Here is a 72,089-nt window from a genome sequence, read left to right as displayed (position 1 = left end):
TTACCCATGCATGCAAGTTGTTAGATATGGTGGACTGCCATTTGTCACAGTTGGATAATGTGTGACATGCTAGTGAGTGAAATATGTTCTTCATGTGTGATCAGTAATGGCTACTACAGTGGTGTGTTTAGGGATGTTACTCCTACAAACTCTTGAATCCTTCAACAGTAATTGCCCACATCAGAGCAAACAATTTTGCTCACAGCATTGTCAAACAGGTTACGCTATGTAAATACATGTGTACTGTATTTAAATGTTCAGAGGTGTTTTCTTCACATACACCATGCCATATGTTGCAACTTTTCATCTGTCCATGTGCAAAGTTACAGTCCCCACCAAGCCTGGGTCACCTAAGGGATACATGTAGGATGATTTGTGTGTCAATTTTGTCTGCATGGCAGGGCTGCTGTCAGGCAGGTACGCAGGCTACCCATCAGTGCACCAGTGGTATTTGAAACACCCCCCACTGTGGCCCCATGCTCAAGGTGGCCCCCTCAGCACAGTTCACTGTGAACAAGCGGCAGGCCCCAGACTGTATATAGAGTGGATGGAGTCCCCTCAAGGGATTTTGCTGAGGGGTGGGCATCCTCAGGTTTTGTTAAGCCACTGCAGCGCACAGTCAAACACTGAAATCCAACTGCACATGTACTGCGGACTTACAGGTTGTTGATGTCAGCCTTTTCCTATTCTGTCCTAGGGAATTAAAGGTTGTAGATGTCAGCCTTGCCCTATTGTGTAGTAGGGACTTACAGGCTGTTGATGTCAGCTTTGCCCTATGATTTATTAGGAACTTGCAGGTTGGTTGTGTTAGACTTATCTCATCATATAATAGGGATTGACATGACTCTGTTATATTATTTGGTATTTATTCCTCTTATGCATTGTTAAGACATTGTTAGATGGTGAAAAGGGTCATGTCTGCAGACCCAGGGTACAGATATTGTATGTTTCCACTTGCATCACTCACACTTGTTTGTTCTGGCCGAGCACACAGGTGGAGTTGCTGGCAATGTGACGGGACTATTTACTGTTCTACACAATGTCTGTGATTAAGTGTATGGACTTAAATAGCTACAATGTTGAACTGTATACCTAAGTACCATATACTAGGGAATTATATGGGTGTACCAGTCTGCCAATTAGAATTGGTAAATTTAGTCACTAGCCTGCAGTGACAAATTTAGAAAGCAGAGAGAGCATAAACACTGAGGTTATAGTTAGCAGAGCCTCAGTGACACAGTTAGGCACCACACAGGGAACACATACAGGGCACATACTATAAGCACTGGGGTCCTGCCTAGCAGGATCCTAGTGACACAAGGGCTAAAACAACATACATACAGTGAAAAATGGGGGTAACATGAAAGGCAAGATGGTACTTTCCTACATATCGGTATTGACCTATATGTAGTGCACGTGTGTAATGGCATCCCCGCACTCACAAAGTCCAGGGAAATGGCCTTGAACTATGTGGGGGCACCTTTACTAGTGCAAGGATGCCCTCACACTTAGTAACTTTGCACCTAACCGTCGGCAAGTGAAGGTTAGACATACAGGTGACTTATAAGATACTTAAGTGCAGTGAAAATGGCTGTGAAATAACGTGTGCGTTATTTCACGCAGACTGCAATGGCAGGCCTGTGCAAGGGATTGTCTGAGTTCCCTATGGGTGGCAAAAGAAATGCTGCAGCCCATATGTATCTCCTGGAACCCCAAAGCCCTGGGTACCTAGGTACCATATACTATGGACTTATAAGGGGATCCAGTGTGCCAATTGAAATTGGTAAATTAAGTCACTAACCTATAGCGACAAATTTAAAAGCAAAGAGAGAGCATAAGCACTGAGTTTCTGGTTAGCATAGCCTCAGTGACACAGTCTAGCACTATACAGAGACCCACATTAGGCCATAAACTATGAGAACTGGGGTCCTGACCAGCAGGATCCCACTGAGACAGCCACAAACATACTGACATAAAGGTGAAAATGCTGGTAACATGCCAAGGAAGATGGTACTTTCCTACAGCTATTTTTGTGTCAGTGGTGATGGAAAGGGGTATGGTGGGCCATGTGTGTGACAGGCTGGACTGTTTGTCTAATGGTGTTCTCCTGTCTGTATTGCCTCTACAGGTCAGCGCCCATCAAAAGAAGGGTATATGTCATGCCATTGCCAGGGAGGTGCGGTCCCTGGGGATTTATGGCAGGCAGAGCACCCACTGTCACAAACGGTGGGAGGACCTGAAACGCTGGGCATGGAAGACCGCAGAGGCCCAGCTGGGGATGGCTTCCCAACGAGGAAGGGTTTCCCATCGAACCCTGACCCCCCTGATGGCCAGCCTACTGGTGGTGGCCTATCCAGAGCTGGATGGGTGCTTGAGGGCAACACAGCAGCCACAAGGGGGTGAGTACAGTGGCTATCATTACAGTTTACTCCTGGTGTTGTGGTATCCGGGTGGTGTTTGTGTGTCAGTGGGTGCCCCTAGGCCAGGCCAGACATAGCAGCGTAGGTCCTCTGGTGGCTAGGGTTCTGAAGGGAAAATATTGGCTACCTAGCTTGTTAGGATCCACTACTGGCCAGGGCTGCGTGGGTCCCAGGTGTGCTGCAGTTGGCGGTGTGTGCCCCTACTCATGCCTTGGTGGCTAGCAATCTCACTGGTAGTGCAATTCATAGTGCGTAGGCCTGTTCCCTGTGGGTGAGGGTGCTGTGTATGCCAACAGTGGTGTTGGTGCAGTCATTGACCAACTGTATCCTTTGTCTCTCTCCCTCCTTTCTTGTTCTGTCATCCTGTCCTTATGTGCACTAACAACATCTGGCGGAGAGCAGAGGCATCCGCGATGGAGGGAGCTGCATCCCACAGGACCCAGGAGGCAGAGGGCCTGATTACAACTTTGGAGGAGGTGTTAATCCGTCCCAAATGTGACGGATATACCACCAGCCGTATTACGAGTTCCACAGGATATAATGGACTCGTAATACGGCTGGTGGTATATCCGTCACTTTTGGGACGGATTAACACCTTCCTCCAAAGTTGTAATCAGGCCCAGAGTCTACTGACTCAGAGGCCACCAGTGGGACAGAAGGCGAGGGGAGCACCACGGCAGAGACTGGACAGACTCAGATACCTCCTCCAGTGTGAGCTCCCTGGAGGGGGCGGACACCTCTGTGACCACCCCAGCTACAGGTACAGCCGCCACCCCTGTACTAGCACTGCCCTCCCAGCAGCCCCTCAGCGAGTTGCCCGTGCCCACTCGCCCAGGAGGGTAGGCATCTCCTTCTCCCCAGACACCAAAGGCCCTGCCCCAGTGAGCCTTGATGCCATGACTAAAGAGGCTATTGACCTGCTGAGATCCATCTATGTAGGTCAGTCAACCATTGAGAAGGCCATCCAGGGGCTGGCAGCCTAAATGCAATAATCTAATGCATTCCTGGAGGGCATTCACATTGGATTGGCAGCCCATCAGAGATCGATTCAGGCTCTGGCCTCCTCTCTGATGGCGGCCATTGTCCCTGTTTCAACTGCCCCCCCTCCAACTTCCATTTCCCAGGCCCCTTCTATTCAAACCCCCACCCATCCCAAGCACACAGCCTGACGAGCATGCACGTAAGACAACACCCAAGAGTGTCACAGGCAAACACAAGCACCACACTTCATCCACAGGCACTCACACAAACACCATCCAATTGCACACACAACAGCATCCACTATTTCCACTGTCTCCCCCTCTTCCTCCTCCTCCACCTCCCACCCAGTTAGGTCCACACCCACACCTGCATGCTCTACATCATCATCCACTACCTGCATCATCACCACACCTAGCAGAACACACACCTCACTGGCAGACACCTCCACAACAGCCATGCACAAGTCCTGTTTGTCCTCTTCCACCGTGTTTGCCCCAACCCCCAAGGTACAGAAATGCAAGCACTCAGTCACCCAACAGCCATCCACCATACAACAGCATACAGCCCATGCACCTGCACCCAAATCCAGCAGACAAACACCTCCAACAACTACTCCTTCATCCTCCACTCCCATTATTTCTCCTTCTTCCTGCCCCAATGTCCCGAAAAAGCTTTTCCTTTTCACCATTGACCTCTTCCGTGCCCCGTCCCTCCCCCGTCCTGCACGTATGGCCAGGGTATCAAGAACCCAGCAAAGCACCTCAGCCACACAGTCCACGGGCCCACTTCCATCCACACCTACTCGTGGTGGCAAGGATTCCAGGCCACAAATACTGAAGGGGAAGGAGCCTGCACCAGCCAGCAGAAAGGGGAAGGAGCCTGCACCAGCCATCAGAAAGGGAAAGGAGCCTGCACCAGCCAGCAGAAAGGGGAAGGAGCCTGTACCAGCAAGCAAGAAAGAGAAGGAGCCTGCACCAGCAAGCAAGAAGGGGAAGGAGCCTGCACCAGCAGCTGTCACAGAGCCCCCCCCATTAACCGTGGTGTAGAATTTCATCTGGAAAACTTGCAGTTCTGGTTCCATGGCGGCGTTGTTCTTTCCTGTGTCGCCAATGATGAGTCCTTTCACTTCTGTAAAGTGTTTCAGCCAGGCTTTTGATGGCGTTGGTACCGCCCCGGAAAAGGTGGTGGATTGTCTTGTCATAATATGGTGGGCAGAACCTTGACTTCCTCCTAACTGTAGGTGGCTACCGCTGTGGTGACTATTGTTTCCGTCCTGGCGGTAAGTGTGGTACATTGGCTGTCCTTCGGAGATCTTTCTTCCACCATCATAATTTGGCGATCGTTACCGGCAGCCTGATGGTATTACGGCCACTTTATCACCGACCGTCAGGGTTGTAATGAGGTCCTATGTATTAGCAGACTCCATAAAGCTGGATAACCGGCATACCATCCTGTAGCTGGCATATGTCAAAAGTGTTTTTGTTATAACCTCGATCTAAATGCACTTTTTGATTTTCCTGATAAGATCCACCCCAAGATTATAGAATATGTAAAAAGGCGTTATTTGTCTTCCACTGAAGAAGGGCACATCACAATGGCCTTAAACATGGTTTCAGTGCTGAATTTCATGCAGCTCAATAATATTTCAGGGGAAAACATGTACCTGACATGGTTATCTAATCCCCAGCACAGGTTTTATATGACAAGGCTGAGGCTTAACTTAATTCATTATTTGGTAGCCTTCACAGTGGCTGGCTCAAGAGAAACTATTTGCATCCGATGTCCTTGTGATAGTGTTTCAATTCAATCTACGATGCACATTATGCTTTTCTGTAAATTGTATTCCTTGTTTCGAGGTTATTTTCTCTGGCCCATTTCAAAACGCATTTTTACGTCGCACATACAGTATATGGACTGAGGTATTTGCAATCTGCTGAGGCACTCGAAGTTTGTCATGGCATTGTAAATTTTATTAGGACTAGCCTTAAAATTGTGGACGTCATATGGCTCCAGGGCCTGAATGTTTAGCCTGTTTTTAATTTTGCATGTTTAAGGTAAATGTTCTAAGTAATGATATATTGCCCCTCATTCTGACCCTGGAGGTCCTAGACCGCCAGGGCCACGGGCAACGGAAGCACCGCCAACAGGATGGCGGTGCTTCATTGCCCATTCTGACCGCGGCGGTAAAGCCGCGGTCAGAAAAGGGGTTCCGGCGGTTTCCCGACGGATTTCCCCTGTCTGGGCTGAATCTCCATGGCGGCGCTGCAAGCAGCGCCGCCATGGAGATTCCGACCCCCTTCCCGCCACCCTGTTTCTGGCGTTTTTTACCGCCAGGAACAGGATGGCGGGAACGGGTGTTGTGGGGCCCCTGGGTGACCCTGCACTGCCCATGCCACTGGCATGGGCAGTGCAGGGGCCCCCTCATAGGGCCCCAGCATGATTTTCACTGTCAGACAGTGAAAATCACGACGGGTGCAACTGCACCCGTCGCACCCCTGCAACACCGCCAGCTCCATTCGGAGCCGGCTTCTGTGTTGCAGGGCCTTTCCCGCTGGACCGGCGGGCGCTCCCTTGGCGGGCGCCCGCCGGCCCAGCGGGAAAGTCTGAATGGCCACGCGGTCTTATGACTGCGGTGCGGTCATTCGGCAGGGTAAGTTTGGCGGGCGGCAACCGCCGCCCGCCAAACTCAGAATGACCCCCATTGTGTCTTAATGCTTTCTTTTTATATGCTGATGGTGAATGTTCTGTGTTTTGCCAGTTTTGTCTGTAAATAATGCAATAGACAAGGTTTATCTTGCTGAAATGCACTCAGACCCGAAAAACATGTCTATATTCTAAAAAAAAGGCTAAATGCCCATGTGACGGCACAGGCAGCATGCCCTTTCCATCTAAAATCAAATAATATTGAGTATGTGGTATGTCACTACACCCCCAATACCAACGGCCTCATTTTAATAACTGTAAAGCACTATACCATTCTATCTGATTACTTTAAGAATTGTTTTTTATCGTGTGCAAATAGTAATTTCTTTCAGGCTCCATAATCTGTTAACTGAAATCCCATTCAACAGACTGTTATGAAGCACTCTTAACATGCGTTGCTTAATATAGCAAAGTCATATAGTTTCTTTCACTAAAACATAAATAAATCCGTCTTTTGAATGAGAATAATATTAAGCGAGCAAAAGTCACCAAGGCGACAGGCACTTTTTTGTTGTCAAGGTTATAAAACCTGCTTTAAAGAACATGTCCAAATTGTGTTCTTTTTTCAAGTATTTTTTATTCCTTCAGAACATTGAAGCTAAGTACGCCTTACTGAAAGGGAGACGTAAAATAGATAAGGTCAGATTCGAGAAATATTTCTCAAAAGAAATATGTGAATTTTAACATGCCTACACTTTTGTGGCATTTAAAGGAAAATGATTAGCCCAAGTAGATCATTTATAGGAAACACAAGAAAATGATACATCGATAAAATTAACACTATTAACAACGAATATATGAGCGGCTAAAGCCAAACACTGGACTTGAATATGGCCTTAAATATTTCATTTACATGTAAAAACAAAGGGGCATATTTATAATGCCCTAGCGCCACCTTGCTCCACCATGTCATTGTTTTTTACATTAATCTGGCCCAACGAGGCCGAACTCCCATCGCCTTATTTACAGGGTGATGCAATGTATTCATTGCGCCACTCTGTAACTCTTTGCAGTACATTATGCCCGCCCCAGGCATAATGTATGCAAAGGGGGCTTTTCCCCGTTAGGGGAGCTGAAAAAAATTGCGTAAGGAAATCTATGAGGTTTCCTTACGCCATTTTTTACTGCACTTTTAATGCATGCTCAAGAGCAGGCGTTAAAAGGGGCCTTCCATTCTTTAGAATGGGGCCGTATGTACTCACCAGGAGTAGCACCAATATTTTGGCGCTACTCCTGCAGAGTACATCAATAGTGTCATGATAAATGACGCTATTGCCCTTTACCCTGCGTCATGGTGCACCGTATTTTAAATACGGCGCACACATGATGGCAGAAGGTGGTGCTAAGGGGTGTAGGGAAAGTGGCACTGCACTCAGTGCAGTGCCACTTTCCATAAATCTGCCCCAAAATGCCTGGTATCCCTTCTTCTCCCTCATTGGTATCATCATAATATTTTAAGGCCCATATTTATACCTTTATTGAGCCGCATTTGCGTCATTTCTTTTTACGTATATACGACACAAACTTAACTCCATATTCATATTTTTACTTTAGACAAAGTCAAAATATTGGAGTTTGCATCATTTTTTAAATGCGTGAACCTACCTTGCTTCAATGAGATGCAAGGTAGGCGTTCCCATCTAAAAAATGGTGCTATCCCCATAGCCTCATATTTATTTCCCCGTGTTAAAATGATGCACGGGAGGGAGGAGGGGCTAAATAGCTTGCTTTGCACCATTATTTAGCTCCTTGGTCAGACCAGTCGTTAAGGGACCTGTGGACCCATTTCCATGGTTGAACACCATGGAATAGGTCCACAGGTGGCCTGCTCAAGCCCCAGGAACACACCAGAGGGGCACCGGAGGATGGGGGACCCCATCCCCGGTAAGTAGGATAAGTATAGGTAAGTATTTTCTAAGACAGGAGTCATGTGATATGGACAGTTTTGTGTCAGAAAAGGGTGCTCGGCTGGTTAGAGGCATTTATTTTTTTGCCTCTAACCAGCCTAACATCATTTTTTGGTGCAAAACCCCCTTCTCCCATACCGTCACACCCACCCGGAAAACATCATTTTTTTTTTACACTAGCCCACCCTTTGTACCAACTTGCGCCATTCAATAAATATGGTGCCCGGCTGGCACTCAGGAATGGCGCAAACTGGTGCTAAACATTTTGATGCAAAACTGAGTTAGTGCAGTTTTGCATCAAAAAGTATAAATATGCCCCTTCATTTCTTCTTGGTATACAAAAGCAATTTAAAAAATAAAAACATTAGAAAATCTAAAGTTATAGATATTACTTAGATTTAAAATTTATGCCCCACTTTTACATTACTACAAGTCGTAGTTATAACTTACATTCATAATTTGTGCACCCCCTTCAAAGTAATTTAAGTAGTGCACCTCCGTACCCAGTTTTGTCACCTCCCCATCACAGTACATTAACTATAACTCCCTCTCCATACACTAGTTATACCCTTGCTTTTTACATTACCTATATCATTTGAAGTCATAGTAATGATATCAACAGTTACGACATCTGAAATCACATGATTAGTCAGAACACCGTGCGTGGTAGAGGAGTGAGTTATAGTTAATGTAGTGTGGCAAGTGAGGTGACAAGACTGTGTACGAGAGTGCACGACATAGTAATTTGAAGGTGGTGCTTAAGTTCTAAATGTAAGTAATAACTATGACATAGTAATTTGAAAGTGGTGCATACATTATAAATGTAAGATATATTTATAAATTTAAAATTTCTAATGATTTTGTAGTTTAAGTAGGCTTTGTGTACTAAGAAGAAATTAAGTTTTCCTAACTAAAGCTCATCCTTAACCTTCGTTTTTTTCATAGAATTTCAATGGTTTTTAAATTTGTACTAAAATTTGTTTTCTAAATGTATAGTTTACTGTTGTCGAGTGGAGTGTCTAAGTGGAGTGTGGTACAGCACATTGGGGGATAGTGTTATAAAATGTACTGTTGTACAATATAGTTTCATAGGGTAGAGTACAGTGGAGTGGATTAAGGTGGAATAGACTAGAGAGTGAAGTTCCATAGACTGAAGTGTTGTACAGTGTAGCACCATATAGTGGAATAGGTTACACTGGAATGATGTAGACCACAGTGGTTTACAGTAATGTGTGGTAGAGTGAAGTGGCGTACAGTGGAATAACGTAGATTGGAGTAGGGTACGGTGGAGTGGCATTGAGCACAGTGGTATAAAGTGGAGTAGTGTGGAGTAGAATAGCATTGAGTGGAGTGAGGTGCCTGCTGCTTTCCTTTCCCTCATTCTCACTGCTTTTTCTTTTCTTTCTCCTCAATGTGTGGATGCCTGATATCTTCCTTTCCCTCATTCTAAATGCTTTCTCTTTTCTGTCAGCCCCGTTTTGTGCATGCCTGCTCTTTCCCTCATTCTCACTGCTTTCTCTGTGCTTTCAGCCTCGTTTTGTGGGTGCCTTTTGCTTAGCTTTCCCTTGTCTTCACTGCTTTCTCTTTGCTCTCAGCCTCAATTTGAGAGTGTCTGGTTCTTTTATGTCCCTCATTTTCACTGCTTTTTCCTTGCTGTCAGACATTTTCTGCATGGCCGCTGCTTGCCTTTCCCTCCTCACTGCTCCCATATGCTTTCCCTTCATTTTTTTGTTGAGTGCCTGCTCCTTGATTTTCCCATGTTTTCTCTGCTTTCTCCTGTAGGAAGGTGGCTTTCTTCTAGCATGGTTACACCCATGTTTGACCTGTTTGTCAGTGTGTTTTTACTGTCTCATTAGGATCCTGCTAGTCAGGACCCCAGTGGTCATAGGTTGTGGCCTATGTGTCAGTGTGTTTTACTGTGTTATCAGTATGACTGCGTCACTGGAGTCCAGCTAACCAGAACTTCAGTGCTTGTAATCTCTCTGTTTACCAAATGTGTCACTATAGTCTAGTGACTCCATATTCCAATTCAGATTGACATACTGGAACCCTCTTATAAGTCCCTAGTATATGGTACCGAGGTACCCAGGGCATATGGGTTCCAGAAGATCCTTGTGGGCTGCAGCATCTATTGTGCCACCCATAAGTAGCTCATACAAACACTCCTTCCGGACTGCCACAGCAGCCTGAGGGAAATAGTGCACACACTATTTCACAGCTATTTTCACTAAACCGGGTAACTTATGAGTCAGCTATATGTCTAACCTTCAGTTACTGAAGGCTAGGTGCAAAGTTACCATGTTTGAGGGCACCCTTGCACTAGCAAAGGTGACCCCTTGTTGTCCAGTATCAATTTCCCGGACTTTGTGAGTGTGGGGACACCATTATAAACGCGCATGTGAAGCTCAAAACATATATGTAGCTTCACAATGGTAATTCCATGGCCATGTGAGGTGTTTAAGATTGTGAAATTGAACCCCCAATCCAAATCTGGTATTGGGGGGTCAATTACATGCACCCTGGGGGCTCTTCCATGGACCCCCAGTGCTGCCAAACCAGCTCCCTGAGGTTTCTACTGCAGCCCTAGCTGCTGCCACCTCACAGACAGGTTTCTGCCCTCCTGGGGATTAAGCAGCTCAATCCCAGGAAGGCAGGACAATGCATTTCCTTTAGAAGAGGGGTATTACACCCTCTCCCATTGGAAATAGGTGTTACAGGCATGGGATGGGTATCCTCCTAGAGCCTCTGGAAATGCAGAGAAGGGCACAAACGGTGCCCTCCTTGCATAATCCAGTCTACACCAGTTTAGGGACCCCTAGGTTTCCCCGTTTGCAAACCCCCACTTTTAGTGGGAGCAAAGGCAGGAAACCAGACAAAGGGTAGGAGTAGGAGGAGTGACCTCACTGAGCATGCACCACCCCTAAGGGCTTTCATGCGAAGTGGACCTTCTGATTCAGCTTTCTCCATCTTGGAATGGAGAGAAACAGTCAATGATTTTTAGGAAAGTGACCCATCCCACAGGAAGTGTCACTGTAGTGGGTGTAGCCACCCAAGGGTAAGTGTCCCATTGGACACTACCAGGTTCCCCCTAAAAAGCCCACTAAATTCAGTATTTAGTGGGCTCCCCTAGACCAAGATTTTTTAATCGAAAAGGACTCCAAGAAAATTCAAAAAGGACTCCAAGAAGACAAGAAAACCAGCACCAGAGAAAACACCAGGACGAGAACTGAGGACCTGCTGCACCAGAAGAGGTGCCAAGACCCCTGCTTACTGCACCAGAGTCCCGACAATCGTGACAGTGGAGGAGCTGAAAACTGGACCGACCCCAAGAAACCCAGGGGACCTCCAGGCTTCAAGGATCACCCCAGATCTCCCTCCTGATTGGAGGCACCACGCAAGAAAAGCTAGTAAATTGCAAAAGACCAAGAAACCAGTGAAGGACACTTCACTGAATCGGCAATATCTCTGCAACCAGAAGTGACAGCTGGACCCAACAACACACAGATGACCGTCTGGAAGTACCCTCCCACTGTACCAAGATTGGTGGCACTGCGACCCGCAGTGGCTAAGATAGAGCAATACACTCGGTCCTGGTCAACTGAAATCGGACCAGGAGAAAACCAGCTCTCCCAAAGCTGACAAAGGATCAAGAGGAAGCACCAGTCGACGTACTTCAGGAATACCCCGGACCTCTGACCAGAATGCCCCCATTGTCCTGCAAGCGACCCCCAAATAGACTTACGTCCAGCTCCAGTGGACTTTGTTGCGCACAGCCCCCAAGACTTCCAAAACGCCCTGCACCTGGCTACCCTGGGCCTTGCATCATGGGTTCTGCTATGTGCCCCAGGCCCCCAACCCCTTGTGACTTCGACAGCCAAAGGTGACCCCCACTCACCAATTTGAATTTGCATACCAGCTCCTTTTCCAAGTGGCCCATCCAGGTGGCCATGTGCCTGTGCCAAGAACTTTTCCAACGCTGCTCCTGCTGGAACCGGGAGCTGCCCGAAGCTCTACAGCTGGCACAAGGTGCCGACCGACCACTGTAACCACACTGCAAAAGAAGAGACTGGTATCTCAACCGTACAATACTTAATGCATTTTTTAAAGTGACTGCCTATTGATTCCAATGGTGCGTAATTACGCACAGAAAGACTAACTTTGCTAACACTTTAAAAAGTCATAACAAGAAAAGTACTGGACCTATTCTAAAGATTTTGGTCTTAAAAATGACATGAAAGTCTGAAGTATTTGTATAAATTCTGGTCTTGAGTTATTCATTGAGTGTGTGTGGTGCATGATTGGATTTGTGAGTACAGCAAATACTTAGCACATCTCCTGGATTAGCCCAACTGCTCGCCCAACAACCTTAAAAATTAGAGCATTAGGTGGTCTGATTTTGTACCTCTGAAAACTAAAATGTGGTTATTCAGACCCTCTGCATAGTGTACTTGGTTTTGTATGCTACATAGAGGTCCAGCCTCCAACACATAGCACCAGGGCTTTTTATTGTGTGTAGAGTGTGAAGAATAAGACGCTTTATCTCCACCACTAGGGAAAATGGCTGTGAAATAGTACTTTCACTACTTCAATCAGGCTGCAATGGCAGTCCTGAAGAAGTGTTTGTATGAGCTCCTTATGGGTGGTGTAGGAAAGTAACATCTTTCTTGGCATGTTACCCCCATTTTTGCCTGTAAGTCAGTATGTTGTTGCCTGTCTCACTGGGACCCTGCTGGTCAGGACCCCAGTGCTCATAGTTTATGGCCTAATGTGTGTGTCTGTATAGTGCTTGACTGTGTCACTGAGGCTCTGCTAACCAAAACCTCAGTGCTTATGCTCTCTCTGCTTTTAAATTTGTCACTGTAGGTTAGTGACTTCATTTACCAGTATCAATTGGCACACTGGACCCCCACTTATAAGTCCATAGTATATGGTACCTAGGTACCCAGGGAATTGGGTTTCCAGGAGATCCATATGGGCTGCAGCAGTTCTTTTGCCACCCATTTGCACAGGCCTGCCACTGCAGCCTGCGTGAAATAACGCACAAGTTATTTCACAGGCATTTTCACTGCATTTAAGTAACTTATAAGTCACCTATATGTCTAACCTTCACTTGCTGATGGTTAGGTGCAAAGTTACTAAGTGTGAGGGCACCCTTGCATTAGCAAAGATGTCCCCACATAGTTCAGGGCCATTTCCCAGGACTTTGTGAGTGCGGGGACACCATTACATGCGTGCACTACATATAGGTCAATACCTATATGTAGCTTCATAATGGTAACTCAGAATATGGCCATGTAACATGTCTAAGATCATGGAATTGTCCCCCATTCCAAATCTGGTATTGGGGAGCCAATTCCATGCATTCTGGGGGCTCCACTGTGGACCCCCAGTACTGCCAAACCAGCTCTCTGAGGCTTGCACCGCAGCTACAGCTGCTGCCACCTCACAGACAGGGTTCTGCCCTCCTGGGGTCTGGGCAGCCTAGTCCCAGCAAGGCAGAACAAAGCATTTCCTCTGAGAGTAGGGTGTTACACCCTCTCCCTTTGGAAATAGGTGTTAGAGCCTCTGGAAATGCTTTGAAGGGCACAGATGGTGCCCTCCTCGCATTAGCCAGTATACACCGGTTCAGGGACCCCTTGTCCCCTGCTCTGGTGCGAAACTGGACAAAGGAAAGGGGAGTCACCCCTCCCCTGTCCATCACCACCCTATGGGTGGTGCCCAGAGCTCCTCTAGTGTGTCCCTGACTTCAGCCATCTTCCTTTGCAAGTTGTGAGGGCACTCTTGAGGGATTCTGAGCAGGCAGTGCCAACAGGTGACATCAGAGACCCCTCCTGATAGGTCCTTACCTAATAAGGTAGCCAATCACCTGTTCAGGGCTATTTAGGGTCTCTCCTGTTGTTTCTTTTCAGATTCTGCTTGCAAGTTTCCTTCAGGAATCCTCTGCAACTACTACTTCATCCTCTGACCTCGGATCAACCATAGCCTGCTCCAGGAACCACTGTAACAGCAACAAAGTATCCACAAGGGATACTTTTCCTCATTAACTTCAGCTCCAGCCAGCAACTACAATGGTTTCCATCGTGTGCACGCTCTGAGGACTCTCTGTCTTCATCCTGCACCAGAAGGACCGAAGAAATGACCTGTGGGCTGACGGAGTCACTCCCCTGCTCATGCAGGCACCTTACAAGACAATGACTGGTACCCTTGGACTCCTCTCACAACAACAAGCGTGTTCCTAAGGACACAGAGGGTGGACCCCATCATAGACCATCCTGAGGTCCTGCTGACGCAATTTGGAGGAGGTAAGACCTTGCCTTCCCTGAGAGCGACGGTACCCCAGTGTACTGCTTCTTCTCCACCTTCTGAGGCTTCTTTGCACTTTTTGCAAAATTCCTTCATGTACAGCCTGGCCCAGGTCCCCAGCACTCCATCCTGCAATGCTCAACTCGCTTAGTTGTTCTCCGGCGGCATGGGACCTTCCTTTGTTGTGCTGCACCAACTGCATTTTGCACCTCCTTTTCCCCGTGTCCTGGGCCTCCCGTGGGTGCTGTCTGGCATCCTGTGGGCTCTCCAAAGTGCTGAGAGTCCCCTCTTCCTCCTCACACAAAGTTGAGGCCCCTGGGTCCCTCCTGGGTCCATCCAGCGCCATTTTGACACAAAACGCACTTTTGTCATAACCGAGGCTTGTTGATGACTTCCAATATTAAATCACATGTGCATCCATCTTCACGTCATGGGACATCATTTGCATCACGCAGGAACCTGCTGGCATCTTCCTAGGGTGCATTTTGCAGTCTTTGACTAACCGGGGACTTTTCTTTTGCAGCCTCTTTCAGGTTGGCAGGGCTCCTGCCCTTCCTGGACCTTCTTTCGACTTCTGGACTTGGTCCCCTTCTTTTGCAGGTCTTCAGGTCCAGGAATCCAGCAGTTGTTGTTTGCAGACTTGTCTGGTTCTTGCAATAACTCTAATCACGACTTGTAGTGTGTCGTAAGGAAACTTGCAGTACTTTACTCCTGTTTTTCTGGGATCTGGGGTAGGGTAATTTACTTACCTTTACTGTATTCTTACTCTCCCAGCGATTCTGCACACACTACACTTGTCTAGGGGGAATTCGTGATTCGCATTCCACTTTCTTAGTATATGGATGTGTTGCCCCTAGACCTATTTTCTCCCATTGCATTCTATAGCATGTCCTATTGTTTGCACTATCCTATGTCTAATTACTTACCTTATTTTGGTGTCTAGTGTATATATTGTGTATAATATTTACCTCCAGAAGGAGTATTGTCTCTAAGATATTTTTCGTACTATGCCACCCAAATAAATGCCTTTATTTTTGGTAATACTGAGTATTGTTTTTACTTGTGTATAAGGACTGTGTAACTATAAGTGGTATTGCATAGCTTTGCATGTCTCCTAGTTCAGCCTAAGCTGCTCTGCTATGGTTACCTAACTCAGCCTAAGCTGCTAGAACACTACTACTTCACCAAAAAGGGATAACTGGACCGGGTATAAAGTGTAAGTACCCAAGGTACCCACTACAAACCAGGCCAGCGTCCTACAGGTGGCAAAAGAAATGCCCATAATGACCTCCTGGGACCCAATGCCCTGGGTACCTAGGTACTATATACTAGAAACTTATAAGAGGGGTCCAGTATGCCAGTTTGGAGTGGAATACTGGGTTACCAATATGTAAGTACAAATTTGGAATCAGAGAGAGCATAAGCACTGGAGTTCTGGTTAGCAGTACTCCAATGAGAAGGTCAAGCACACTAACAAAACAGTAAAACATACTGACCTGTAGGCCACAAACTATGAGCACTAGGGTCCTGGCTAGCAGGATCCCAGTGAGAAAGTAAAAACACACTGACAAACACTGACAAACAGGCCAAAAATCGGGGTAACCATGCTAGAAAGAGGCTACTTTCTCACAGAGCCCAAGAAGCACTATGAAAAGGAGTCCCACGCTGCAGGAGAGCCACTCTGGGAGCTTTGCATGGGGAAGGACTGCTGGGGGCTGGAACTACATGATGCTTAAAGACTCCTTGGAAGAAGTGCCAACAAGCCTTGGCAGCTGCAACAGATGCTGTGCAAGGTGCTACTTTCCTGTGGGAAGGCAAGAGCTTACCTCCACACAAGTGGGACAGCTGGTAGAGAGTACCAAAGGAACTACTTCTGACGACCACCTGTGATACAGGATAGACGCAGCTCAGCAGGACAGGGGATCCATGCACCGGTCGGCACTGCTGTTGGTGCATGCAGATGCAGGGGAGTGACTCCTTCACTCCAAGGAAGATTCCTTCTTCTTTCCTGTGCAGACTGAAGATGGGCTGTCCTCAGAGGATGCACGACCAGGGAAATGTTCCAGAAGCTGGAAGGAGCCATGGAAGCAAAGTTACAGGCAAAATCTTCGTCTTTGTTGCAGATTGTTGGGTCCTTGAGAGTCCAGATGCAGTTTCTTCGGTCAGAAGTTGAAGTGGAGGTTGAAGAGGAAACCTGCTGGAATCCTGCAAGCTGAATCTGAGGAACCACACAAAAGAGAGACCCTAAATAGCCCTGAAAGTCGTATTGTCCCCTAGCTGGGTGACCACCTATCAGGAGAGGGCTCTGATGTCACCTGCCTGGCCACTCAGAGGCTTCCAGAGTTCCATGCCAAACTTGGATTCAAGATGGCGAAACCCAAGGTCCCTTGGAGGAGCTCTGGGCACCACCACTGGGGTGGTGATGGACAGGGGAGTGGTCACTCCCCTTTATATTGTCCAGTTTCACACCAGAACTGGAGGTCCCTTAACTGGTGTAGACTGGTTTATGCACAGAGGGCACCAAATGTGCCCTTCAAAGCCTACCAGTGACTTGGGGAGCTACCCCTCTCAAGCCTCTAACACCTATTTCCAAAGCAAGAGGGAGTAACACCACTCTCCCAAAGGGAATCTGTTGTTCTTGGGCTTGAACTGGAGGGCATAAACCTGTCTGTGAGGTGGCAGCAGCTGGGGCTGAATGAAAAACCACAGAAGGCTGTTGAAGCAAAGCTGGGAGTCCTCCGAAGAGCCCCCAGAGTGCATGGAATCATATAACCAATACTTTCAAAAATATTGGGGTATGATTCCAACATATTTGATACCAAACATGTCTAGGTTCGGAGTTACCATTATTTAGCTGGACACAGGTAGTGACCTATGTCCAGTACATGCAGAAAATGACATCCCCGCACCCACAAAGTCCAGAAAAATGGGTCTAGAGTTTGTGGGGGCACCTCTGCTAGTGCATGGGTGCCCTCACATACAGGTACCTGCACCCTGCCACCTCGGGCTGAGAGGGCCTGCCATAGGGGTGACTTATAGTTACCTGGATACAGTGAACTGGCAGTGAAAGGGTTCATGCACCTTTTCACGCAAGGTGCAATGCCAGGCCTCCAGAACACTTTGCATGGGCTCCCTATAGGTGGCATAATAAATGTAGCAGCACAAAGGGATCACCTGGTACCTTAATGCCCTGGGTACTTATGTACCATATACTGGGGACTTACATGGGGGTACCAGTATGCCAAATGTGGGATGAAAACAGGTCCCAGCAACCATGTTTTAAGGGGAGAGCATAATCACTGGGGTCCTGGTTAGCAGGATCCAAGTGAACACAGCCAAAGACACTGACAAACAGGCAAAACGTGAGTGTAACCAACCTAGAAAGAGGCTAATTTCAGTCTCACTCCTATTTTTTGTGTGTCTGCTCCTTACCTTTACCTCCTTCTCAGTTCTTTCTCCTTGCTCTCAGCCCATTTTGTACATGTCTGCTGCTTGCCTTTCCCTTGTTCTCACTTCTTTGACCTTGCTCTCAGCCTTGTTTTGTGTGTGCCTTCTGCTTGCCTTTTCCTTCTTCTAGCTGCTTTTTCCTTGCTCTCAGCCCCATTTTCTGCGTTCCTGCTGCTTGCATTTCCCTCTTCCTCACTGCTTTCTCCTTGCTCTCAGCGCTGTTTTGTGTCTCCCTGCTGCTTACATTTTGCTCATGCTCATTCCTTTCTCCTTGCTCTCAGCCCCTTTTTGTGCTTGCTTGCTCCTTGACTTTCCCTCCATCCCACTGCTTTATGATTGCTCTAAGCCTTGTAGTGTGCATGCCTGCTGCATGCCTTTTTTTCTTTCTCACTGCTTTTTCCTTGCTCTCATCACCATTTTGTGCTAACCTGCTGCTTGCCTCTCCCTTCTTCTCACTGATTTCTATTTGATAGACCCATTGTGTGCATGCCTGCTGCTTGCTTTCACTCATTTTCACTGCTTTCTCCTTGATTTCAATCTCATTTTATGCATGCCTGCTGCTTGCCTTTTATTCCTTCTCACTGATTTCTCCTTGCTTTCAGCCCTTTTTTGGGTGTTCCTGCTGCTTGCATTTCACTCCTGTTCACTGCTTTCTCTTTGCTCTCAGCCCCACTTTGAACAGACCTACTGCTTGCCTTTCGCTTGTTCAGACTCCTTTCTCCTTGCCCTCAACCCCCATTGTGTGCATGCCTGCAGCTTGCCTTTCCCTCCAACTCACTGCTTTCTCCTTGCTCTCAGCCCCATTTCATTTTGTGTGTGCCTGCTGCTGTTCTTTCCCTCCTTCTCACGACTTTCTCCTTGCACTCACCTCCATTTTATGCATGCCTGCTCATTGCCTTTCACTCATCTCACTGCTTTCCCCTTGTTCTCAGCCCTGTTTTGTGCACACCTGCTGCTTGCGTGCCTCTCCTTTTTACTGCTTTCCCCTTGCTCCGAGCCCTGTTTTGTTCATGCCTGCTGCTTACCTTTCCCTCCATCTCACTGCTTACTCCTTGCTCCCACCCCCAAATTATAATGTGCCTGCTCCTTGCCTGCACCTCACCTTCAGTTCTTTCACCTTGCTCTAAACCTTGTTTTGAGTGTGCCTGCTGCTTGTCTTTTACTCTTTCTAACTACTTTCTCCTTGGTCTCAGCACCATTTTGTGCGTGCCTGCTGCTTGCATTTACCTCCTGCTCACTCCTTTCTCCTTGCTCTCAGCCCCGTTTTGTGCATGCCTGCTCCTTGTCTTTGTTTCATTTCCACTGCTTTCTCCTTGCTTTCATCCCTGTTTTGTGTGATCCTGCTGTTTGCTGGTCCCTTCTTCTCACTGCTTTCACCTTTCTATCAGCCCCATTGCGTATGTGCCTGCTTCTTGGTTTCACTCTTTTTTAAATCACTTTCTCCTTGCCCTCAACCCCGTTTTGTGCATGCCTGCTGTTTACCTTGTATTCCTTCTCACTGATTTCTCCTTGCTCTCCGCCCTATTTTGTGTGTGCCTGCTGCTTGCATTTCCCTCCAGCTCACTGCATTCTCCTTTCTCTCAGACCAATTTTTTATGGGCCTCCTGCTTGCCTTTCACTCGTTCTTACTCCTTTCATCTTGCTCTCAGCCCTGGTTGTGTGTTGCTGCTGCTTGCATTTCCCTCCTTCTCACTGCTTTTTCCTTGCTCTCAGACTGACTTCGTGCATTCCTGCTGCTTGCATTTTCATCCTGCTCACTGCTGTCCCTTTCCTCGCAGCCCCATTTTATGCATTCCTGCTTCTTGCCTTTCCCTCTTTCTCACTGCTTTCTCCTTGCTTTCAGCACTGTTTTGTGCGTTCCTGCTGTTTACCTCTCTCTCCCTGCCACTGCTTTCTCCTTGCTCTCAGCCCAATTTGGGGTTTGCTTAGTGCTTGTCTTTCCCTCATTCTCACTGCTTTCTCCTTGCACTCCACCCATTTTCTGCATGTCTGCTGCTTGCCTTTCCCTCATTCTCACTGCTTTCTCCTTGCTCTCAGCCCTGTTTTCTGCATGCCTGCTGTTTGCCTTTCCCTCAGTCTCACTGTATTTTTCTTTCTCTCAGTCCTGTTTAGTGCATTCCTGCTGTTTGCCTTTCCTTTTTTATTCTCTTTTTGCAAACCTGCTTCTTGTCTTTCATTTGTTCTCATTCCTTTTAGGTTGCTCTCAGACCAGTTTTGTGTGTGCCTGCTGCTTGTCTTTCCCTCCTTCTAACTGCTTTCTTCTTGCTCTCAGCCCTCTTATCTGTGTGACTGCTGCTCGCCTTTCCCTCCATCTCACTGCTTTCTCCTTGCACTCACCTCTGTTTTATGCATGCCTGCTCCTTGCCTTTCACTCATCTTACAGCTTCCCCTTGCTCTCCGCCATGTTTTGTGTACACCTGCTGCTTGTGTTTCTCTCCTTTTCACTGTTTTCTCCTTGCTCAGAGCCCTGTTTTGTATATGCCTGCTGCTTGGCTTTCCCTCATCCCACTGCTTACTCCTTGCTCCCACTCCCGAATTATAATGTGCCTGCTCCTTGCCTTTACCTCATCCTCAGTTCTTTCTCCTTTCTCTGAGCCCTGTTTTGTGTGTGCCTGCTGTTTGTTTTTTCCTCCTTCTAACTGCATTTTCCTTAGTCTCAGCACCATTTTGTGCGTGCCTGCTGCTTGCATTTCCCTCCTGCTCACTCCTTTCTCCTTTCTCTCAGCCCTGTTATGTGCATGCCTGCTCCTTGACTTTTTTTAATTCACACTGCTTTTTCCTTACTCTCATCCATGTTTTGTATGATCCTGCTGTTTGCTTGTCCCTTCTTCTCACTGCTTTCACCTTGCTCTCATCCAAGTTTGGGGGATGCTTAGTGCTTGCCTTTCCCTCATTCTCTCTGCTTTCTCCTTGCACTCACCACCCATTTCTGCATGTCTGCTGCTTGCCTTTCCCTCGGTCTCACTGCTTTTTTCTTTCTCTCAGTCCTGTTTAGGCGTTCCTGCTGTTTGCCTTCCCTTTTTTGTTCTCCTTGCTTTCCCACACTTTTTTTGCAAACTTGCTTCTTGCCTTTCATTTGTTCACATTCCTTTTAGGTTGCTCTCAGCCTCGTTTTGTGTGTGCCTGCCTCTTGTCTTTCCCTCCTTCTAACTGCTTTCTTCAAGCTCTCAGTCATCTTATTTGTGTGACTGCTGCTTGCCTTTCCCTCCATCTCACTGCTTTCTCCTTGCACTCACCTCCGTTTTATGCATGTCTGCTCCTTGCCTTTCACTCATCTTACTGCTTTCCCCTTGCTCTCTGCCCTGTTTTGTGCACACCTACTACTTACATTTCTCTCCTTTTCACTGCTTTCTCCTTGGTCCGATACCTGGCTTTTATATGTCTGCTGCTTGGCTTTCCCTCCATCTCACTGCTTACTCTTTGCTCTCACCCCTGAATTGTATTGTGCCAGCTCCTTACCTTCACCTCATCCTCAGTTCTTTCGCCTTGCTCTGAGCCCTGTTTTGTGTGTGCCTGCTGCTTGTCGTTTCCTCCTAACTGCTTTCTCCTTACCTCAGCACCATTTTGTGCGTGCCTGCTGCTTGCATTTCCCTCCTGCTCACTCCTTTCACCTTGCTCTCAACCCCATTTTGTGCATGCCTGCTGCTTACCTTTAATTCCTTCTACTGATTTCTCTTTGCTCTCCGCCCTGTTTTGTGTGTGCCTGCTGCTTGCATTTCTCTCCAGTTCACTGCTTTCTCCTCACTCTCAGACCAATTTTGTATGGGCCTGCTGCTTGCCTTTTGCTCCTTCTTACTCCTTCTCACTGCTTTTTCCTTGCTCTCAGACCTGTTTTGTGCATTCCTGTTGCTTGCATTTCCCTCCTGCTCATTGCTTTCTCCTTGCTCTTAGCCCTATTTTCTGCATTCCACTCATTTTCATTGCTTTCTCCTTGCTCTCAAACCCGTTTGGTGTCTGCCTGCTGCTTGCCTTTCATTTTTCCCACCGATTTCTCCTTGCTCTCAGCCTTGTTTTGTGCTTTCTTGCATTTCCCTCCTGTTCACTGCTTTCTCCTTGCTCTCAGACCCTTTTTGTGTGGGCCTTCTGCATGCCTTTTACTCATTCTTACTTCTTCCTCTTTGCTCTCAGACACATTTTGTGTATTGCTGCTGTATGCCTTTTCATCCTTCTCATTGTTTTTTTTTCATCTCAGTCCCGCTTTGTATGTGACTACTGCTTGCTTTCCCTCCTGCTCACTGTTTCCTCCTTCCTCTCAGCCCCGTTTTGTGCATGTCTCGTGCTTACCTTTCCCTCCCTCTCACTGCTTTCTCCTTGAACTCATCCCCTGATTTTATGCATGCATGTTGCGTCCCTTTCCCTCTTTCGTACTGCTTTCTCTTTGCTCTCAGCCCCACTTTCTGTAAACCTGCTGCTTGCCTTGCCCTCGGCCTCACTGCGTTTTCCTTGCTCTCTGTCCAGTTTTGTTAATTACTGCTGCTTAACTTTCCCTCTTTCTCACTGCTTTCTCCTTGCTCTCAGCCTTGTTTTGTGCATGCCTGCTGCTTACCGTTACCTTGGTCTCACTGCTTTTTCCTTGCTGTCAGCCTAGTTTTGTGTATCTGCTGCTTGTGTTTCACCAAGGATGTCCTCAACTTGATTGAGACCATCAATTCTACTACCGAAGTCCAGGCCCTGATCACCCTTGATGTAGAGGCTCTTTATACCAATATCCCTTCAGGAAGCCACCTTACGAGTTGTGGAGGCTGCTCTCCTCCAAAGCATCTGGATTCCCCGACTCCAGTCCACTTTGTGATGCAATGCGCGACATTAGCCATGACAAAGAAAGTTTTTCCAATTTGAGGATTCCATGTTCCACCAAATTTGTGGTACATCTACGGGCAGCACATTCGCACTGAGTCTGGCCTGTCTTAACATGTACGACTTCAAAACAATGTACATCTTACCGTCATCCAATCCCTTTCATGATAACATCAAACTGAGGCGGAGATACATAGATGACATCCTCATCATTTGGCAAGGTTCCCTTCAGGATGTGGATCTCTTCACCCATTGGGTTAATACTTTGGACCCTTTCCTGAGATTCACGGCCCATACTTCATCTACTCAAGTTTCCTTTCTAGATTTGGTGATCACAATTGACAATGGCAAACTTGTTACTGACACCTATCACAAGAGTACCGATTGCAATAGCCTGCTACTGTACGACAGCCATCACCCCAAGGCTCTGTGTGATAACCTTCCCTTTGGCCAGTTCTTGAGGCTCTGTCGGAACTGTAGTACGGTTCAATTTTTTGACACTCAGGCCCCCGACCCAAAACACAAGCTACACAGTAGACATTACCCTAATAACATAATCAATTGTGCTTGCAAAAGGGCCCGTAACATCCACAGGGAAGTACTTTTGGCACCCGTAGCTAAGGACCCACAAATCCGTTTGACATGTGTTTCAACATAAACCCCATTGTTCAACACTGAAAAAACTCATCAGTAAACGTTAGAACATTTTACAGAGTGGTGGTATCCAGATTCCCAGACCTCTTTTTGCATTTAAAAGGTTGTCTAACATCAAAGATTTGGTTGTCCATACACGTCCTCGCCAACAACAAGATCCATCGAGACAGGCCACTTTATGGAACCTACCTCCGGTTACTGGACATTACCCATGTGGGTACTGTAGTGTCTGCCCCCTCACAAAACGAATTGACCAATTGGACCTGAAACATGTTGGTACGTGGTACCTGAACAGACATACTAATTGCAATACACGATAGTGCATGTATATGATTACTTGTCCTTGCGATTTACATTACATTGGGATGACGACCAGACCTGTGAAACAGAGGATCAGTGAACATCGGAGCAATATCAGGTGATCTCGTATTACTACCAAATTAAGCTCACATTTTTTGGAAGCTAACCATGGTCCTGATGACCTATGGTGGATCGTTTTACAGGTGCCCAAATACAATAGCCATGATCCTAAATACCTCTTTAGAATAGAATAACGGTGGGTGTTTAAACTCAAGACATCTAGTGAAGGGTTGAACAATGAGATTCCTTGGTGTACTCTGTCTTCCTGATTGAACTACATCACACTCAACTTTAATGACCGAGAGTCCTTGTCATAAACGTTTTTTGAAGGGCCAGTATATGTGTGAGCAACCATCCTTTACTTTTGTCAATTTTTTGCAAGTTAAGGTGTTGGGGGTTCTTCTGTTTGCATTAACCCACCGGTGAGCCGACTATTATCCCTCTTATGATCTGTTTACACTGCTCATGTATAAATACTAGGGCTAACTAGCATTGTGTTCTTATCAGCATGATGGCTGCCACTATTGATCAATAGACTATTCTAATAGTTTTTGTTCGACACACTCAAGATGGCTGCCTCCTATCTTTCTTTATTCGACTGTTTACTTGACATACTGTTTTTTTCCCCTTGTAATACCTCCAAGATGGCCGCCACGTTATAATTCAGATAAGTCTATCATCTATTTTTAGTGCCCTACTCGGACCCGACTGGGATTCATCGTCGGGCCGACGTGCACACCATTTCCGGCAGTTACGTGACTGAACGCGCGTGTTTATTGCCCTTTATTAGGACCTCCTAATGCGCCCGTACATTCTCTTCAGGCGCACAGCAGTGGGTAGGTCCACTACTTGACCGGAGACTTAGAAATGTCAGTCTTCTTTCCTTCTGTGGCTTTTTTTATGCACATGACTGGCACCATTTGTATGTTGAGCACGAGAACGGCATGTTCGACCTCCTTTGACTCCATCTAACATTGTCTTCAAGTAGAGTAACTGACCTTTGTATGTTTATGAGTGGGGTCAGTTAGTTATCAACCCTAATGCTGAGGGTCACTATGGTACGTTGCCATGATGCTTTTGTTCTATTAGTCTACATTTTATTTTAGGAGTTATAGAACCACTTAAGAACGAATGGGCATACTTTCTTTCTAAATCATTTCAAAGCGAGACCCTGACAATGTGTATTTAAACATGGAACTAGTTTGTTATTTTTGTACCCAGTTATGCTCCTTTGGTCTGATGCTTGCGTGTTCTTATGATGCCCAATCTCTACTATGGGATGGTAAGCCAATTGATTTTATATATATATATATTTTTTAATATATATGTTTTTTCCGTGTGCTACTCTTGGGTCCTGGACTTCTGTTGAACTTATCACCTTCTGTATCTTTCCCAATTTGTTCACTTATGAACTTCTATGTTCTCACTTTCATGCATGGCGACTGGCTGATCAATCGACGCTGATGGACAGCCTCTATTGAGTAAGTGATCATCTAGCACTTATTGTTGTACATTAGTATAGGAGAAGTAGTAGTTACGGTCCTGATGAAGCGTCACGGGATCTTTTTTACCATCTAGACGCGAAACATGTTGACCACATCTGTTTAGGATTGGGCACACTACCTTTTTCCGTAATGTGGAGTGTAATGGGACATTATCCCCGTTTTCACTCCCCTAGTTTTCTTTTTACTCTTGGACCGAACCCAGTCTTGATTCATTAAGAATGATGTTTAAGGTTCTGAGCCAATTCTAACCTTCTCTTTGTCTCTCCTATTTACTTCCAATTGTCAGTATTCATCTCAGACCTATCCATATTTTAGTATTCAGTCTTCGGTACAGTACCACCACCTTTAAGGGGTGGTCCGCCAGCCATTGCACCACCGGTCTGACAAGGAGACTGCCCAGTGATGAAGCTTGACATCCTATTGGGCGTGTGAGGGCTCTCTTGAATTTACTGACTTTCCCTAGCCCTGTATGAATCAATTTCATGGAACTGTGTACCATATTTATTTACGTACATGCCTGCTGCTTACCTTTAATTCCTTCTACTGATTTCATTTTGCTCTCCGCCCTGTTTTGTGTGTGCCTGCTGCTTGCTTTTCTCTCCAGTTCACTACTTTCTCCTCACTCTCAGACCAATTTTGTATGGGCCTGCTGCTTGCCTTTTGCTCCTTCTTACTCCTTCTCACTGCTTTTTCCTTGCTCTCAGACCTGTTTTGTGCATTCCTGTTGCTTGCATTTCCCTCCTGCTCACTGCTTTCTCTTTCCTCGCGGCCCCATTTTATGCATGCCTGCTGCTTGCCTTTCCCTCTTTCTCATTGCTTTCTCCTTGCTCTTAGCCCTATTTTCTGAATTCCACTCATTTTCACTGCTTTCTCCTTGCTCTCAAACCCGTTTGGTGTCTGCCTGCTGCTTGCCTTTCATTTTTCCCACTGATTTCTCCTTGCTCTCAGCCTTGTTTTGTGCTTCCTTGCATTTCCCTCCTGTTCACTGCTTTCTCCTTGCTCTCAGACCCTTTTTGTGTGGGCCTTTTGCATGCCTTTTACTCATTCTTACTTCTTCCTCTTTGCTCTCAGCCACATTTTTTGTATGGCTGCTGTGTGCCTTTTCATCCTTCTCATTGTTTTTTTCTTCATCTCAGTCCCCCTTTGTGTGTGACTGCTGCTTGCTTTCCCTCCTGCTCACTGTTTCCTCCTTCCTCTCGGCCCCGTTTTGTGCATGTCTCGTGCTTACCTTTCCCTCCCTCTCACTGCTTTCTCCTTGCACTCATCCCCTGATTTTATGCATGCATGTTGCTTCCCTTTCCCTCTTTCGTACTACTTTCTCTTTGCTCTCAGCCCCACTTTCTGTAAACCTGCTGCTTGCCTTTCCCTCTGTCTCACTCCATTTTCCTTGCTCACTGTCCAGTTTTGTTCATTACTGCTGCTTAACTTTCCCTCTTTCTCACTGCTTTCTCCTTGCTCTCAGCCTTGTTTTGTGCATGCCTGCTGATTACCGTTACCTTGGTCTCACTGCTTTTTCCTTGCTGTCAGCCTAATTTTGTGTATCTGCTGCTTGTGTTTCTGTCATTCTCGTTGCTCCACCAGCCTTGTGTTGTGAGTGCCTGCTGCTTGCCTTTCCCTCTTTCTCACTGCTTCCTCCTTGTTCTCAGCCTTGTTTTGCGCATGCCTGCTGCAGGCCTTCCCCTTATTCTGACTGCTTTTGCCTTGCTTTCCCCCATTTTTTGTGTGTCTGCTGCTTGTGTTTCTTTTATTCTCATTGCTTTCACCTTCCTCTCAGCTTCATGTTGTGTGTGCCTGCTGCTTGTCCTTCCCTCCTTCTCACTGCTTTCTTCTTGCTATCAACCATGTTTTGTGTGTGCCTGCTACTTGCCCATCCTACATTCTCACTGCTTTCTATTTGCTCTCAGCCCTGCTTTGTTTATGCCTGCTGCTCGTCTTTCCCTCATTCTCAATGCTTTCCCTTAACTCTCACCCCTATTTTGTGCATGCCTGCTTCTTTACTTTTCCTCCGTCTCACTGCTTTCTCTTATTTTCACTGTTTTCTCCTTGCTCCCCCATCTAGGCCCCATTTCTTGCATCCCTTCTCAGTGCCTTTCCCTCCATCTCAAAGATCTCTCAGTACTTGTTATTTCATTTTTTGCATGCACCATGCCTTTCTCTCCTTCTCACTGCTTTCTCCTTGCTCTCATTCCCATAATTTGTGTGCGTGCTCCTTGCCTTTTCCACCTGCTCAATGCTTTCTCCTCGCTCTCATCTTTATTTTGTGGTTGTCTGCTGCTTTCTTTTCTCTTGTTCTCAATGTTTTCTTCTTGCTCTCATCCCCATTTTGTTTGACTCTGCTACTTGCCTTTCCCTTCTTCTCACTGCTTTCTCCTTACTCTCACTCCCGTTTTGTGCATGCTTCCTGCTTGCTTTCTCTCATTTTCACTGCTTTCTCCTTGCTTTCAACCCTGTTTCGTGCATGCCTGCTGCTTGCCTTTTCTTCCTTCTCACTGATTTCTCCTTGCTCTCATCCCTGTTTTTTGTGTGCCTGCTGCTTGCCAGCCCCTCATTCTTAATGCTTTCTCCTTGCTCTCACACCCACGTATTGTGCATGCTGTCTGTCCTGATGTGTCCATGCATGCTGCTTGTATTTCCATCCTACTCACTGTTTTCTCCTTGTTCTCAGCCCCATTTTGTATGTTCCTGTTGCTTGCCTTTCAGTCGTTCTCACTCCTTTCTCCTTGCTCTCCTCCCACTTTTGTGTGTTGCTACTGCTAGCTTTTACCTCCTTCATACTGCTTTTACCTTGCTATCAGCTCGTTCTCTGCGTGCCTACTGCTTGCCTTTCCCTCCTTCTCAGTGCTTTTTTGTTGCTTTCACCACTGTTTTGTGCATGCGTGCTACTTGCCTTTTCCTCAATCACACTGCTTTCTTCTTGCTCTCATCCCTGTTTTGTGCACGCCTTCTTCTTGCCTTTCCATCCTTCTCACTGGTTTATCCTTAGTCTCAACCCATGTTGTGTGTGCCTGCTCCTTGACTTTCCTCCTTCTTATTGCTGTCTCCATGCTCACAGCCTTGTTGTGTCTTTGCTCACCTATCTTACTGCCTTCTCCTTGCTCTCATCCCTGTTTTGTGCTGCCTGCTGCTTGCCTTTAGCTTCTTCTCACTGCTTTATCCTTGATCTCAGCCCAATTTTGTAAGTGCCTGATGCTTGCCTTTCCCTCTTTCTCACTGCTTTCTCCTTGCTCTCAACCCTATTTTGTGTGTGCCTGATGCTTCATTTCTCTCATTCTCAATGCTTTCTCCTTGCTCTCACACCCCCATATTGTGCATGCCTCCTCCTTGCCTTTTCCTATTTCTCATTGGTTTACCCTTGCTCTAGCCCCATTTTGTGTGTGCCTAATGTTTGGCTTTCCATCATACTTACTGTGTTCTCCTTGCTTTCAACTCCATTTGTAGCATGACGGCTGCTTGCCTTTTCAATGTTGTTACTGCTATCTCCTTGCTTTCCCCCTGTTCTTTTGTGGGCCTGCCTCTTGCTTTTCTCTTATTCCCAATGCTTTTTCGTTGCTCTTAGGCCCATTTTATGCATGCCTGCATTTTGTGTATGTCTGCTGCTTACGTTTACCTTCTGCTCACTGCTTTCTCCTTACACCCACCCGCATTTTGTGTGTTCTTGCAGCTTGCATTCCACTCATTTTCATTTCTTGTTTTTGGCCCCTTTTTGACTTTGTCTGCTCCTTGACTTTCCCTCCATTTCACTGCTTTCTCCTTGCTTTCAGTCCTGTTGCTTTTCTCTCATCCTTGTTGCTCTCTTCTTGTTTTCACACCTGTTTTGTTGGTGCTTGCCGCTTTCCTTTCCCCCATTCTCACTGCTTTTGCCATGCTCACAACCCTACCTTATATATGCCTGTTGCTTGCCTTTCGCTCATTTTCACTCCTTTCTTCTTGCTGTCAGCCCCATTTTGTGTGTTGGTGCTGCTTGGTTTTACCTCATTTTCACTGCTTTCTCTTTACTCTCACCTCGTTTTGTGCATGCCTGCTTTTTGCCTTTACCTCCTTCTCACATCTTTCTCCAGTTTTTACTGCTTTCCCCTTGCTCCCCCTGATATTTGTGTGGCTGCTCCTTGCCTTTCTCTCCTTCACACTGCTTTCACATTGCTCTCAGCCCCGTTTCTTGTGTGCCTGCTCTGTGCCTTTACCCCTTCTCACTGCTTTCTCCTTGCTCTCATCTCCATTTTATGTGTGCCTGCTTCTTGCCTTTCCCTCCTTCTCACTGATTTGTCCTTGCTCTTACCCCCTTTGTTATGTGCCTGCTCCTTGCCTTTATCTCCTTTTCACTGCTTTCTCCTTGCTCTCAGCACTGTTTTGGGCATGCCTGCTGCTTTTCCTTCATTCTCACTGCTTTCTCCTTGCTTTCACATCTGTTTTGTTGGTGCCTGCTAGTTTCTTTTCCCTCGGTCTCACTGCTTTCCCCTTGCCCTCAGCCCCTTTTTGTGCATGCCTGCTGCTTCCCTTTCCCTCTTTCTCACAGTTTTTTCCTGCTCTCAGTCCCTTTTGTACATGTCTGCTGCTTGCCTTTCACTCATTCTCTCTAGTTTATTTTGCTGTCAGCCCCATTTTGTGTGTTTCTGCTGCTTGCTTTGACCTCATTCTCACTACTTTCTCCTTGCTCTCAGCCATTTTTGTGTAAGATCACTGCTTGACTTTCCCTTCTTCGAACTGCTTTCTACTTGTTCTGAGCCCCATTTTGTGCATGCCTGCTGCTTATCTTTCGATCCTTCTCACTGCTTTTTCCTTGCTCTCAGCCAAGTTTGGTGCCTGCCTGCTGCTTGCCTTTCTCTCATTCTCACTGCTTTCTCCCTGCACTCACCTGCCTTTTGTGCATGCCTGCTGCTTTCCTCTCTCTCATTCCTACTGCTTTCTCCTGGCTGTCAGCCCCACTTTTGGCGAGCCTGCAACTTGCCTTTTCCTCAGTCTTGCTGCTTTTTTCCAGGCTGTTGGTCCTGTTTTGTGAGCTCATGCTGCTTGCCGTTCCCCCCCCTCCTCACTGCTTTCTCCTTGCTCTCAGCGTTGTTCTTTGCATGTCTGCAGCTTGCCTATCCCTTGTTCACACTGCTTATTCCTTGTTACGTGTGCTTGCTGCTTGCCTTGCCCTTGTTCTCACTGCTTATTCCTTGCTTTCAGTCCCATTTTATGTGTGTGCCTGCTGCTTGCCTTGCCCTTGTTCTCTTTGCTTTCTCCTTGATTACACAACCGTTTTGTGCGTGCCTGCTGCTTGACTTTTGCTTGTTCTCACTGCTTCCTTCTTGCGCTTAACTCTGTTTTGTGCATGCCTGTGACTTGCCTTCCCCTTTCTCATTGGTTTCTCCTTGCTCTCACCCCCGTTTTCTGTGTGTGCCTAATGCCTGGCTTTCCCTCATACTTACTGTGTTCTCCTTGCTCTCAACCCCATTTTTAGCATTCCTGCTGCTTGCCTTCTAAAAGTTCTTATAGCTTTCTCCTTGCTCCCCCCTGTTTTTTTGCATGCCTACTCCTTGCCTTTCTCTGATTCTCATTGTTTTTGTCTTGCTCTAAGGCTGTTTTGTGCATGCCTGTTGATTGTCTTTCCCTCCTTCTCGCTGCTTTCTCCTCTCAGTCCCTTTCTGTGCATGCCTGCTGCTTGTCTTTCACTCGTTGTCACTCTTTTGTCCTTGCTCTCAGCCCTGTGTTGTGCGTGACTGCTGTTTGCCCTTCCCTCCGTCTCACTGCTTTCTCCTGTCTCTCACCCCCATTTTGTCCATGCCTGCTTCTTGCCTTTCCCACATTGTCATCACTTTCTCTTTGCTCTCAGCCCCGATTTGTGTGCTCCTGCTGCTTACTGTTCCCTCATTTTTACTGCTTTCAGCTTACTGTCAGCTCCATTTTGTATATGCCTGCTGATTGCATTTCCCTCCTGTGCACTGTTTTCTCCTTGCTCTCAGCCCTGTTTTATGCATTCTTGCTGATTTTCCCTCATTCTCACTGCTTTGTTTCTGCTTTCAGACTGGTTTTGGTGGTGCCTGCTGCTTTCCTTTCCCTCGTTCTAACTGCTTTTTCCTTGCTCTCAGCCCCATTTTATACATGCCGGCTACTTACCTTTCGCTCATTCATAGTCCCTTCTTCTTGCTCTCAGACCCGTTTTGTGCGTGCCTGCTGCTCGCCTTTCCCTCCTTCTCACTGCTATCTTCTTTCTCTCTGCCTCATTGTGTGCATGAATGCTGCTTGCCTTTCCCTCCTTCTCACTACTTTCCCCTTGGTCTCAGCCTCATTTTATACATTACTGCTGCTTACCTTTCGCTCATTCCTACTCCTTTGTCCTTCGCACAGCCCCATCTTGTATGTTGCTGCTGCTCGCTTTTACCTTCTTCTCACTGCTTTCTCCTTGCCCTCAGCCCCATTTGGTGCATGCCTGGCACTTGCCATTCCCACCTTCTCACCTCTTTCTCCATGCTCTCAGCTCGGTTTTCTGCATGTCTGCTACCTTCATTTCCCTCATGTTCACTGCTTTCTCCTTATACTCAGCCCCATTTGTTTGTGCCTGCTACTTTTCCCGAATTCTCACTGCTTTCTGCTTGCTTTCAGCCTTGTTTTTATTGGTGCCTGCTACTTGCCTTACCCTTGTTCCCATTGTTTTCTCCTTGCACTCAGTCTAATTTTTTATGTGCTTGCTGCCTACCTTTCCCTCATTCTCACTGCTTTCTCTTTGCTCTCAGACCTGTTTTATGAGTGCCTGAGGCTTGCATTTCCCTTCTTTTCACCGCTTTCTCCAGGTCAGTTGGTGTGGGTGTTTGAGCCTGTGGCTCACAGGACCCTCCAGGAGAAATGGACTGGGCCCTACCCGACTCTGGAGAAGAAGGTTGAGATCCCCTATGTGGTAGACCTGGGCACCTCCAGGAATCCCCACAATATCCTGCATGTCAACAGACTAAAACCCCACCAAGACAGACCAGACATGACCATGTTGATGGTCAAAAATGAGGTAGGAGAGGTGGAAAGTGAGGCTTTTGCCAGGTCTCCTCTCTACCAATGTGCAAGATGGGTCAGTGGAGGGAATAGTACCCTCCCAAACTAACAGAATAAAAAGACTGCAAACAAGTGTTTGAGCAGTTTGCTTGGAAGTTCTCCCTAACCCCTGGACTCATCATTTGATGTCTCCATTGACACTGATGACAGCCTACCTGTCAAAAACAAGCTGTGCAGGTTGTCTGACCAGGTTAAAGTCAACATCACTGCTAAAATAGTCAAGATACTGGAGCTAGGGGTAATCAATCTTTCTGGTAGACTCTGAGCCAGTTCAGGGGTACTGGTTCCCAAGAGAGGAAGAAGGAGTTAAGATTCTGTGTGGACTATGGAGGTTTGAATGCAGCCACCAAGACTGACAATCACCTCTTACCTTGAGCTGATGACCTCATTGATAGGTTGGGGGTGAAAAGTATCTGAGTACATTTGATTCTACCTCAGGTTACTGGCAGATTGCCCTAAATTCAGGAGCAAAGAAAAGGTCAACACTTTCAATTTCAGAAGACTATCAATTCAAAGTGATGCCCTATGGTTTGAAGAATGCCCCTGCTACCTTCCAAAGCTTGGTGAACAGAGTCCTGTCTGGGTTGGAACTCTTTAGTGAAGCTTACCTGGATGATATAGCTGTATTCATTTCCATCTGGGAGGATCATCTGGTCCACCCGAAAGAAGTGCTTTCAGCCCTGCAACAAGCAGGCCTGACTTTTATGGCAAGCAAATGCCAGATAGGGCAGAGTTCAGTGGTGCATCTGGGCCATCTTCTTGGTGGAAGAACCAGACCGAAATACAGAACATCCCCCACTGGGAGACTCTTATTATCCAGACTTTCTTGGCTTGATTCGGTATCACAGAAGATGTGTAAAGAATTATTAGGCCATTGTGGCTCCCCTGACAGCACTCCCTTAAAAAAAACAGCCCAAAAAGGGCATTTGGACCCCAAAGTGTCAAAAGGCCTTTGACACACCAAAGGAGGCTATGTGGTCAGCACCAGTGTTGCAGGCCCCTAACTACAATAAGGAGTTTATTGTGCAATCAGATGCTTCAGAACAAGGGATTGAGAAAGTGCAAGTACATGATAAGGGCCAGGAATAGCCAGGTGCCTTCATTAGCAGGCACCTCCTCCAGAGAACATAGATGGAGTGCGATTGAGAAGGTAGCCTTTGCGGTGGTCTGGTTCCTGAAGAAGATGGAACCATACCTATTTGCTATTCACTCCATATTTTAAACGGACCACATACATCTAAGGTGGCTCATGTAGATGAGGAGGGGGGAATCCAAAAATTTTGAGGTGGTTCATTTCCCTATGGAGGATGGACTTTACTGTGGTACATAGACCCAGGAGTGCCCATGCCAATGCACATGGGTTTTCCATGTTTTTCCATTTATCTGATGAGAACTACCGGGGTGTAGGTTAGCTACCCTTCACTTTTGTCTGGGGGAGAGGCAGTGTGAGAAAGTCATCCTTTTTGCCCTGATCGCCCCGATTTTTTGACTGATACTGGTAGATATTGACTCACTATGCCCTGAACTCTTCTAACCAGGCCCAGGGCCAATGCTCTATTTACAATGTATATGGTAATTAGGCATTATTATAATTAGCTCTGACAACCTACCTGTAAGTGATATGGTAGGGCATGTAGGTTTAGGGATCCAAGTGGAGTTAAGACACTTATGTGTGCACTGCTGTGGTGTCTGATATCATTTTAAAAACAGCACTGCCTTGCTGGTTGCTTTTACAATAAAATTAAGCCAAATTTGACTTTGGAATTAAAAGAACTTCTAACACCTTAAACTACCTTATTTTTACATATGTCAACCCTAAGGTCTGCAGTAGGTGCCCCAAGCATATGGTGCAGTGTAATCATAAGCAGGGACATTATAAAAGCTGAAGAACAACTGCGCTAGTGTTGTCATGCATCAAACATTGTAACTGCATAAGCTGTATTTATAAAATGGTGCACTGTGACGCTAAGAAAAGTCTAGAGTAAAAAAGCAAGTGAAGCTAACCTTTGTGACATGTCATAAGGAAAAATTACACTAATGCTGCAAAAGTGGTGCTAGCTTGTTTTGTGGCACGTTTTGACGTTAATAGCACTAGCACCATTTTAGCATCAAAGGCACAAAAAAGCCAGTTAAACTGCCAAACAGAAGCCGAGAGGACCAAAGATAGAGAATGCAGAGAGGAGAGACCCTAATTGAGTCCAGTAAATGCCAGGATGGACAGACAGCCTCACAGGAGAAGGGGAAAAGGAAGAGGAAGTGTTGCTTCAGTGAGAACAACATCTTGATCACAGAGGTGACGGAGCACTAACACCAGAGCCTTGTCACCTCTAAATTGCCAATAGGTAGGAAGGAGGCCATGTGGCCTTCAATAGTAGTTAAAATCAACAGTGTGGCTGTGGTTATAACCCTGTGACAGATTGTAAAAAGTGCTGGCATGATTACAAATGCAGAACTAAAGAGAAACTGGCCAACACCTGAAAGGCAGCACTGCAGACCAAAGTAGAAGTCCAGCACCCCAGGAGTACCTGGATGAGCTAGAGAAGATGGTAGCAGCAGTCATCTAGGAGGAGTTGGTAATAGGAGTCCCAGGAAAGGACAGTGCAGTGTATCTAGAACTGCCACAAATTCAGGATAAGTTGCAGCAGAGGGCAATCTGGTAACTAACCAATGGCAGAAGCGTGAGGCACATAGGACCCACTGTATGCATGCAAAAGTGATGGATGGGGGTATAATTATTGCCAAACACATGTAATGGGCACTGACCCAGCCCCCCCCCATATGCACAGATCATGTCTCAACCCTCACATCACTCTCTTCACTGTTGCAACTTTACCATCTACCAATGTGTAACATACATTGGGCATCATGTACAAGGCCTGTTGCACAATCCTTATGGGCTGGAGCATTTATTTTGCCACCCATAAGGAGCTCAAACAAACCCTTTCACAGGACTGCCACTCCAGCCTGTGTGAAATATAGCACAAGTTATTTCACAGCCATTTTCACTGCACTTAAGTAACTTATTAGTCACCTATATATCTAACCGTCACTTGCTGAAGGCTAGGTGCAAAGTTACTAAGTGTGGGTTCACTATCAATGGTGCCCCCACATAGTTCAGAGCCATTTCCCAGGACTTTGTGAGTGCGGGGACGCCATTTCACAGGTACACTACATAGAGGTCAAAACCTATATGTAGCTTCACAATGGTAACTCCGAACATGGCCATCATGGCCATCATGGAGTTGCCCCCCCTATTCCAAAGATGGTATTAGGGAGCCAATTCCATGCATCTTGGGGGCTCCACTATGGACCCTCAGTACTGGCAAAGCAGTTTTCTGAGGCTTGCTCTGCAGCTACAGCAGCTGCCACCTCACAGACAGGGTTCTGCCCTCCAGGGGTCTGAGCAGCTCAGCTCCAGGAAGGCACAACAAAGCATTTCCCTCTGGGGGCAGGGTGTTACACCCTCTCCCTTTGAAAATAGGTGTTACAGGCTGCGGAGGAGTAGCCTGCCCCGGCCTCTGGAAATGCTTTGAAGGGCACAGATGGTGTCCTCCTTGCATAAGCCAGTCTACACTGGTTCAGGGAGCCCTTGCCCCCTGCTCTGGAACAAAACTGGACAAAGGAATTGAAGTGACCACTCCCCTGTCCATCACCACCCTAGGGGTGGTGCCCAGAGCACCTCCAGTGTATCCCAGACTTCAGACATCTTGCTTTGCAAGGTGTGGGGGCACTCTGGAGGCCTCTGGATGGCCAGTGCCAGCAAGTGACATCAGAGACCCCTCCTGATAGGTCCTTACCTAATAAGGTAGCCAATTCCCATCTCAGGGCAATTTAGGGTCTCTCCTGTGGGTTCTCTTCAGATTCTACTTGCAAGTTTCCAGCAGGAAGACTCTGCAACTATTACTTCATCCTCTGACCTCAGATCAACAGCAGCCTACTCCAGCTAGCAACTGCAACAGTTTCTACAGTGTGCACACTCTGAGGACTCCCTGTCTTCACCCTGCACTAGCAGGACTGAAGAAATCTCCTGTGGAGTGACGGAGTCACTCCCCTGCTCACACAGGCACCTTCTAAGTCGACGACCGGTTCTCTTTGACTCCTCTCACAGTGACGAGCATGCTCCTTGGAACTCAGACAATGGACCCCATCGACTCCGACTGTCCTGAAGTCCTGATGTCGCAATTTGGAGGAGGTTAGACCTTGCCTTCCCCCAGAACGACAGTACCCCTGTGCACTGTGTCTTCTTTGCCTCCTGACGCTTCTTTGCACTATTTGCAAATTCCTTTGTGCACAGCCTGGCCCAGGTCCCCAGCACTCTATCCTGCAATGCTCAACTTGCTGAGTTGATCTCCGGTGGTATGGGACCTTCCTTTGTAGTGCTGCACCAACATTATTTTGCACCTCTTTTGTCCCCATGTCTTGGGACACCCGTGGGTGCTATTTGGTTCTCTAAGGGCTCTCTGAAGTGCAGGGAGCCCCCTCTTCCACCTCACACAGAGTTGAGGCCCCCAGGTCCTTCCTGGGTCCAGATAGCACCTAGTTGATGCAAAACGCAACTTTGCCGGAACCAAGGTTAGTTGGAGGAATCCAGTGCCAAAACTCGTCTGCTTTCATCTTCAAGAAGTGGGACATCCTTTGCATCATGCACGAACCCACTGGCATCTTCCTAGTGTGCATTTCTGCAGTCTTCATTCAACCAGGGATTCTTCTTTTGCACCCTCTTCTGGGTTAGCAGGGGCTGCTGTCCTTCCTGGAACTTCTTTTGACTTCTGGACTTGTTCTTCTTCTTTTGCAGGTCTTCAGGTCCTGGAATCTACTGTTTGTTGTTTGAAGACTTGGTTGGTTCTTGCAATAAGTCCAATCAGGAGGTGTAGTGTATCCTAAGGAAACTTGCAGTACTTTACTCCTTCTTTTCTGGGCTCTGGGATGGGGTAATTTACTTACCATTACTGTATTCTCTCCCAGCGATTCTGCACTAGGGGGGAATTTGTGATTCACATTCCACTTTCTTAGTATATGGCTTGTGTTGCCTGTGGACCTATTTTCTCCCATTGCATTCTATAGCATTTCCTATTGTTTGCACTATCCTATGTCTAATTACTTGCCTTATTTTGGTGTCTAGTGTATATATTGTGTATAATACTTACCTCCAGAAGGAGTATTGCCTCTAAGATATTTTTGGTACTGTGTCAGCCAAATAAACTACCTTTATTTTTGGTAACACTGAGTATTGTCTTTACTTGTGTATAAGTACTGTGTAACTATAAGTGGTATTGCATGAGCTTTGCACATCTCCTAATTCAGCCTAAGCTGTTCTGCTATAGCTACTGCTATCAGCCTAAGCTGCTAGAACACTACTACATTTCACTAATATGGGATAACTGGACCTGGTATACGGTGTAAGTACCAAAGGTACCCACTACAAACCAGGCCAGCCTCCTACATCATGCATCCTCCTTGTCATCTTGAGTCATGTGTTCTGCATCCTGCACCGCCCATTGTAAGGATCAAACCCCTATTCTATATATGTACAAACAGGAAGGTCTTTTTCCTGCACAACAACATCGCCCTGAAATGCAGACATCCTTGCAATCATGCTGCAAAGAGACTTGCATTGAAAGGATGAGTGGTGTTGTGCAGGAAGGGAGACCTTCCTGTTTCAAAACATACACAATAGGAGGTTGATCATTACAATGGGTGGTGCAGGATGCAGAACACATGATTCAAGGTGACAAGGAGGGTGCATGGGGGCAGCTCACCCCTTTTATCACTATTACAACACACATGGTGTTGCAGAAGATTCAGACACTTACTTAAGAATCATGAACTCCCAAAGCAACTGATTCCATATGCTGCCATTGGTCTTGCATTGAAAATTCCCCAAATACACCCATGGCATGCAAATATCATACAGTTGGCTTAATGATAGGGGTACATATACAGAAGCCTCTAATAAGTCATGTAGGGTGTGTGTCACTGACTGGGAAATGGGGACTGACAGATTTTGCCAATGAGCGTTAAAATAAAATGATGTCATGGTGGCACAGTTTGTCACTAGGGCCCATAAATGAGGGCCTTGATGTCTGTCTCTGCACCATATAACTAGGTGTAGGAAGCAGGCTTGAGTTGTGGTGGGTACCTAAGGCACTTACACCTTATACCAGGTCAAGGTATCCCCTATTAGTATAGTGCAAGCAGTGTCTAGAAGCCAGGCTCTCTAGAGGTAGCTGTGGGTGAGCAGCCACGGCTGATCTAGGAGACATGCAAAGCTCATTCAGTACCACTGTAGTCACACAACACTTATGCACCTTAAAGAAAAAACTCAATGTTACAAAAATAGAGGTACTTTATTATAGTAACACCACATCGAAAATACCATAGAGGCAATATTCCCTGAGGAGGTAAGTAACACACAAGATATATACACTAGTAGTCAGAAATAGGCATAAAAACAGTGAGAAAACAGTGTAAAACACAATAGACAGTAATGACTCTAGGGGAGCACAAACCATATACTAAAAAAATATAATGCTAGTGTTGGACCCCCACCTAGGTAAGTGGAATGTGTAGAGGAGAGCTGGGGGTACTAGCAAAGCACAAACATAAGTATCAAAACACCCCCAGAGACCAGGAAAGCTGGAGTAAATCACTAGAATTTCCCCAAAACACCCACTAAGAAGACAAAAGAGAATTGCAAAACCCAGAGATGACTACAAGAAACCAACAGTGGATTCCTGAAGAAGATCTGTGGAAAGATGAGACCAAGTCCAGAAGACACAGCAGAGTTCAGTAGGGGCAAGAGCCCCCTACCCACCAAGCTGAGGATGCAGAAGTTAGTTGACGGTGAGGAAGGAAGTTCAGCACTGCAGCCCTGAAGTTGGAGTCGAGTTCCTGGAGGATGCAGGTGATGTCCCACGCCGGAAGGAAGATTGCAGTCAGGTTGGCGTGTTCGGATTCAATCAACAAGGCCTTGACAGATGCAAAACTCACGGTTGGTGGAAAGTGGTGCTGCCGGGGACAAGCAGGGCCCAGGAGGACTCAACACAGGAGGGAGAGACAGAGGGTGCCCTCAGCATCACAGAGAGCCCACAGAAGCACAGGCAGCACTCATAGGAGTCCCACAGGATGGGGACACAGAAGTTGCAGATGGAGCCCATGCTGTACTACAAAAAGGAGTCCCACACAGCAGGAGAGCCACTCAGGGAGCTGTGCATCACAGGAAGGAGTGCTGGTGGCTAGAGCTACACAATGCCTGAAGGCCCCTTGGAGGAAGTGCCAACAAGTCTTGGAAGCTGCAAAAGACGCAGTGCATGGGGTACTATCCTGTGTGGGAAGGCAAGGGCTTATCTCCACCCAAGTTGCACTGCTGGTAGAGAGGTCCAAAGAGACCACGTCTGACCACCACCCATGATGCAGGATCCATGCAGCTTTGCAGGAGAGGGGATCCATGCAGCCGGTCATCGTTGCAGTTGGTGCCAGCAGATGCAGGGGAGTGACGCCTTCACTCCAAGGTAGATTTCTTCTACTTTCCTCTGTAGACCGAAGACGGGCTGTCTTCAGAGGATGCACGGCCAGAGAAATGTTGCAGAAGCTGGAAGGAGCCATGGAAACAATGTTGCAGGTTAAGTCTTCATCCTTTTTGCAGATTGTCCGGTCCTGGAGAGTCCAGATGCAGTTTCTTTGGTCAAAAGTCAAAGTGGAGGTTGCAGAGGAATCCTGATGGGGTGGTGATGGACAGGAGAGTGTTCACTCTGCTTTCCACTGTCCAGTTTTGTGCCAGAGCAGGGACTGGAGGTCCCTGAACTGTTGTAGACTGGTTTATGCATGGAGGGCACCAAATGGTCACTTCAAAGCATACCAGTGGCTCGAGGAGGCTATCCCTCCCAAGCAATGTAACACCTAGTTCCAAAGGGAAAGGGTGTAACACCCTGCTCTCAGAGGTAATGCTTCGTTCTGCCTTCCTGGGGCTGAGCTGCTCAGAACCCAGGAGGGCAGAACCCTGTCTGTGAGTTGGCAGCAGCTATAGCTGCTGTGCAAGCCTCAGACAGCTGGTTTGGCAGTACTGGGGGTCCATAGTGGAGCCCCCACTATGATTGGAATTGTTTCCCCAATACCCAAAGGAAATTGTCTGTTCTGCCTTACTGGGCTTGAGCTGCTCCAACAACAGGAGGGCAGAAACCTGTCTCTGAGATGTCAGCAGCTTGGGCTGCCTGGAAAACCTGAAAAGGCTGTAGGAGCAATGCTTGGGCTCCCCTAAGGAGCCCTCAGAGTGCATGGAATCATACAACTAATACTTGCAAAAGTATTGGGGTTTGATTCCAACATGTTTAATGGCAAACATGACTAGGTTTGGAATTAATAATATGTAGCTGGACTTGGGTAGTAACTTATGTCCATGACACATGTAAAATGGCTTCCCCGCACTCACAAAGTCCAGGAAAAGGGATCTGGAGTTTGTGAGGACACCTCTGCTAGTGCAGGGGTGCCCTCACACACAGGTACCTATACCCTGCCCTCTGCGCTGAGAGGCCCTACCATAGGGGTGACTTATAGTGACCTGGTGCAGTGACTTGTAGTGAAAATGGGGGCATGCACCCGGTTCACGTAGACTGCAATGGAGGACCTGCAGAACACTTTGCATGGGCTCCCAAATGTCCTGGGTACCTGGGTACCAAATACTAGGAGCCTACTTGGGGCACCAGTATGCCAATTGTGGTGATGAAATACAGAGTTTTGGGAGAGAGAGCATAATCACTGGGGTCCTGGTTAGCAGGATCACACTGAACACAGTCAAACACACTGACATCAGGCAGAAGATGGGATAGCCATGCTAAGAAAGAGGGTACTATCCTACACCAAGACACCAGGATCAAGAACCTGATGACTTATGTCAATAGCTACTACAGTCCAAGATTGACATTTCACTATCCCATTGCAGAGTATGATGTCTCACCTCCTGCTGAGCTGCCTGTCCTGGATTTCGCTGATGAAATGGATGATCAGGTGCAGACCATCAATGCTGACACTCTCCAGGATGTCATGCGTGCCATCCAGACACCATCTCCAGTTGCAGGGAGGATACACAGCATTGTGGAGCGTACACATGATACACCCAACAGACAACACACACCACTGACCAGCCCAGCTACAGACCTGGACTCCCATAGCACAGACATTGGCCCACATTCCAAGTTTGGTGGGCAGCAGTTGCCGCCCGCCAAGCGGGAACCGCCAATTGGCCGCTCCGCGGTCAAAAGACCGCGGGGGCCATTTTGACTTTCCCAATGGGCCGGCGGGCGCCCGCAAAGGGAACGCCTGCCGGCCCAGCGAGAAAGGGCCTGCAACACAGAAGCCGGCTCCGAATGGAGCCGGTGGAGTTGCAGGTGTGCGACAGGTGCAGTTGCACCCCTTGCGCTTTTCACTGTCTGCTAAGCAGACAGTGAAAAGCATACTGGGGCCCTGTTAGGGGGCCCCTGCACTGCCCATGCCAGGACACCTGTTCCCGCCATCCTGTTTCTGGCGGTGAAAACCGCCAGAAACAGGCTGGCGGGAAGGGGGTCGGAATCCCCATGACGGCGCTGCTTGCAGCGCCGCCATGGAGGATTAGCCCAGCCGGGGCTAATCCGGCGGGAAACCGCCGGACCCGGTTTTAGAATGACCCCCATTATCTTCCAAAAAACAGAGGTAGGATTCCAGCGGGAGCTGGCACAGCAGGTGTGAGTGGGGATGGAGACCATGACAGGCATCCTGAAGGGAATGCAGAGGATCTTCAGTCTGAAGAAGAACAACTCTGCTGCAATCAAAGGCACCCACTCTCTGCTACGTGGACTCCAGCTGCCCCTGGTCGCCAAAGCTGGTGTTGTTAGGCAGAGGCTCGAACAAATGCCCTCCCAAAGTGGCACCAGTGTGATCGACAACAGGATGGGGGCTAGCCAAACTGTCCTGGAGTCCATGCAGCAGATGCTGGCATCGCTCAGTGACAACCTGGATGCCTACCACCATGACATTGCTGCTGTGTTGCGAAACCAGCAGTTCCTCCTTGCTGCAGGGATGACTTTCATATTGCCACAGGTGACAGCTGCTGGGACCTTTGAATCCACATTTCTAGCCCCTGATCTGTGTGTGCCCCTCTCATCCTCAACACCAGCACCATCCATGGCCCGGAAGGCACCGAACACATCAGAGGATGAAGATGTGGAAGGTACATCATTCAACCGAAAAATCACTTGGTAGCTACAGGATCCCCTCAGCTCTGTGCCTAAGACCAGGCCAGTGTTGTAACAACTAGCAATTAACCCTCTTCACTCTCCCACTGTTGACGTATCACACATGTACTGTCATTGTGGCCAGTCCTAACTATTGGCAATTTGAACACTTCCTCACTGATGCACTCCTCTCCTATAAATGTTTCAGAACATGCCCCCCTCCCGACTCTGACTGGACATCCAATGGCCTAGGATCTGTCATGGGGTCAATCTCCTGTACAATGTATATCATCAGAAACATAACTTGCACATGTAAATAAATTCACTAAATTAACACGTGAGATGAAGTTGTGTCTGATACAGTAACTGTTTGAACTGTATGCATTGTGTGAAGTACTAAGGCCCATATTTATACTTTTTTAGCTCCGCATTTGCGCTGCTTTTTTACGCAAATGCGGCACAAACTTACAAAATACAATTGTATTTTGTAAGTTTGAGACGCTTTTGCATCAAAAAATTACGCAAATGCGGCGCTAAAAAAGTATAAATATGGGCCTAAGTACTTACCAAAATAATCTGCATGGCTTTGTATCAGACACCAAGCCATACACAATGACTGAAACTTGATTGAGGTAACTGATAGCTATGCGAACTGTCAAGTTATTTCTGACACTCTCAAGCATGTCATGTAACAAGTAGTATGCATGTATTGTGATGGCTTGTATGATATACTACACAAGTGTCTGGGAAAAGCTAGGATGGTAGCACCACTACAACATTGATGTGACAATCAAATTATACATGAGTGAGACTGAGAGGGGCAGCTATGAGTGTGCCATTATCAATTTCCCAATCTAATAGGAGTGCAATGACAGCAACTTCTAAAAATATGCAAGTCTCATTACTTGTCAACCAAAAGAAATGGTGTAACATAACTTGCTTGGGATGTGTAACCATGCACATCCAGAGTGTCACATACAGTGCTGAAGAATTTCTTGAGTAGCTGATGTGGTACCATTGCCAAAATAACAGGTACTTGGCCATAGGGGATACACATAGTCACACATGTAAATAACTACTGGTTGCAAATCCAAAGGCATTGATTTATCCTGACCTGTGCAGACATGATACCACATAGACAGTAAATCATGACACCATATATTGGTAAATAACTAGATTTAATAATACAAAAAAGTTCTGCCTAAAAATCCCCACACTTACTAACTTACCTGCACTACCCTAATCTATACTATCTTATCAAAACGTATCCTTACAGCTAACTTGTCTTGTCTTAACCTATACTATACATGTAATTCCATATGTTAAACATCAACCCTCCTCCACCATCCTTAAGAGACATCAGTATGCAAGGGCAACAGTGACTACAGCTAAACATTGACTAACTAAATATATAGCCTAAACAAATATGTATTTTTTCGCATTTTTTAATTTTTTACTCTTTTTCTTATTTTTTTTATGTGGCACACATACCCAAAACAAAACCCACCTACCTAAAAACACCCAGGAATTGTGAAACCCAAACACCCATCCCCCTAAGAATAAAAACTATCTTCTGAAACAAATCTACACTACGCTAGCTAAACTCAGCCTTACTATTTAAAGCCCCAACTATTAAGAAAATTATAAAACAAGGGGAAGGGAAGATATGCTTCACAAGGTAGGGTCCAAATTAGCTCTTGCTGATTTTTCACTTTATTGAACAGAGCATTTTGTAGATTTGTCATTTTTTTCCCAATTTGTAAATCTTCAGGTCATCCATATCCTGCTGCATTTCTTGCTCAAATGCTTATGTCATGGGTGGAGGTCCTGGCTGAGGAAGTGATGGTTCAGCTGTTGGCTGTACTGAGGTGGAGGGTGCGGAACCTGCAGAGCCACCCATGTCATTTTCCTTTGACTTACCTGGTGTGTGGTTGGTTGTTTCTGGGTGTTTGGGTGGTCCTCCATCGGGGAATGTCTGCCAGGACCACAATGTTTTTTCTCTTGTGTAACCCTGGTTCATCCTTCGGAATGCTATTTCCACAGCACAGTTGTGCCGGTACCTTTCTGCATGTTTCTCAAGTGCACGCTTCTGTGCTGATGACATGTTGGCTGCTGAAACATTTCATCACAATGTGCAATGTGCAGGGGATGAACAAGCATGCAATATAAACAGCATCATCAGATCACACATGTTGGCCGCCACAATTAAAAAAACAACATCAAGGCCAAGGTTGATACACATTGGCATCACAACCACCTTCTACATATTGTTCATGTCCAAGGTGTCAAGGCTAATCAGTGTTGCACAATAGCATTGCACAAGCTTGTATCAAATTCTAAGTACCATGTCAAAATTCACCATTCTCATCCTGTACACTAGTTAGGTGATCATGGTAGGTCACACTCATCATGTTGGATAGCTCATGAATGTCCCTCAGTATACGCCATTCACCTTAGAACCACTGACAGGTACCACACTCGCCAGAACAAGGCCTGCAAGTTAAATGTGGACTCACCAAACTATGGGGTCATTTTGAGTTTGGTGGGCAGAAAAGTCCGCCCGCCAAACTCCTGTGGTCAGGTTGCCTCCAGTGCTGCCACCTTCCCGCAGGCCCCATTATAGGTTCTCCGCTGGGTCAGCGGGTGGAAATGGCGTTTCCACCCACTGGCCTAGTGGGGAACAGCCCACAACATTGACCCTGGCTCATAATGGAGCCCCCTGCAATGTTGTGGTGCATAGCAGACAGTGAAAGCGCGAAAGGGCTGTCCATGGGGGCCCCTGCACTGCCAATGCCAAGTGCATGGGCAGTTCAGGTGCCCCCATAGAGGCCCCTGCACCCCGTCTCCGACAGCTTTTACATGGCGGTTTCACCGCCATGTAAAAGCGGCCGGACATGGGGCTCATAATCTCCAGGGTGGCACTGCTTGCAGCGCTGCCCTGGCAGATTAGCACCGCCAGCGCCTCCAGCCCCTTCAGTGGAGGGAAACTGGTGGTGCTGGCAGTCTGACCGTGGATGGTCATAATGGGGTGTTCTGACAGCCGCCAACACAGTCAGACCACCTCTTTGGCAGTGGTCAGACCGCCACCGCAGCACTGGCAGTCTCAATGAGACTATGTGCCTGATATGGCAAGGACAGATGTCTGGACACACAGCAATATTGAATCTACTTGTGACATGTATTGTATGTGAGAATATATGTATCATGTGATCCAGAGATGCATGAATGTACTCCAATATCCACTTAGCTCAATACATGTTAAGCTGTGCCATGACAACATGCATTGTCCCAAAGCAACTTGATCTGTCACACTATACTGTCCTATGTCTGTATATGTCTCAGTAAGTTCACGTCAACATGTTGCACAACAACACTCAGCACCTCCATCTCATATGTGGGGGCATTCAGGCCCCACATTTTATGAGCACAGTGATCTAGCAACACCACTGGTTAATACTGTCCATTATGTGAAGGTGTTTGCATTACATCATAAACACTCTCAAGACCTGAACTATCTGAAGATGTAGTGGGTACAGGAATGTTGTGTGATAATGTTGTATGGACATCCCTCATGTCATAGGCACACGTCAAGATCTACGAGGATGGCATCGCTTGCCTATGTTGCCACATCCAAAATAGAGTATTGGGTCTAAGCAACATGAGTGTGCAAATCAACTGCAGAGTTCACATGTGGTATGTAGGGCTTTGTCCTGTCTATCTGAGGTGCTCATTTAAAAGCCACTTGCATCACTGGTGAGTCACTTTTCATAGGCCAAAAGGTGAAGCACTAGCGACGCAAGGGGCTTAATATTGAGCTCCTTAGTGACCTATTCACATGGTCCTTAATTTTACAAAGCCCTGAGTAACTATGTGCTATGTGTGGCACACAAAGCAGTAACATGTACTGTGACCAACACATTGCCACCCTGCATACATGTTTTGAACCCAGTACTTCTGGCACATGTCTTGACTGTCATCACTGTGTTTATCCGCATACATACTGTGTCCAACAACTACGGGGCCATTTCAGCACATGTTGCCACCTGTGCATCACTTTGATGTAATCCACATCCTGGACATAACATCTGACATTCAGTCCACATCCAAGGATGTATAATGTTGTCCAAATTGCCATACACGCAATGGTTATAAGGCATTGAACACATCTTACAACATCACACATAACCCTTGCACTACACATTAGGCATACAGGATGACACTTACTCATAGCAACGTGGTTGATAGACCTGACATTCTTGGTATGGATTCCCCTGTCTTTATGCCTCTGCTTCTTGTATTTTTGACTGTGTGCTGGACTTTGTTTTTGCTAGTTTTTGGTATGCACTTTACCACTGCTGGCCAGTGCTAAAGTGCAAGTGCTTCCTGTGTAAATTGTGATTATGATTGGTTATCCCTGATTGGCAATTTGATTTACTAGTAAGGCCCTTATAAATTGCACTAGAGGTGCCCAGGGCCTGTACATCAAATGCAACTAGTGGACCTGCAGCACTGGTTGTGCCACCCACATGGGTAGCCCTATAAACATGTCTCAGACCTGCCACTGCAGTGTCTGTGTGTGCAGTGTTGCACTGCCAATTCAACCTGGCAACTATACCCACTAGCTAGGAACAACCCTTCCTTATTCCTACATATAAGTCACCCCTAAGGTAGGCCCTAGGTAGCCCCGTGGGCAGGGTGTAGTGTATTTAGAAGGTAGGACATGTACTGGTGTGTTTTACATGTCCTGATAGTGAAATACTGTCATATTCGGTTTTCATTATTGCAAGGCCTATCTCTCCCATAGATTAACATGGGGACTGCCTTTAAATATGTAGTTTCCCATTGGGAGCATATCGAGATCTGGAGTTTTGGGTCTCTGAACACACAATTTAAAAATACATCTTTTGGTGGAGTTGTTTTTTAGATTGTCTGTTTGAAGATGCCACTTTTAAAAACGTAGGTATTTTCTTGCTTAACCATTCTGTGCCTCCGCCTGCCTGTGAAATCCATGTCTGGGACAGACTGACAGTTGGGCTGTTTGTGAATTCCGTCTTGACAGTGACACAAAGAGAAGTGAGGCGTGTCCTGCATATCCTGATGTGTCTCCTAGAGTGGGGAGGGAAGAGCTGACACACATGAAAGGCATGTGCCTGTCCTCACTCAATGCAGTCTCCAACCCCCTAGTATGTGCCTGGGTCAGGCCTGGGCAAGGCAGGATCTTGTGAATAACAGAGACTTTCCTTTGAAGTTTGCTTACTTCAAAGGTAGAAATGAGTATAAGTAGTAAACCCCAAACTGACTTTTAGAATACTTCTGGATCCAGAGGAACCCTCGAAAAGGAGAAGGGCTGAAGAGCTGGAGCAGGAGTACTGCTCCTTTGCTGTATTTGCTTTGTTGAGTTGGCCTGCAGTTGCTGCTTCTGCCTTAAAGAGGACAAAAAATGGGACTTTGCTGTATATCCTAGTGGTAAAGATTCTCCAAGGGCTTAGACGAGCTTACCCCCTGTTCTGAAGTCTCAGGGCCCTCAAAGACTTAAATTGTCTGCACCTGGGCTCCCTTGCTGAGACCCTACCCTGCCAAGTGGTGCCACATCCAGTCCCTGGGACCTTGAAAGGAGAAGCTGGTGAACCCAAGAAGAAAATCCACACATCACAGCTGAGCAGCAGAAAATTTGACGCATCACTAGTAAAATTGGCGCATCACCAGCTCAGCGCAGATTCATCGCTGTTGTGCATCCAGATTTTCCATGCATCGTCCCTGGGCAATAAAAACCTGCAACATCACCGCACTGACCTGAGGCTGCTTGTCCAGAGATTGATGATCTTTTTCCTGCGAGGAATGAATCAACGCATGGCTTACCCAGCGCAGAAAGAATCAGTGCATGGCCTCACTTGCTTTTCCAATGCACGCTCACTCGTGGTGGTTTATTTTTGACGCATACCATGTAGTTTGTGGTAAAACAATGCATCCATTGATATCTATGGATTAAGACTCATTTTACTTAAAAAATTCTTAGCTTTGCTTGTGTATCTTGGATTTCGGTCGTTTTGGTCTTGTTTGATTTAGACAAATATTAGCTATGTTTCAAAACTGGTGTGGAGTCCTTTTGTGGTGTTTTCACCATGTTACTGTGTGTGTTGGTACAAACACTTTACACATTGCCTCTGAGATAAGCTCGACTGCTTGTGCCAAGCTACAAAGGGGGTGAGCAGGGGCTCTCCTATGGTTGTATCTCCCTACCCTGACTAGAATCAGGGCCCCTGCTCAGACAGAGTGCATACTAACTGCCAACCAGAGACCCCTTTTCTAACAGGGGTCTTCAAAGTTTGCCACCTTTCCAATGGTGTAAGGGGCGGGTCCACCTGCAAGACATGGTATAAGACATACACTGTGAATATTGAACAATTAACACCATGGACAAATGTTACACATTACCCATGTTTTGCTGATGGACATAGAAGAGTTAGATTGGGAAATATTCAAGTGAGCCTTCAACACGTCTCTGTGACAGCCATTAGTAGGCCAGACTAACATATACATATTTGTGCTGGAACCATACATACATGTCTCAGCTCCATTGGTCATGTTTTGCAGAGGACATTCTGCTGCCAATTTTCGGAAGCATGGAACATTGCTGTGTCACTCTGCACATACATGACTCATGGAACACACAAATCCTTGACACCCTATACTCCTGCATAATTTTTGACATCACATGTACATTGCCATGCAACATACTACAGTGGTCAAGCGCTTTATATTTGTCCCTGGCTACCATGTACCCTTACACCATGACACATGTGTGTTGGCTTTATTGCACTTCAAAATCTTCTGGCTAAACACAGGGAACAAACACAGGAATATGACATGTGTCTGACTGATGGTGCATTGCTGCCCGTGTCATCGATGCAGGATTGCTCAGACACACTACTCGTAGTCCCGGCCTTTGTCATGACATAGTAAAGTAAGCCCTCTGGCCAATAGACTTGTAAAAGCAAATTTGGAATCAGCCACCTATAAGGTGTACTTACCCACAGTTTTGCCGACCTTGATTCCTGTTGCCAGACAATCAGGTCAGCCCACCGGTGCTTCAGTTGGTGGTCTACATGCTCAACATTAAATATGTTGGTGAGCTGGTAGTGGACCTTGCCAGACCACAGCTTCCATGCCTCTGTCTTATAACTTTGGATTACACGGCCACCCATGGCCACCATATTGGGGAGGTAGTGACAGACACGCCAAACAGTACCTTCCAGCTTATCTGCAATCATACATTTTGTCTTTCCCTTCCCCGACATATCTCACCCAGACTCAACTGTAACCCAAAAACCTATATAAATACCGCAAACTACCTCCAACTGCAAAAAAACTAATCTACCCCAGAGACATACACCTGAAAATATACAGTTATTACAACTCAAAATGAACACAAACACTACAAAAAAACACTTTTGGGACAAACAGCACAAAAGACTCACAATAGACCACTCCTCACACCAGCACCACGCAACCTTTCACAAGCACAAACTGAAAGACTGTAATGGGGAAAGTAAAAGTAACTTCACTTTACCATGTTTGCAGCAAGAAAGTTCAATTGCATCACTTCCTGGGTGTATGCATCACGTTTTTATGTGATCTGTCATTTTTTTGACACATGATGGCCATGTGTGTTTATTTGATGGACGGCTGACAGGGCACAATGTATTATTTTTGTCAAACAGATGCATGCGCTATTTTTTAAATATAGGATGGCTAAAAAATGCCTGCATGCTTGGGATGTTTTTACACAAACGCTGAAATGTGTTTTATTCTGTATGTTGGTCTGTGGGATGCATGGGAGCAGTGATATGAACTGCAAGTGTTCATGTGTATTTTCCACATTCATGTCTTCACATGTGTACAATGTGTGTACTGTGAGTGCACATATATGTGGAAAGTTGCATTGTTGATCTTACACTATGCATTTTTTACATTTCCTCTGTTTGTTTAGCCACACAGCTTAGATTAACTGGGCCATGTGCAAAACAGGTTAATGCACATGATACCCTTGACAACTGTATACGTAGGGATGCTGGTGACTTGGCCTGGTATATCATCAGCTAACCCAGACCTATGTAAGCGCATGTGTGTGACAATCTATGGTGTGTCCCAAGGGCCAGACAGCATGATGTAATGCAACACATGTAAATGACAGTTACCCATGCATGCAAGTTGTTAGATATGGTGGACTGCCATTTGTCACAGTTGGATAATGTGTGACATGCTAGTGAGTGAAATATGTTCTTCATGTGTGATCAGTAATGGCTACTACAGTGGTGTGTTTAGGGATGTTACTCCTACAAACTCTTGAATCCTTCAACAGTAATTGCCCACATCAGAGCAAACAATTTTGCTCACAGCATTGTCAAACAGGTTACGCTATGTAAATACATGTGTACTGTATTTAAATGTTCAGAGGTGTTTTCTTCACATACACCATGCCATATGTTGCAACTTTTCATCTGTCCATGTGCAAAGTTACAGTCCCCACCAAGCCTGGGTCACCTAAGGGATACATGTAGGATGATTTGTGTGTCAATTTTGTCTGCATGGCAGGGCTGCTGTCAGGCAGGTACGCAGGCTACCCATCAGTGCACCAGTGGTATTTGAAACACCCCCCACTGTGGCCCCATGCTCAAGGTGGCCCCCTCAGCACAGTTCACTGTGAACAAGCGGCAGGCCCCAGACTGTATATAGAGTGGATGGAGTCCCCTCAAGGGATTTTGCTGAGGGGTGGGCATCCTCAGGTTTTGTTAAGCCACTGCAGCGCACAGTCAAACACTGAAATCCAACTGCACATGTACTGCGGACTTACAGGTTGTTGATGTCAGCCTTTTCCTATTCTGTCCTAGGGAATTAAAGGTTGTAGATGTCAGCCTTGCCCTATTGTGTAGTAGGGACTTACAGGCTGTTGATGTCAGCTTTGCCCTATGATTTATTAGGAACTTGCAGGTTGGTTGTGTTAGACTTATCTCATCATATAATAGGGATTGACATGACTCTGTTATATTATTTGGTATTTATTCCTCTTATGCATTGTTAAGACATTGTTAGATGGTGAAAAGGGTCATGTCTGCAGACCCAGGGTACAGATATTGTATGTTTCCACTTGCATCACTCACACTTGTTTGTTCTGGCCGAGCACACAGGTGGAGTTGCTGGCAATGTGACTGGACTATTTACTGTTCTACACAATGTCTGTGATTAAGTGTATGGACTTAAATAGCTACAATGTTGAACTGTATAGTGAGTATTTGACGTGTGATCATTCCCACACATTAAAGCCAGACTGTGTACTGTAGGCTTCTAGGTCATAGTTGCTGGCAGTGTTTGTGCAGATATTCCTTGTTACACATCTTCCTTGTCTCACTGTCCAGTACTTCATGCACATCATAGTAATTCATGTATGTGAACTTTACCAACGAACACTGCAATAATGGCCAAACCATTTCCATTGTTTGCAAGATGAGATGACTGACCCCACCACATCTTTTAACACCAGCCACAGCACTTGTGTAGTGCGGGAGTCACCTCAACATATTGGCTGGAAAAGTTAAGTAGAAGAGTTTCTCAGGTGTACTTCCACATTTGTTTGTTTGACATGAGAAGTCACATACAGGTGCATTCATGATCATTGTCACATGTATTATAAGTGTGTTTAGATTGTGTGAATACCTCTGACAGCTATGAGTAGGACATGCATGTTTCAACATGTCTGTGTCCTTATTCACACATTATTTGCCAAGGGTTTGTGACTTGCTATGACATTGCTTGACATGCATGCAATATACCAAATGATTAGAGTCTGACAGACCTAGACATTCAGGTGCATTGTTGTCTGTATTTAACTCTCTATTAGTCCTACCTGTGAGTGCCACTGATGAATATGTTGTAAGTTGTCACCTGTGATTGTGACATTCAGACATTGTGTTGTTACTTAGGAGACACTGACATCCAGTTAAAGGTACTAACTACTATTGTTCTACCTAGGTCAGACATCTGAACAGCAGTCATCACATGTTTTTTCAATGTGGCTGCTGTCGAATGTTAACCAGTGTGATATGTGTGTTGCTATGTAAACTAATTTGTTCAACAAGCTATGCATACATTTCACCCGCACATTCACTTATTAGTGCATTGTATGTAGTTGTTTGGAGTTCCTGAGTGTGTTCCTAATTGTTTTTTAACTGTTGTGGCCTAGTCATAATTTCCAAGATGTATGTGTCAATTCAAGGCATATGAATGTTAGAAAACGTACTCTGAGACAAATCTGTGTTCAAGTGATTTATTTAAAAATGTGTGTTTGGTAATGATTGAGGTACAGTCTCTGAGTGAAGAAGTTGTGCCCAATATTGTCCCTTCTGCCTGCTCCAGCAGCAGAGTTTTGTTCTGCCCCATCCTCCTGTTGTGCTTCATTGTCCCCATCCTCCCTAGGGACCTCAACCTATTTCTCCCAGGTGACATTCATGTGAACACAAAAATGTTGTGTAAAATTGCACAGACTAGGATTATTTTGCACACAAGGGGTGGTGCATATAATAGACTTTCTCCAAATACATCTAGGCACCTGATATTGTATTTCAGGTTGCCAATTGTCCTCTCCACCACATTTCTGGTCATTTTGTGTGCGTCATTGTAAGCCTTCTAGGCATATATATTTGGGTTTCCATATGGGGTACTGACCCATGTCTGGATGCCGTAACCTTGGTCCACTGCAATGGAAGGTGAGAAACAGTGTCAGACTTGCATTTGTGTTTCTTCTAACTGGCCCGGCACAGTATTTGTCATTGGAGTGGAGAATCTGACTAGCATCTGGCATTGTGTTGGTTCCTGTTTGCATGCAAGATTACAGGGTTGTGGGGGTGCACTTTCCAATCAAAGGTTGAGCCTTAGGAGCATTGTGATTGTAGAATTTGTCTGGCATGACAGTTCACCCATGCAGAATATGTGTGATGTTGCAAATCATTGTACATTTGTCCTCTGACTTTTGACTTGCAAAAGAGCAATGTTGTGTGAGTTTGTAGCTATTTTGTGTGGTGTGTGCATGAGACTGTTTTTTGCCCTGTGTTTTGCATGTGTATTCCCACCCTCACCCAGACAAAGTACACCTTTCTTGCACACAGAGCGGTTATCAATATTTCCTGGATAGCATGCATGTGTGTATGTAGAGATCATGTAAAGTGTGGCATAGTAGCTTGAAATGCATTGCCATGTATGTGACTACTTTACAGACCTCAGTGGCACAGGACAGGGCATGAGGTGTTTTTATTCCCTGCCCTACACCACTGGTAAAGGCCATCAATGTGCTGTATCTTTCAGCTATGGTACACTTCTCACCTCTACCAGTGCACTGGTAGTAGATCACATGCCAAGCACCAATATCGGCATCCCTGAAGCATGGTAGAAAGATGGCAGCTTTGTAAGATTGATTGTTTATTTGCAGGAAGGTGTCCCTTCCTGCACATGACCAATCAGTGATGGCAATTACCTCTTTCTATGTGTGTTGCAGTGTGCACCACACAAGGGAGAAGTCTACACAACAAAAGTATCAAGTGTTTGTCTTCATTGGACAATGGCAATGCCACGTCTTGGATGGCATTATTTGTTGGTGCTGCCTCAGGTTTACAGATTGTTGTAAATGTGGGTCAGTGCCAATTTGCAAGGTGTGTTACAGTGGCATGCCAACTGCAATACCCATTGCAGACCACTTCCACACTAAGTGATGAGTGTGAAGAGCCTGCATTTTCAAGGCAGTGTTAGGACACAAGTAGCGGCTTTACACCACCTTTTAAATGTGGAGAAGACATTGCTCCACCCAAGCATCATTAATAGTGACAGTCCAGTGGTGCAAGGGGCTTGTACATGTAACTATATGTGAGGGTGATGTGCATTGGATGTGTAGAATGATGCATGTTGCATATGTGCTGCTCAGCGGTCATCCATGCTTGTCTGTCCATGTGTGTTAACTATGTTGTATGTGTTATGAAGTGTCTGCTTGCTCACCTACAGGTATGCCATTGCCATATAGTTCATTCTGGTAGTGTTGATTTATTATTGAGTGCCTGAAGATGCAGGCATCATGTATGCTGGCAAGCATATTTGGTGTGGATGTTGGTGAATATTCTGCGATGGTCCACAATGGCCGGCACGTTTATAGATTGTGTATGTAGGAGGGACAAGTTGGACTTGTGTGCAGTCCATTGCACCCAGCACATGTGAGAACCCAGTGATCTAGTAGAATGCTTCTTTTGTTTCCTGCTGCAGTAGCTGGGTGTTGGGGATCATGATGTGATGGTGAGTGAGGCAGATGATGGCGTCTAGTGCCATAGGGAGGAAGGCAGAAAATGATGGTTGAGAAAAACCATCCACTTGTGCTGCAGTGGTCTGAAATGAGCCAGAAGCCTGCATGTGGAGCACAGCCAGGAGCTTGGTCAATGCTGGTATGGTTGTTGTACTTTCCACTCTTGCTGTGAGGTTGGGAGCAATGTGTTGGAGCAGGCGTACTATGAACTCTCGTTTGAAACTGTAGTGTTTGATGACCTCGTGGCCCCCAAGACCAAGGATGGATGTCCGCTGGTGACATACTCTCTCTCTCCTTCTATGCTGCCTTTGTGCTGCTGTTGTGGTGGTTGAGGGTGCTTTGGTGGTGCTTGATGTCATCACTGTCATCATCTCAGGGCGCCGACCCGTAGCAGTAACAGTTCCATGTTGTCCACTTGTTTGCCAGAGTTCCTTCTGTGAGTTTTCCTTATGTACTTATGGCTTTGCATCATTTTAATGTCTAGTCTGACCAACTTTTGATGCAAATCAGAGTTAGTGTAATTTTTCCTAGGTTATCCTAGGCATGCGTCATTTTCCTGATTCCTCCTAAGTATGGCGCTATCATCATTTTTTAGAAAGGAACCCCTACCTTGCATATCATTATCGATAAATGAAGCAAAGTAAAGCGTCTCTCTAGAAAAATCATGCAAGCCAAGGAGAAGTGGCGGTAGACTGGTCTAGCTCTACTTTATAAATATGACGCTGGGTTGGCACAGTTTTTGCATCAGAAAAAATGGTGCAATGGTGGAGCAAAGCTTTCATAAATATAGGCCCAGGTGAGGGAAAAACTGCCAATTTCATTTTTTAACATTTTAGTGCCTTATCTCCATAGGTTAACATGGGAAATCTTTATTTTAACTGATTGGCGTGAGCTAAAAATATCATTCAAGGTGTCAAATTAATAGATTAAATCTAACATCTTGCCCATATCAGATTTATTATAACTATTATTGGGAAAGAGTTTTAGAACTCTTTCCTAAAGTTACTTAAAATCAGCCCCTTTTTAGCTTTTCCTGATTGGTCAGCCTTTGACAGCTGAGCCAAGCTACCTTAATGAGGTGTGAAGTGGCCTGGGCTGAGACAAAGGAACCATGTGGTGGGCAGAGAACTGCAGCAGCAGAAGCCAGAGCAGGAAGGGGGCTGGATGCAAGGAAGTTGGATGTGTTTCAAAGGAGGGAAAGATACTTAGGATAGAAACCAGATATCCTCCATTTCCTGCACTCCTAGCCAAGTTTCTTTAATCAAATTAAGAGAGGTGCTGGAAGGGGAATGTAGGGAAAAAGTCAGCCACACCTGTGGGTCACTTTAGCCGGACCTGAACCTATCGGACAGATTTTCTCCATCTTGAATTTTTGAGAACTTTTGCTTTGTGCGATTGAAATGTGCCACACTCTGCAAGAAGTTGTCAGCACAGAAGGTGGCACCTACACCCCATTGGTCAGGGGTTACCCCCTGCTTGCCAGCTCAGTAACCTGAATAAAAATGGAAGAGCTGCCCAGGAACAGAGATCCCTGCTGGAAGAAATCAGGAGAAGAAGGACTGCACTGATGAACCCCTGGTGTGCACCAATAAGGACTGCACTCTAAAGGATTGCACCTGCACACTCTGGGCTTCACCACAAAAAGGTCTTTGGCATGCCTCTAATGATTCAAGAGTGGACTCCCTGTAAACCATAGGTACAAAGGAGCTACTAAGAGACCCCTGCATCAAGTCCCATAATAACAGCCCAGCTAATCCGCATCCAAAATACTTTTAAGAATTTGATCAGGAGCATTGTGAGAATTGTAGATCCAACTCTAAAGGAGAAACACAAAGCTTCTGGAACCTTGTATCAAGTTTATGGACTCTTCAAGAACCCAAAAAGGACCTTCTGGAAGAAGATCCAAAAGTGTAGAGAAGTTTAGAGCGCTTTTGAGCCAAGCCGGCGTCGAACCATCACCCGCCCTGAATTTCAGGTTCATGTTGCTGAAGCTCCAGAGCTTTTTACCATCAACAGGACTTCCAGGAGATGACCAGAGCATCACACTAAACTAAGCCACTGTGTTCCACCCAGAAGCCGGCCTAAGGAGGAGACCCCCTTGATGTTAAGAGAAAAAGCTCAGAAAAAAAGACTAGGGGCCTGATTTAGAGTTTTGTGAATGGGTTACTTTGTCATGTTGTGACAGATATCCTATCCTGTCCACCGTATTAAAATGTTGTTAGGATATAATGGAATCGTAATACTGTGGACGGGATATCCCTCATGTGTGCTATGGAGTAACCCGAACCCCCAGCCCCCAGTCTGAAGGTAACATTTTCAGTGAGGCCTTTGAAAAGTGGATCCATTGGTTCTTCCCAAATGTTATGATGGAGAATTGACCTACTTAATTTTTTTTTTTTAAACACAGGGAAAGTGGAAAAGTGAAGCATGAAGTCTAGCAGAGTTACCTGATGTAAATTCTGAAAAATAACCCAGAGTGAAATTAGGTTAAACATTGGGAAATATCATTGCTAACAATAGTTTACTTTTAAAAACTTGATACTGTTTTGTCCTAGCGACGATCCAACGGATCAAAGAAAAATGTGCTGAGACTGCTTGTCTTAGCAAGACACACATTTGGTTCTTGCAATTTTTGGACGCTTTTAAATTTCTAAATTAGATGTATAAATACTAATCAAGGCCACATTTCCCATGAGCTACATAACAAAATGTGCACCTTTCTGCAGATGAACTTCTTTTCATAGCTTAACAAGCAGATCTCATTAGGGGTTTCTAAAACGTTATTAATGGAATGCAGATACATAAAATCCTATCTATACTGATAGAACAAATGTAAAAAATGTATGAATTAAAAGAAAGTATTTTGTAGTGCGTATGAATGTCTAGATATTTTATGTTGACAGTATGACAGCAGAATAGTTTTAAAAGTTTAAATGCATAAAATCAAAGGACAAGTGGCTCATCGCATCCACATCTTTCGAAACCAAACTGTTGGATTCGCAGGGGCATTCAAAGCGCAGATCCAGACAGGTGACAGCACAGCAAATCTCTAGAGACCTTAAGAGGGGCAGTCATAACATTCTTGCCAGGAGTGTGCTAAGAATATTTATGTAGTAGGAAGGAACCTACGACCTATGACCTATGATGACATTCTATTCGGCAAATTTGCAACTCCTAAATATGCCGCATTTAGTAATTTGCACAGTAAGCATTATGATTCTCTACAGGTAAAACTTACTGATAAACTATAATTTTATGGCTAAACAGCATGTATGAATCACTTTTCAGAGAATGAGTTCTGACAAGTTACAACAGTTGAAAGAAAAGAGGCACTGCACACAAATTTAAAGGGCAAAAAACAATTGCACTGTCACTTCCCTCTGACCTACAACACCAGCTTATTACCAAACATTTTCAACGGTGCATAACAAAGACACACTTTATGTGCAGAAATCAACATACCACCCTGCACAGCCATTAAGAATAGAAATTTCATTCATGTTACGCTCAATATACAAGGTACCCGAACTATTTATTTTACTCGGCTAGGAGATGTTCAAGAGTAGGATGTATAACAATGAAGTATTATTTCACCATAATGACAGCCAATTAGCTTCCTTGGCAATTAGGGGACCGACCACTGTAGCCAATGCCCTGCAGTTAAGGGAAACATGGCTATCAGCACCTTCGGCAGCGTCTTTGCTACCTCTTTAAAAAGGCCATGATGCAGGCATGATACCTGCAACGTAAAAGAAAGGACCAGTGGATCTATTGCACAAGACTAATCGATAGGCACTGATGTTCTGTGTGGCGTAGCTCCTGTTTTGTCTGACTACATATTCTTTGATAATTTAATGTTAGTCGAACTCCTCACTTATCTCGGTGAGAAAATATTTCTCAGTATAGTGGAGCAGGAGGTAAAATTCATAGGACCAGATTTAAAAAAAAGTGGTGCATCAGTATTGATGGGCCACTTTTCTTGCGACGCCCTTGCCCCATCTAACGACACCATGTGTGTGGAGTATTTATAATGCGATGCACCACGACAGTCATTAGAATAATAACGTCAACATTTTTGACTCTACTGTGGCAAAGTGCAAGGAGGCCCATTGATTTAAATGGGTGTGTCATTTTAATGCCTGCCCTGCGCAGGTGCTAAAAATGACACAAAAAATGGTGCAGTGTGAAATCTTGTAGATTTCATTGTGCCATTTTTGCGGGACTCCTTACACGGACCACGCCCCTTGCATACATTATGCCTGATGCAGGCATATTGTGGTGCAAGGGGTTGGAAAATGGAACAATGCATGCACTGCACCACTCTGTCAATAAGGCATGGTGAAAATTGCCTCCTTGAGCCGCATTAGCATAAACAAAGTGACGGTAATGTGGCGCTAGAAAGCGCTAGGGATTTGTAAACCTGGCCCATAATAATTTGTTTGTTCTTCTCTATTATGGGGTGTTTAAGCAAACTTTGAACAACAGATTGGTAGGGAGGACCACTCAACGACTTCCCTGAACAAACTACGGGGCTTATTTACAAGCCCCTTGCACCGCTGGCATGTCACGTTTTATATGGGGAAAAGGTAATGTGCCAGCGGTGCAAGGGCCTTGTAAATAGGCTCCTAGGTTTTTCAGTGCCTGGATTTATCAGGAAAGATTTGACCCAATTCAGTAATGCGCCAATGATGGAGGCATTTCATGATAATCTGGCGATCCAGAGTACCCTAGATAACTGACTCATCCAAAATATTAAGAATGATGGTGGGAGTGCATCCAAGGCATTGTAAAGGTCTTTGTGAATATCCGTCGTTACAGACTCTCTCCCTATCAATGTGCCACAAATCCTGCTCTCCTGGGATGGTGTGCACAGGGACACAGTCATTTCTCAGACTTCATGAAATGAGCTTGCTAGGAGCCAGCCTTGAACAATGTAGCAGATGGCCCAGTGGCAGCTGGAGATGTGAAGGTGGGTGGAATCACTGGGTAAGACAAACCAGCACTACTGAGCTAAGGTGGAAATATTCCATAGGAGCTGAAACAATTCAGAAAGCTGGAACAGTCTGGAAGGAGTCAGAAAGTGCTGGGAAGATTTCAGCACCAATCACAGTATTACACTTTCCTTGGCAACAGTGGTTGGTTGGTGCCATATTTTGGTTGCATTGTTCACACCGTTTACATTGCCTGCACATTTTTTGTTTTGCTCCCCTTCGATTCATTCACGTTTTTTAAGGCACGTCAGGTTAACCCTTCCTTCCACCGATAGTGAGCTTTTCTTGCTGTCATTCTAGAATTCTTGTTTCATTTCCCAAAAAATCAAAGTCACCCAGGCTCCTGGCATATCTATTACTGGAGGTAGAATTTTGAAGTATTTTTGCAGAATGTATCCCGGTTGCCTGGGGATTAGTCATGGCCTCTCCCCTTCCATAGCCTAGCAAATCAATCCGCTGATACTCACAAGACCTTGTATCCTTTTGTGCACAAATATATTTAGATACTGCTACCTTGTTTTGTAAGATTACAAGGGTTATCCATAATTGCTTATTGAGGGTTCTTCCAACCATGAGCAAAGATGGTTACGTAGGATTTCTTTGCTCTTCATCTTTCTTCCCCACTTTTCCCCTGTACAGTCACCTCTTAGTCTCAAATTCATTACAGATCTTATTTGACTAAAATTGGGTGGAGGAGGGATAGCACTGGAGATCTTTACCTGAATTTCATTGAAATCCTGACAGTTTGCTAGGCCCATATCTCCCTAGAGATTCCAAATTTATCCCATTGGAGTCCTTAGCTTAAACCATTAATAAAATAAAGAAAGAAGTGGAGACAGCAGACAACAAAGGGATTTCCACCTAGACAGGGTCGATCATCAACTGCTCTCCAACCCTGTTTCCTCAGGAATCCCTTAATATCAGGAACATGGATACTTTTTCCCCTTCTAGGAGGGGTCCAACATATACTGGTGGAAATTCACTAAAAAACCCGCTCCTGTCAGAACTCCTTCCTAAGGTGTGGCTCCTCCAGAAGTTTTTTTGGCTCTATTCAATCGATAAATCTTGGCACTGTCTCAGCTGTTTAAGATGACTCAATTAAATGCTTCTTTCATTCTGCCATATTTGGACAAATAAACCTTACTATAGGCAAACCCATTTATTAATATTGCCATTTCCTGGTTGTCTAATTAGTCCCTTTTCTTGGAACCTTTGAAGATAATTTTTGGTTAACACCAGATTAAAACATATGCCCCTAGGGGGCTTTTCCTCTCAGGCAAGAGATCTGAATACCTATAGTAGTAATTACAATCAACTGGCCTCAGAATCTAAAAGAATGGACAAAGAGGCAGCATTCTACTACAGTTTACATGATGTTTTAAAAGGCGTGATCTCATTAGTGATAAATGGACCCATTCATGTTTAACTTTCTCATAGACTTAGTAGTACAAGTAGGCTCCAAGCAAAAACAACAACAGTGAGAGGGAAGGAAATAAACTTGTAGGACACCTGTGATTTCAGCAGGAAAATCTAACTCCACAGAAGGGTTGGTAAAGTCTATGCAAATTGGGCTTTTAGAGAAATACCTCACAGTCCAGGAAAAATATAAAAGATAGAGAAAGCCTGCGTCTGTACTATGGTAAACCTGGACATTTTTTAAAGAACTGTGCCTGTTGACTGTGAATAGCATTGGTCAATCCTGAAGTATGAATTCACATCAAGAGTTTTACAGTGCTAAGGAACATTACTATCTGTCTGTCGAACTGTTCACTACATCCCATCCACTCTCAATTTTGGTTCTTATTAATTTATTTATTAATTTAGAAGCTCTTGATGTTTTATGGATCCGACCTTTTACAAAAAAGTACAGATTCCAAAAAAGAAAAAAAGAAAAAAGAACAGAAGGAACTTATTAGATGTACCAGTGGTAAAGAATTTACGTCTGGATATAATATTTGGGAGAGAGAAAACTACATTACACCGACATGTGAAATATTTCCTATTTAATTTAGTTGATGCCCTTGCTTTCACCATTACATTAGGAACTTTGTGGTTACATAAACATAATATTCGAAATGGCTAGCAACGAGAAACCTCTCGTCCTGCTGCACAAGTACCTGATAAACCCATAACAATACATGTTGTGCCTTATATCACAGCCTTCGGAGGAAACTGTGCACGTTTCTGCTGCTTATAAAGTGAATTTGGATTTGTTTGGCATAAAGAGGACCAATTAATTACCCCTGCACCAAACCTATGTTTGCACCATCTATCTGGACCGTTGTGCAAAGATACTACATGGAAGAGTTTGATAAGTCCTAAAGATGATCAGGTGCTTAAAATATATGTGGATTACACTCTAAAAAAACAGTCCATTAGGCACTCCACATCTGCTACATAGGCGGACCATTTTCTGTTCGTAAAAGCGGATAGGTGCCTTTTTAAAGTTAGTACTGTCACTTTTTAGATGTTCCATCTCACTCCATCATGGAGTACAATTGGTTTTAAATAGAATTAAAGTGATATGAGAATAGTGTGTTCCTCAATCTGTTAAGTAGGTGTAAAGGTTCCTCAGTTTTACTGGTGTTTATCAGCAGTTCATTGAAGAATTCTCATCCAAGGTCCTCTCACTCTTTCAATCAACCAAGAATCAAGTTCCTCTTGTGTAGGGTCCAGAACAGGAGAAAGCATTATCGGAAATAAAGGAAGCTTTCATAGCGGCTCCAGTACTGAGGCACCGAGATCATTCATTTCCTTTCACAATGGAAACTAATGCCTCATCCTATGCCATTGGAGTTATTGTATCACAATTACATCGGTTTACTGCAGCCCTGCCTTCTATACTTTAAATGCTGATTAGAGGAATTGCACAATAACCTACAGACCTGGAAATTGTCAAAGCAATCAACATTTGTAGAATCACCTACCACATTAACACTTCAGCTGATAGAATAAAAGGATACTCACTCATTCCTTAGGGCATTAAAGATCAACATGCTGTTCTCAATAAACTGGAATGGATAAGGGAGCATCCTTTGAATAGGAAAAGATTGAATGGGCTGTTATGGCATGCAGATCATCTATATATACCTGAAAAAAAAGTTCAGCAATAGCTAATACACTATTGCAATTACACTCCAAAAGCAGGACATGAAGGATATAGAACGGCAAGTGAATTTGTTAAACAGCTTTTCTGATGGGAAAGGATGGATCAAGACATGAAGTAATACGTAACCCATTGTGTCACTCGTGCCAGAGCAAAAACATCTTATTGTAAAATTGTAAACCTAGTGGTCTGTTAAAACCTTTGCTATACCAAGTCAACTCTGGACTTGTATATCAATCGATTTCATCATTGAGCTTCCTACGTCTGAACAATGCCCTATTTTTCTGGTTATAGAGTCAACTATCTGACCAATTTTATTTCACTTAATAAGGTATAGTTAATTCAGTTGATATAGCTTAGATTTTCCTAAAAGTGATTGTTCATCTTCATGTAACTGGGCAAATTTATTATTTCAGATAGAGGATCCCAGTTTCTTTCTACATTTTGTAAAGAGGTAACCATTCAGTTGGAAACCGTGCATTTCAATTCCACCAGTTACCACCCTTAAAAAAGGCTGTCATGTGGACAGAGCTAATGAAGCCCTAGAACAATATATCTATTGTTTCTTAATGGACCATCAAAAACTGTGGTCGCGGTACTCTCCCATAGCTGAGTTTAACTATAACAATTCCTCCACAGTGCTTTATAATTTTCTCTTTGTTATTGGTTTCATTCTCATATCTGCCCAAGAGATTTTTCTCCATCCTCAGCACCTACTAAGCATTGTATTATGAATACACTGCTTCATTTGGAAAAGATGGGTCACTTGAGTATGAACAGTAGGAGATTCTGGATTCCCATTGAGTCAGATGGAAGTTACAATATTTAAGCCCATATTTATACTTTTTTTGGGCCGGATTTGTGTAATTTTTTTTTATGTAAAAGTGGCTCAAACTTACAAAATATAATTGTATTATATAAGTTCCTGCGGTTTTGGCATCAAAAAATGACGCAAATGCGGTTCAAAAAAAGTATAAATATGGGACTTAGTGTTCTGGAAAGGGTATGATACCTCAGGTTGATCTTGGGAGCCTGAGTCATTTATTTGTGCACCCTGCATAAATTGGTAATTTCCTAATAATGTCCCTAATAAACCAGGTCTTTGAGGGTTTATGGGGGATCCCTTTGAAGAGAAGGTATTTCAGGAATCCTTGAGTTTGTGCACTCTGGGATTGTTCCCAGTGTCAATGGGATGCATATTTCTCATACTCCACAAAACATGCTGTGGGAAAATAGGGCTGATTGCAGATGCCCCCTGACTTTTTGCCCCAATTGTTCACTTTTTGATGGTGTTTTCCTGACTCTGATGGTGCCCTGGGTGCTGCTAACCAGTCCCAGGGCATGTGGTCTGTATAAAATGAGTACGCAGAGTAGGCTAATTATAATTGGCTAAGTCAACCTACCTATAAATCCCTAGTATATGGTAGGGCATGTAGGTTTAGGGACCCCAGCACAGGTGGTGCCCCCATAGGTGCACTACTGAGGTGCCCAGTGTCATTTTAAAGGCAGGCCCACCTTGCTGGCTTCTTTTAAATTAAAGGTACATGCAAACTCGACTTTGGAATTAAAAAAAGTTCCAAAGTCTTAAACTACCTTATTTTTACATATAAGTCACCCCTAAGGTGTGCCCTATGTGCCCCAAGGGCTGGGTTCCATGTAACTATAAGCAGGGACCTTCTAAAAACTAAAAATAGTTTTATAAGCCCTGGTGAGGTAAAACAGCCACTTCCCTCATTGTAGTTAATGGTATCCATAGGCTAGAATGGGGAGACTTTATTTAAATTTTAGAGTCCCCTTAAGTATAACATACCTCAAGTTTGCCATCAAATTAATTGTTATAATAAATCCCACAACTTCCAGTTGTGGGATTTAATATAATTTGTTCAGGTAAAGAGTTTTAAACTTTACCTGAAAAGTTGACAACTTCAGCCCTGCAGTGTTTTGGCTGCTTTGCTCTGATTTGCCAGCCTCTGGAAGTCTGGCCAGGCTACCTTGATGAGGTGTGAAATGGACTGGCTCAACACAAAGAGATGTGCCTGGGGGAGGAGATCTTCCCTCAGCAGATGGAGAGGCAGGAAGCAGCAGGGCTGCCAAACTGGTCTTCAAAGGCAGGGAAGGACATTTGGAGCAACCCAGCACCTCCCTCACATCCTGCAAATCCAGACAATTATGTGCCCACCTAATTAGATTAGGAGAGGGCAGGAGAAGGGTGTGTTTAAGGGTTTTAGCCACACCAGTGGGTGGGGTCACCAGATGTAACCTCCAAAAATCACTTTCAGCCATGATGGTTTTTTGAGAAATGTTTCTCCCTGGAATTGAGTTTTGCCACACTTCCCAGGAAGTGATCATTAGAGTGGGAAGGACCCTGCACCTGACTGGAGAACCAGGATGTTTTTTCATCCAGGAGCAAGGATAAAACTGGCAGACCTGCACCCACACCTCAGATCTCTACCAGGAAGAACTACAGAAGAAGAAGGACTGCCCTGGTGGACCACTGGCCTGCATCTGGACACTGCACTCTGGAGACTGCACCAGCTCTACACTTGGACTTCACCACAAGAAAGACTTTGCCTGGCTTCAACTGGTTCAAGGAGGGAACTCTCTGTTTGCTACAGTTGAAAAGTTGCTAACCAGAGTCCCCTTCACCAACTCCTGAAGAAACTGACCAGCTGACCACTGTCCAGTGTGCCAGGTGCATTCTCAGAGTTGTGATCTGCACCCTCAAGGACCATCGCAGAGCTCTTGGAACTTTGGGGTGAACTCCGGACCTCAAAATAACCTTAAAGGAACATCTGGAAGAAGTTTCAGAAGTTTGGAGAAGTTTGGAGAAGTTTGGAGAACTTTTAGAAAAAAGCTCCATAAGGGGACCGACCTGCCACCGCAACTCCAGCCAGCTGGCTTGCATCAACCTCAACCCGACCTGACTTGCAGTTCATCCCGGTGAATAAAATCTCTGAAAAAGTGACTAAGTCCGAACGTAGGAAGTTGACCGGGACCTCCCAAGAGGGCTCCAGGGACGTCGGATCAAGATTCAGGTCTGCCCGGGTCGAAGGATTTTCATCTTGAAAAAAAGACTAAGGGGGTCATTCCGACCGCCAGGGCCGGGGACCGCGGAAGCACCGCCAACAGGCTGGCGGTGCTTCCTGGGCCATTCTGACCGCGGCGGTAAAGCTGCAGTCAGAAAAGGGGAACCGGCGGTTTCCCGCCGGTTTTCCCCTGGCCCAGGGAATCCTCCTTGGCGGCGGCGCCAGGAACAGGATGGCGGGAACGGGTGTCGTGGGGCCCCTTGGGGCCCATGCACCGCCCATGCCACTGGCATGGGCAGTGCAGGGGCCCCCTAACAGGGCCCCATAATGATTTTCAGTGTCTGCTTTGCAGACACTGAAAATCGCGACGGGTGCCACTGCACCCGTCGCACCCCAGCAACTCTGCCGGCTCCATTCGGAGCCGGCTTCATCGTTGCTGGGTCTTTCCCGCTGGGCCGGCGGGCGGCCTTTTGGCGGTCGCCCGCCGGCCCAGCGGGAAAGCCAGAATGGCCGCCGCGGTCTTTTGACCGCGGTGCGGTCATTCGGCGGTTCCCGCCAGGCGGGCGGCTACCGCCGCCTGCCGCGGTTGGAATGACCGCCTAAGTCTGAAGGTAAAAATCTCAACTGAGGGATACCGCGACGTGTATCCGAGGAAGAGTTCCAGGAGGTCGGATTGGACTGGCGACTTGGTCCAGCTGAATAAAATCTTCAAGAAGAAGACTAAGGCCCTCATTACGAGCCTGGCGGTCTATGACCGCCAGGCTCGCGGTTGGCGGGAGCACCGCCGACAGCCCGGCGGTGCCCCGCAGGGCATTCTGACCGCGGCGCTTTGGCCGCGGTCAGAAGAGGGAAACCAGCGGTCTCCCGCCAGTTTCCCGCTGCCCCTTAGAATCCTCCAAGGCGGCGCAGCTTGCTGCGCCGCCATGGGGATTCTGACACCCCATACCGCCATCCTGTTCCTGGCGGTTCGCCCGCCAGGAACAGGATGGCGGTAGGGGGTGTCGCGGGGCCCCTGGGGGCCCCTGCAGTGCCCATGCCAATGGCATGGGCACTGCAGGGGCCCCCGTAAGAGGGCCCCGCTTGTATTTCACTGTCTGCTTAGCAGACAGTGAAATACGCGACGGGTGCAGTAGCACCCGTCGCACCTTCCCACTCCGCCGGCTCGATTACGAGCCGGCATCCTCGTGGGAAGGTCGTTTTCCCCTGGGCTGGCGGGCGGCCTTTCGGCGGCCGCCCGCCAGCCCAGGGGAAAACTTGGAATACCCTCTGCGGTCTCTGGACCGCGGAGCGGTATTCCTGACACGCAACATTGACGGGCGGCCTCCGCCGCCCGTCAATGTTGTAATGAGGGCCTAAGTCCGAAGGTAAACTTTTGACCGCGGCATCCCGGAAGCTGTAGCCGAGCAGGGCTCCTTCACGGTAGGCCTCAAACTTTGACTTTGCCCCAGTCGAGGTGCGACCAGATGACCAGATTGACGCTGTACATTTCTAAGCGCTAAAAAGCATCAATTTAAAAAAAAATCATATCTCTGATTTCCCTTATTCGATTTTAATCGTTTTGGTGTCATTTTAAAGATAAAAATATAATCTAAGTTTATATTTTGGTATTGGATTTTTATTGTGTTTTGTGTTTTACTTATTCACTGCTTTGTGACTTTTAAATGCTTTGCACATATGTCTCCTAAGTTAAGCCTTGTCGTTCGTTGCCAAGCTACCAAGGGTTGAGTTGGGTTTAATTTATTGAGACCTAACTGGACCAAAGTGGAGTTTAGTGGCCTATTGCTAAGTGAAGGTACTTACCTGCCCATACCAATAAAACATTTTCCAAAATATGCTTGCTATGGGATGGCCTTGGAGAGTGTGGCAGATGTCCCAGTTGTGTCTGGGGAGGGGAAGGAGGGTAGGGTCACTTAGAGTTACATGGTGACACTCATCAGCACTTCTGGGGCAAGATGTACAGAGCCATAACATTTTGGAAGTGCCTGAACACTCTCATAAAGCTGTAACATTCTGAAAGGAGCTGAAAGATTATAGACACTTCCAGGTCAGTAACTGCTTGGAAGATTTAAGCACCATGCACAGTATTAGACTTTGCTTGGAACAGTGGTTTGTGGTTTCTCTATTATGGTCAAATAGATTGGGCTCTTTGCATTGCCTGCACATGTTTCATTTTGCTTCCCTTCTGTTCTCTTTTCTTTTAGAGCACCACAGGTTAATTCTTTCTTCCATACATATTGAGCTTTCCTAGCTGCCTTTTTAGAATTCCCACTCCAACTTCAAACATTCTAAGTCATCCTTGTGTTTCTAATACTGGAGGAGGACCTTTGTATTCCGTTCCCAGACTGTATCCTGGTCAGGTGGGGCTAAGTCACTCTCCACTTCCATACCCTGGTGAGCCATTCCACTAATAATCACAAGTTAATTTATGCTTTTCTTTTTTTTTTTTTTACACAAATACACTTAGACTAATGGTACATTGTCTTATAGGGTAACGTGGGTGCCAGTTATTCCATTACAGACTAAGAATTCCACTCTACCTGGCAACAGCAGTTGATGGGTTCTCTGTTCCAGTGAAAGAGTTTGCACCATTTCTGTTCCTTGTACCATGTTTGTTTTACTCCTCCTCGGTTACCTTGAGTAATTAGAGTCGCTTAAGGTAATCCTCCCTTTTACAGATACTGAACTTTGCTTGATGCCATTCCAAAATTCCTGCTGAAAGTTCAAACACTCCAAGGTATCCTGGTTCTTTTCATCTCCACTGTTGGGGATGGGCTATCATAATCAGTTTCCAAACTGTATCCTGGTCCTGAGGTGGTTAGTCATGGCCTTTTCACTTCCATACCCTAGTAAGCCATTCCACTGATACTCACAAGACATTGTAGCCTGCTGTAAGCAAGTGTAGATTAATGAACATTTCTCTTATAGGATTACATCAGTTGCCAGTCAGTCCTTTCCAGACCAAGGGCTTTTGCAGCACGTCTTCCACAAGCTTCTGATGTCAGTGGGCAGAAACTCTTAAGGAATGTTTATTTTGCCCCTATCTCAATTTCCTTTTCCCCCTATAAGTCACATGAGACTCTTGGGTCCATTACAGATCTTATTAAAATTGGAGTGCCTCACCTGAATTCCACAGACATTTTGAGACAATGGAGTTAACTTAATTGACAGTAGTCATGGACATTTATGGCTTTCAAATGAGTGCTCTAATAATTGCTTAGGTTTTGTCATCTCAAAAATGTTAAAACCCTTGGCTACTCAAAATTATTAGTCAGCAGCTTCAATACTTGTCTTGTGATGGCCAAAGGGTTCCTCAGATGGGGTGAAAATGTGGACTCATTTAATTTGAACAAAGCAAAACACATTTATTTAATTGACATAATGTGCCATATTAGATTTTTTACTTTAACACTGACATTCCTGAGCTTGTACATATTTACATCTTCTTTAATTTGAAAATTATTTAACTTGTTTGTTAAGCCCTTGTAAGACCACCAGAGTGCTGAGCCCTAAATCACAAAAATAAGGTTATTGAATCAGAACAAATGCATACGCTTCTAAATAAATGAGCTTTTGTTCTTTCCGTTTTCCTCATGTCTGTATTTACATTGTGAAAACAATCATTCTGCACTTATTATAGCATAATAAAATCATACTAAACCAATGCGGGCTCTAAAATGTGTTAGGTTGAATAGCGTATTACAGGTAGAGCAAGTGGGGCATTTTCAGAATTTACATTTTGTTGTTATTCTCCCAATTTAAAGCAGATGTCACGCTTTGGTATTATAGGATCCTAAGGCCTGATTACGACCTTGGCAGAGGGGATTACTCAGTCACAAACGTGATGGATATCTCGTCTTCCGTATTACAAGTAGCATTATATCCTGTGGGACTTGTAATTCGGAGGATGGGATATCTGTCACATTTGTGACGGAGTAATCCCCTCCGCCAAGGTTGTAATCAGGCCCGTAGGGCCTCATTACGTTAGATCACAGCAGCTTTGACGGTCCTGACTTTGGTGGTTGTACCGCTAAAGGACCGTCGTCCCCGCCAAGAACATGGTTCCTGATTGCATGATGATGGTTGGGCTTTGTAGTGCTTTCCTCTTATTTAGTTTCTAAGCACATACAAAAACCACTAGAAATGCACTTGTGAGGTCAAAGAAGACTTTTATTGTTGTTAATTCTTCCCCAACCACAATATTTATGAATGACGAATTAGTAGCTTTCAAGTCCGCGTTAATCAAACAAAATATATCAGTTTGCAATATACACAGCAGGTTATATTTATAAGATATTGAATGCAAAGCAAAACAAATACTTCACCGTGTGGGAATTATCTACAGCTTCATCTTTCTAAGGTCTGCAAGCTGATGACCCCTGTCAGCCGCGAGAAAGAGAGATTCATCTACCCACACGGGATTTCTGGCAGCCTGCGCCAAGCTCCAGCACGAGGTCCGGCAGATTCGAATCTGACCCTCTGCAGCCTGTGTCATTCGTTACAAAGGTGTGCCCCCTCCTCTCAGACCTGGGAAACTGAGCAAGCCTTTTGGAGACTGGCCAGGTCTCCAAGACTACTCCTGTTCCCAAGCTCAAGCGAAGAAAAAACAACACCCATGTACTCTCTCTTATCATGTCTAGTCTACTGTGAGAAAAACATCTTGGTTCAAAAACACAGCTTGGAAAAATACAGCTTGGATTCTCAACTGCAATGTCTAACTCCACGTTAAAGGCAATGGGCAGCTAAACTAAATATCAAATGCAATGTCATGTTAAAGGCAATAGGCAGCTAACCTAAATATCAAATGCAATGTCTAGTGTCATGTCAAAGCCAATAGGAATCTAAGCTGAATACAAAATGCAATGTCTTATATCATGTCAAAGCCCATAGGCAGCTGAGCTGAATACAAAATGCAATGTATAATATCATGTCAAAGCCAATAGGCAGCTGAGCTGAATACAAAATGCAATGTATAATATCATGTCAAAGCCAATAGGCAGCGGAGCTGAATACAAAATGTAATGTATAATATCATGTCAAAGCCAATAGGCAGTTAAGCTGAATACAAAATGTAATGTATAATATCATGCCAAAGCCAATAGGCAGCCAAGCTGAATATAAAATGTAATATATGATATCATGTCAAAGCCAATAGGCAGAATATCTAATAGCATGTCAAAGTCAATAGGCAGCTAAACTGAATACATCATGTCAAAGTCAATAGGCATGCAATGTCAAAGCCAATAGGCGGCTAGACTGGATACAGCATGTCAAAGCCAATAGGCAGAATACAGAATGTAATGGCTAATGCGATGTCAAAGCCCATAGGCGGCTCAACTGAACAAAACATACCATGTGCTACTGGTGAACATTGAGCAACTAATATGCGCAGTGGTGAAACACAAAGTCATTGGTCAAAACAAAATTTAACAAATGGCAGTACATTCCGCCCTTTGACCAATGAATTTTTGTTTCACATATCTCTTGTTTCAAACAAAAAAAAAATTTGAATGATCAAAGCAATCCCTGTAAAGCAATAGAAGTGAATTAACACATTAATTTCATAACCTTTCACATCAGATACATCTACATAGAGAAGACTGGGCAATTTTTATACTCTGAATGAGTCTCTAATTCAACAGTGTTAGCAATTTGATGTGGCATGAGTTCTGCTCATGTAAAGGTGCACGGTCCACCTGAAAGGTTTGCTGGAAGGTAAGCAAAAGTCAGAGTTCCATACGAGAAGGGAAAAAAAAAAACACAGCTTAGTTCCAGTGGAAGAATGCAATCAAACAAGTTGAACTTGAACTGAAGGCGCAGTTTGCGCAAAATGGATCCATGGTGCTGGCACTTTACTCAGCCAGGTTCAGGCTGGGGATTCGGTCCCTTCCCCGACCCCACACGCACACACCGGAAGGGGGACCACACAGCGCACTCAGGGACAGTGGTGAAACGTGGTAGGATCTGCAAAAGAAACAAGTATGACTTTTCTTGCAAATAACATTTTTCATTTAAACTGCACCCTTCCTCTTTCTTTCCCTGTATTATAATCAGCAGGACGTTTTTGGGGCCCTTTGCTATATTCTCTGCAGGTTCTGGAGGGTCACTTGGGGCTTCAGCCCACACATCAGCACTGAGGTTTTTATCTGCTGCACCACAGCTTCCCTTTTCTTGCACTGTCAGAAGGGCTGGGGCAGACTCCTTCTTTACCAAACCTCCATTCACTGCACTTTTGTCAAGTTGGGCCATTCTGTCTCCAATTTGTATGAATGAATCAGATTCTTTTCTAGGTATTAGCATAATTTCGATTTTTCCTTGGTAATT

The sequence above is a fragment of the Pleurodeles waltl genome, chromosome 2_2 (genome assembly GCF_031143425.1).
Source record: "Pleurodeles waltl isolate 20211129_DDA chromosome 2_2, aPleWal1.hap1.20221129, whole genome shotgun sequence".
Taxonomy (NCBI): Eukaryota; Metazoa; Chordata; class Amphibia; order Caudata; family Salamandridae; genus Pleurodeles; species Pleurodeles waltl.
Note: the sequence above shows the minus strand (reverse complement) of the source record.